We start from the raw sequence: 72089 nt of genomic DNA on the forward strand, positions 1-72089 counted from the left end.
TTGGCCGCGTTCCATTCCCTTCAGGGCAGCAAACAGGATTAGCACAGCTCCGAGTTGTTTTTCTCCTCTCTCCTCCAACTGTTCCAATGACATCATCCCTGCTGCATTCATTTGCCAGCAGGGTGGTTTTTTTCTCTCTCTCTCCACCTCCCTCCTCCCTTCCTCCCTCCCTCTCCCTCCATTTCTCTCTCTCTCTCTCTCACACACACACATCTCTACTCCCACTCACTTCCTGTAGCCTCCCCCTCGCCTCTGACTTTCTTTAAATGCAATGTTTTAGGTCATTCTTCTTGTCCAGCTTCTCTGTTAAATTAAAAACACCCTAGTGCTTGTACATTTAGCTGAATCAAGCCAGACGCTGTATTTTATTTTTATAACTGAATTCCTGTGAGATAAAAATCTCATTTTCCTTAGTAGGCTGTAATCAGCACTCACAGGGATGTGGTTTCCAACTGCCCCAGCTCGTGCTTCCTTATGAAGCTCCGCTGAGAAATGAACTTGGCTCCTGTTCAGGTTTAAAGGGCCCGAGGCCGGTCACACATTGCTCACTCATACACACACACACAGGATGTGCACACAAAGACCATTATACATGTATGCACACACACATGGACCCACGTTCTTGTCCAGGGAAGCACCTACGGCTCCACACACGAAGAGCAAAAAAATATTCCCTGAGACAGACAGACACACCATCAGTACCCAGTGTCATTCTTCCCCTTTCCAGGAGGAAAATAGGTGAATAAGTCAAGCTGAAAGCTGCTTCCGAAAAGACTGTTTTAAACTAGCAGGCAGGCCAGCGTTATGCAACTCATGGCTGGGTTCATTAAAGGAATCGAGGTTTGCCGACTGCACAAATGTTCCCCTGCCTGCCTCCGCCCCAGCCCCCCCCACCCCCCCCCCGCTCTGATTCATGAACTAGTTTTCAGATTCATGAATCACTCGGGAGCCAGCAAGAGAAAAATGAGTAGTATTGATCTCATTTCAATTGAAATGGGCTCATTAAGGCCATGCTGGCTGCGGACGGCTTTGCACGACAAGACGCTGGCGAGCGTTCGAGCCTGCGAGTGGGACAGGACTCCTTGGGTGAAGCCTCCGCGGAGGGTGCCCCTTCTTATTATTATTAAATGGACACAATATGATCTACTGGTACAAGGGACTCTGGCTGGACTCGGCGGCCCTCGTTGGGCAGACCGGTTGTGTTCTTTTTGTGTTGCCCGTTTATTTTGTTATTTTTTTTTCACAGTTAATGGAATCTCAGTGCAATTTCGCTCCTGGATTTCTGGTGACTCTTAAGGACTACCCAAAGTAGGAATTCACCTTCTGAAACAACTGGCATATCTTGGGGTTTGTTTGTTTTGACGCAAACAAGAAGCTTTTTACTCTTCTCCCTCCAGTCCTCTGCCTTGCCACCCACCTTATACCGTCTTCAGCGAGAAGGACTAGGGGTTAGGAATCATCTAGACTTGGAGTAATCTAATTTATGTGGGGAATGGTTCTCCACCAACTGGATGGCTGCCTTCACGTGGACACCAGTTTTATAAAACCACTCTTTCCCTTCCCAAATGAGAATAATGGTTAAGGAAGCAGCAACAGAGCCTGGGTGCAGAGACATCGCAGAGGGAGGCGTTAGGCCCCTGGGGCAGATGTCGCAGAGGCTGCCCACGAAGGAGCTCTCTTCTCTCCCACTGCCTTTCCTCTCCCCACTTGAGTTGCAACTCCCTCTTGACAGGAGCTCCCCTCCCCATTCCAGCCCTTCGCCTTACACTTGTCCTCAGGCTGGGGAATCTTTTCCTCTTCCTCTCTACATCACCGGTTCGGCATCGTGTGTGAGCAGAACAGGAGAGGCTACTAGCTTTGATTTGCAGCTTCCGAATGGATTTTTGCATGGTTTCTTCCTCCACCTCCTTCCACCCCCACCCCAGCCCTGGGAGATTAAAAACAATAGACTGGACACATGCTTTTCAGAAACCCCAAAAAGCTGTCAACTAACACCACAGAAGGATTCCATCCTAAGAGGAATACTTTTGGATCCAAGAGTTTAGAAATGAGATTCTTATCCATTGACTTCAGAGACACCGTCACGCATTAGACGCATTTCCCTTGGCAGGGATTCGACGAAGTGACCTTACTCCCCTTTGTTCCTGCAGAGCCCGGAGAAACTGGGAATGACCCAAAGAAGGAAAAGGAAGATGTGTTTGTGTGAATTTCAATCAGCAATTGGTTCAGAGTCAAGAAGAACTGTTTTGCCTTCCGTGAGGTCTGTCTGAAGGTGCCTTTCAGCTCTCAGCTGCCCGAGCATTCTTGGGCTGAATCTGCAGTCAACCGGAGCCCTGGGCCTGCCGCTCCCCCGTGGGTTAAAATCACTCCCACAGATTTGCTGGCTGGCCTTAGAGCAAATGGGGATAGTGGGTTGGCTCAGGTTTTGCATTAACTCGTCTGAGTTTTTCCACTGCAGCTTCCCATTCTGTGATAAAGCTAAGTTGCTAGGAAAGCTTTATGTAACACCCACCCAGCCTCAGCTTCTCAGAGAAGCAAGTGTTGTTTCCAGAGTTCCCCATAAACCTGGCAGCACATCAAAACCTCTGTTTCATAACAGACTAGAAATAGGATTTTCTAATAACATTCCGAGGACTGGACTTATCGTGCAGGCATCTGCACTTTTATGAATTGTTAATGGTTAACTAAACAAAGACCCCCAGGATACCCAACCTGCTATCTCTGGGGTCAGGATGGGAAGGGAAGTTGGAAGAATGTGGTTTCTACATCCACGATCTGTTGGTTAGTGACCCAGGGCCCTTTTCAAAGAATTTGCTCAATAATCTCAAACATATTGGAGGATCTTATTCATGTTTTTAAAAAAGAAAAAACTACCTTCTTCTTGCTTCTCCCTTCATTCATGGAGAATGTGGTTTCCTTTTATTTTGTTGCCAGACACACTGACAGTTATGGATTTAACCCCCAGCTTTCCTTTGGGAGAGGGCAGCTTTCTTCCAGACACACCTAGATTTGGGGGATCCAAATATCTTCATGCAATAGACAAACCACACATTTCAAACTCCCCTCCCAGAATTGTGGGTTGACAGAGTGATTACAGAGAGAAGGGAGCATGAGGTTGCCACGTCCCTCCTCCCTCACACCCATGTGCTCCTCCCGAGATGCGGTCCACCCCATCTCGTCCGATTCTGGTTTGGATTATCACAGGGATGGGAGTTCCCTCGAAAAGGCCATTTGCAGCCTATTTAGATGTCACTTAAGAAACTTCTTCCTAGGATTCCAACGGCATGTCCCTTTGTTCCGTGTCATCACATTGCCCCCGCTGGCGTGGCGGTTCCTCCCTTCCTTGTGCAGTAAGCACGTGGGCATCACTTCAAAGCGAAAGGAGCCCTTGTCCGTCACTGTTGAGGTGAGGAGGACCGTCACCAAAGCCCCAGGACAGGGTAACTGTGGAAGGCAGGGGCTCAACATTAGCAAGGCTGACCTTAGGGAGAGCCTGATGACAGGTAGCTGCCTCTGGGCGAGCATGAGCTGCCTTACGAGGATGCTGTTGTGTGGGCTCTCCCTCACTCCTTCCTATGACCCTCCACGCGCTCAACATTCTTCCCTGGGTGCACTCTCTGGGCTCACCTGGACAATCCACAGGAGCACCTCGTTTCCCTGACCAAGACCTAAGCTTTCGTCCAGCTAGAACTATTCTGCCGCTTCCCTGCACAGCCCTCAGCTCTGCGCACCCTGTAATGTCCCTTTTTTTCAGCTTAATCGTCATCTCTCCCTCTCCCCAATCTCCTCAAATAATTCTGCTTGGTAAATCTCTTCTAGCTTCTTGCTTTGGAATATTGGCTCCCAGAGGTTCCAATTCTGGCCTTTCCAGGGCAGGTCTTACGTGGTCATTTCTTCCGCGGCTGTCCACATAGTTTCCTCCATCCAACTGACGTTTGCAACATCTTCCCATTTAGTTTCATTCAAATTTGATTTACCAGTTTCTTACCCTTTCTTCTGGATTATTAGTAAACATGAAAAAGAAAAGGCTCCCATCGCACCAGGGCTGTCCCTTGTGTCCAGCTGGGCGCTCAGGAAGAAGCCCCATTCCCCCTGACCTGCACACCAGCCCTCAGTGTGAAACGACTCCAAGGAAACTGCAGTCAGAGTGGGCTTCCCTCACCAGGCTGAGATTTCATATCCTTGAGATCCATTTAGTGCCTGGACACCTGGTTGCTATGGGGATGGTTGTCATGAAAAACACACCAATCTGTAGATATAAAACGGATCCCGGTGGTACACACTCGGGCACATTAGCTCTGAGAAATGGCTTGTTGCTTATCACTTTCTTTTGTGGACACAGTGCCTCTGCTTTTCAAATTCATCCTGGGTGACCTTCTTAGAACCAGGCCAACACAAATCCATTTTCAGTTATTTCCTAAGGGACAATCAAGGGCTTCCCCAAATGCCAGATGCCCCCTGTCTTCCTGTCCCGAGCTGAGTCAGCTGAGAAGAAGAGGACATTCTTTCCTGGCACGGTTTGTTCTTTACTGACTGCCATTGATCCATTAGCAAAACAGAGCAGGCAGAACAAAAATACTGACCCTGACAACGCTTCAGATCAGGTGGCTCCGATGAGTGACAGATGTTAGCAGGAGACCTTGGATGCACTGCCCAGTTTGCAGGGGCAGAAGCTGAAAGGGACACCAGAGACCAATTCAGGACACAGCATAAACCTGCATCAGGACTGGGTGATTCAGCAAGGTATTAGCTCAGGGCTGGGTAATTCAGCAAGAGACACTGAAAAGATGAATAGGGGTGTTCATTAACCTTACCTCCTCTTCCTCCACATTCTCAAAACTTGCATTTGATTACTACTTGCTGAAGGTCTGTTTCTCCCTTGGTCTGGCTTATTTGCAGAAACCAGTAAAACATTTCATGCATCTCTCTTGGGCATAGACCTAGACTCCACGGCTCTGGAAGGGTAAAGGGGCAGACACTGGTTCATTTTGCAATTCACAAAGAATAGCTGGAGGCCTTCTGACATTTGCTTGGGGTAAGGGTTGAAAGAGTGGTTTGGTGTTCTGATTTTAAGCTGTGCCATTGGCTAAGTGTAACTTGGAGTAGGCAAATGGGGAAAATTAACTACAGCAATAGTCACGTTATGAATGCAGGCAAGGTCTACCTCTGAAATGGTTCCTAGCGCTAGTGGGACTCCCTATCTGAAAGCCTGCATTAAATACATTCTTTCTATTTGGGGGAATATGTCTGAATTCTTAAAAATGGGTCAGAACTTAGTCACTGACTTGGTGTTTCATCTTCAGCAATTCCTTTGACTACTCAATGCCTCAATGTCCTTCTTTATTACTGGGAGAAGTGATTTTGCTTCTGTTTCATACCAAAAAGAGTTTTAAACATCTTTTGCTTTGGTCAGTCCTATCACATTGCTGCTGATAGTGGAGGTAAAGACCAGATTCAGATGAATGTATGAATGTGAGAACAACGAATGCATTTATCAGGCACAATGTTAGTATAAGGTGCTGTACAATGTTAGGATGTGTGTTCTTAGTACTCTCTATAGACTGAGTGGTTATGAAGTCCCGCCGTGGTGTTCCAGATTCTTCAGCTAGTTCCACTAACTACACTGGGCTACTGTTATTTTGACGTCTCATTTGCATATCTTCAGTTTCTCTAAGTACTCCTTTAACCCTTCCTTATCAATAGTTTATTGACTGCATCCTCCCAATCATTCTTACCTCTTATCTTTATTTTTCTCATTTAAGCTAATTTTTTAAAAGCAGTTCACAAGCTCAGCTAATTTAGTCATTTCCCTTGCAACACCCTTCTCCTTCATTAATGGACCTAGTTTCTCTTTTTCGACACTCTTCCCCTGGCACACACACACACACACACACACACACACACACACACACACACACACACACACACACACACACACACACACACACACACACAAAAGCAAACATGTTTATAAAAACACACCTTCTTCCCCTTAGTTACTTTGGCTGGCATTAAATCATTCCGCCTTTTTTTTTTCTCTCCTGCCCCCATATTTTTCCTAAACACGTTAACTTGGCCTTGGTGTTCTTTCTCATTCTCCACCCGCTGTGTCTCCATTTCTTGAACAAGTTCAGGAGAGAGTTGCTCTTTTGATTTTTTTCCCCACCCTGGCCCAGCTGAAAGCTCAGGGAACACTTCTTGCTTGCTATTTTTTATCCTGTTTTCATGGGACCTGGAGTCTCAGCCCTGCAATTATGGCCTCTTTCATGTTATCTTTCTCCCAAGGCAGCAGCTCACATCCTGGCAAGCGACACAATGGCAGTGTGGGTCTTGACTTAGCTTTCATACCTTTTGTTTCAGAATGCAGGATTTCCTTATGGTTTGTTTGGGCTTTTAAAAGAGCTTATTTACTGATCCTGAGAGGTGCCAGATTTACAACCCGGAAGAATAAAGGCCAAGTTAGTTTCTATGTGCCTGGAAATACTCCATCATGTCCAGGCCACTGTGATGTTTTGGGCCAACCTAGAGGCTGATTTGATGGCTGTGGGTTCTACCCTGTTGTCGCCAAAGAGGGACTCCAAAAACAGCCCAGACCATAGCTCACTGTGCCTCTTGTTGCATAGAAAGGACAGGGCGAGACACCAGGATAATGTCTGAAAATGGGGAGAACATTGATTACATTTTAAAACTACAGTCTTGTTTATACTCTGGTAGTCAACACTAATCATTTATTTGTTTAAATTAAGCTCCCTTGCCTTAATTAAAAGTTGCAATGTGATTTTAGAAAATTTATCCAACTGTGTTTAAACCTCACATTCCTAGATTTTGTACCAAGGCCCTATCTTTATACAATAATTTCAATACAATACAGCATTTTCACAAACAGATACTTAAATGGAGACACGAGGTCTTTTTAGGAGAGAGGATATGTGACCTTCGTGGTGGAACCACAGACAGGACCTTAAGCATGAGGACATTGTAGGTTTACTCAGTAATCTCCAACCAACGGCTTTTTTTTTTTTTTCCTTGAGGCCAAGGGTAATGTCGTTGCCCGAGAAGCACTGGAGGAGAGGCAGGAATACAGACAGATTTGTCGAGAGCACTTACATGTGTGCACACACAGTAACAAAGGGCAGGCTTGTTGTACGGCCACATCACGGAGCCAGGGGACGTGCCTTGGGAAGATGAAATGTCAGTACTGTCCCCATAGCACAGAGCCCAGCTCTATACCAGAGCAGTTACGGAGCTCGGGTCTGGGTGATTTCAGAGGCCCTGATCCAAGTAACTTTCCTAATAAGTCTGACGCTGTGTTCCAGATTTGTACTTTATGTTTACTCCTTGCATCAAGACAGTGTTTCCAGAAGTTTCTTTTTAAAACTTTTTCTTCCCCTGAGAACGCTACATCCGCTGCCTGAAGTGACGCTCTCAGCCAGCCCGCAAGCCTTGACAGTGCATTGTTCGAGTTTTGAATCAACTGCCACCTTTTCACGGAGAACTTCCTGAATCTGCAGTGAAAATTTCATTTTTTTCTGGGTGTCCCAAGTAAAACACCCTCTGTTAAAGATTTATCACTTCCGCTCTATTTCAGCTGCCTGTGGGCATCCCTCAATGGTGAGCTCCCTGAGAGCAAGGACTGTGTCTTTGTCCTCCAGATCACGATTCATGCTAAACACTGCCCTGTCCAGAATTTATTGTTTTGTATTTTGACGTCTCTGTCCAGATGTCTCTCTGGGGTCACAGATGGAGAGCTCTTTGAGCACATGGACTTTGTCTTGTTTATCTTTATGGCCCCAGTGCTGAACAGACTGTCACACCGAAGGTGCTCACAGGCCTCTCGGATGATTGAATTGTACAACCTGTAGACAGAAGAGCTAAGTGTCCACACGGCCCTCCTTACTCTTTCCATTCTATGTACCTATCTTGCTGTGGCCATTTACTCCTTTCTTTCTTTCTTTTGTTTTTGTTGTTTGAGACAGAGTCTCTAGCTGTCGCCAGGCTGGAGTGCAATAATGGCATGATCTTGGCTCACTGCAACCTCCGCCACCCGGGTTTAAGCGATTCTCCTGCCTCAGCCTCCCGAGTAGCTGGGATTACAGGCATGCGCTACCATGCCCAGCTAATTTTTGTATTTTTAGTAGAAACGGGGTTTCACTATGTTGGCTGGGATGGTCTCAATCTGTTGACCTCGTGATCCGCCTGCCTCGGCCTCCCAAAGTGCTGGGATTACAGGCGTGAGCCACCACGCCAGGCCACTCCTTCCTTACTCCTTTTTAGTCCAGTGAAATCTAGCTGGCTTCTCCCTTACCCGTAATTGTTTCATTGTAACTTATTCTTGCTCAGATTACTAGAGCTATATTTAGACCTCCTAAATAGTATCATCCACTGCCTACAGTCCTCTGGACTGTATTCAGTTCGTGTGACCCCTCCCTCGCATGGAAACTCTCTCTTGCCTCAGTTTTTATGGCATGACAGCCTTATGTTTGCCTTCCTGTCACAAAGCTCGTGTATCCAGCAATTATTGGTGCTCCCAAGGTTCCTTGTTCTTCCCCCTTCAGAGGTGTGTGCTCCTCAACAACTCTGACCCAGCCGTGGTTCCAACAACCATGCCAATGTGAAGGACCCTAGATTTCCATCTCCAGCAAGGACCTCTTTCTGGAGCGTTGGATGGGTATTCCCATTAACCTACTGGACAGTTGCATGTGGCTATCTCAGAGCCCCTTTAAACTCAGATCATCATCTTCCCACCAAAATCTGTCCTCCCCTCAACTCAGGACAAAGACCTCACTGTAGGAGAACAAAGGAAATGGAAATCTAACAGGTGGCAGGTCACCTACAAAACCTTAGTGTCATGCAAGAGGGCTGTCCTGTGCGGTCATGCTCAGTATTGAGCCAATGTAATGAAGAAGCCTGTAGTGTGTGCTGGGCATTTTCCATTACGTTTCGGTGGCCCCACATGGCTGGACTTCCCAGGAGCTTCCCAAAGCTCCTGCTTTGGTTAATGGTGAGCATTTAGGCCAGATGGCCTTGCAAATATCTTTCCTACATGGGACACACTGTTGCAGCCTTGCTCTAAGGCATAGCTTGCCTTTTTTTTTTTTTTGTATGATAAAAGAAATATAGAATATTAATATATTCTCCCTGGTTTTCAAAGATTCCCAGTGCATTTTTCTAATACGGCAGCTATTTACATTATATTTTCTTCTTGATTCATCATTTTTGAATGAGGCCTTGTGGGTTTGAGGGCTGGTGAGAAAGAAATAGTGCTGGGGAGAGGGTGAGGAAAATTGCTTTAGATGAGAGGCACGACTGTAAATCTTGAAGTAAAATTATCTTTGTGAACTAAATGGTACCTGAATTTTATTCAAATGAAAAGCTGGGCAATTGAGTGTGATTTAAAATGATCACTGTTCTATACTTCAAATGAACTGAAACAGGTTTATTTTGCAATAACCTGGAGAACATATGCAAATTGAAGTTATATTGTTTAATCTGAAGAAGTGAAGGCTGACTGAATAATCGGACTGCAAGGATATGAAGTATTATTTTGAGGATATATACCATGATTTACCATTAAATAGTACACAAAATTAAAATGGACTTAAAATGTTCAGGAAATATGTAGGTTAGATAATAGAAAAGTAAAATTTCTAAAAATAGCTAATGCTTCATGGATTTTCAAAGTTTTTTTTGTTGTTGTTTTTGTTTTTGTTTCTCTTTTTAAGGTAGGGAGAAGATACTAGGGGAAAAAAGCAGATGGAAAACTTCCTTGTGGTTTTTCTGTAGTAGCTTAGAGTCTGTTCTAAAGAGCAGAGATTTCAGAGTATGGTCTTGGAAACCTTTGTGTTCTTTGTTTCTTGTAGACACCACACGCCTCTGTCCCCTGGCCACAGAGGCTGATTTTGCTGTATCTGACATGGGTTTCTTGACCTGCTGGGAAGGCCCAATGTCTAATTTCCTGGTCTGCACCCTGCAGAAACCAGTGGAAATTAAGCAGCGATCGATTATCCTACCCCATCACACATTTCCTAGATCAGATGATGCTGGCTGAGGCTTTGAGGTATTGACAACACACTCTTTTTTCTTTTTACACCTTTTCTTCAGAGGACCTGACTCATTCCCTGTAAAGGGAGGAATCACTGCAGAGACACCCCCTGTAGCCACACTGCACCCTTGCAGGGGCTGGGGGGCGAGAAGCAGGATGTTGTTACCCTTCATGACACGAATCAGGCCCTTCCGCCATACTCTACATTGAGGGGATTCTGAAATGGGGTCCTAGGGTTGCTCTGCTCTGAGATGGAGCGTGGAGCACGGCCTTGCACTGTTGCTCTGGGGTTTGTCTTTTGCCTGGCTCTAGCTTAGTAAGGGCAATGGCAAGAAGGGGTTTGGGAGTCAGGAGACTACTAATTCCAAGGGCTAAGGATTGGCACATCTTGGAATATTCTAGAAGTGTCCACTCAGATGGCAAATATGGGGACAACGTTACCGGCCCTCCTTCCAGCAAGGAGGCTAATGTAGACCCACTCACTGCTACCAACCACCAACTCTTGACCCTTGGAATGAACCAGTCTGTTAACTCCCAAGCCCCTTCTTGCCATTGCCCTTGCTAAGCTAGACCCAGGCAAACGACAGGCCCCAGAGCGATGCTGCAAGGCAGTGCTTCGCGCCACTTTCATCAGGGAGGTGCCTGTGAGGTTCTGCCTTGTCCCCATGACCTAGTTCATGCCCTCGATATGCCGGTGAGATGTGCAGGAGCTTCCTGAAAGGCCGCATCATCCAGCCTTTATTTTTGTACCTCTGTATGAGTTTTTCTCAACTTCTACTGTCCAGTAGCCTCGCTTAGGGAACCTGTAAATAATACCTATGCTTGGGCCCCACCCCAGACCCATTAAACTGGATTCTCTGGGGAGGAAACCTGGCAGTGGTGCTTTTTAAAAAGCTCCCCAGATGACTTTAGTGTGCAGCCTGGATTGAGAATTGCTGGATCAATTGCTGGGGGAAGAGAGAGTTCTCTGCCAACATATGAGTGGGTTTTCATAACACTAAGGAGCCTTACTCTGTGTAGGTGATACCTACACTTCAGCCAGGAGTTCTGAGAGATCAAGGACCATTGCCCTACTGGCTGGGGAGTGACACGAGAGAGGCACGGGCAAGGAACCAGTACAGGGAGCCCACTTACCTAGGAGAGCTGTACAAAGTTCACTGCAAAGGGTGAAACCTGAATTGTTTGCATTACGCTGGGTCTTTGGCAGATAGAGATGGGGAGACAGGACATTTCTGCAGAAAGAACAATGTGCAGGCGTGATGCTGCATGATTTTTCAGGGGGACTAGAAGGTAAGTGTCAAAAAAGCAGACTCTGGGGCTTCCTTGTCCTTTTCCAGGATCTGAGACCTGAGCTAGACACCATCAGGTGCATAACAAATATGAGTGGAAGGAATGAATTGGTGGACACGGAAGCATTGTCTTTTCAAGGGTGCAGGGGGTGCCTGGAGATGAGGCTGGAGACAGCAGGAGCCCTGCCATGGATGGAATTCTGCACCATGTTAATTGGACTTTACCCGGTAAGCTAGAAGTTCTCACCTGGTTCAAGGATGAGGACCTATATTTAATAAGAAAAAACAAAATTATTTCAGACTGTCTCATAGTAGTAGTAGTTGTCATGGTACTTTAAGAACCATTGAATCAGAAAATGCATATAGACTAACAATGACTCAAAATTTAATGATTTTTTAGTGGATTTTTTTTTTTTTTTTGAGACGGAGTCTCACTCAGCTGTCCAGGCTGGAGTGCAGTGGTGTGATCTCGGCTCACTGTAACTTCCGTCTCTCAGGGTTCAAGCGATTCTCCTGCCTCAGCCTCCCAAGTAGCTGGGAGTACAGGCACATGCCACCACACCCAGCTGACTTTTGTATTTTTAGTAGAGACGGGGTTTCACCATGTTGGCCAGGCTGGTCTCGATCTCTTGACCTCGTGATCCACCTGCCTCAGCCTCCCAAAGTGCTGGGATTACAGGCATGAGCCACCACGCCCAGTCTAGTGGATTTTAATTTTGATCACAACAGCAAGGTATAGGTACTGTATCTGTTTACAACATCAAAGGTTAAGAAATGTTTACCTTTTCTTATCTTTCTAACATAAATCATGACTGTTTTGAGCTCCTAATAGTAGATTAGAGTCTTTCTTAGGCCAGGTGTGGTGGCTTACATCTATAATCCCAGCACTTTCAGATCAGGCCTAGGCAGGAGGACCGCTTAAGGCCAAGAGTTTGTGACCAGCCTGGGCAACATAGTGCGATACCACCTCTAAAGAAAATAAAAAATTAGCCAGGTGTGGTAGTTCGTGTCTATAGTCCTAGCTACTTGGGAGGCTGAGATGGGAGAAGCCCTGTAGCCCGGGAGTTTGAGGCTGTAGTGAGCTATGATTGCACCACTGCACTCCAGCCTGGGAGACAAAGTGAGACTTCGTCTCAAAAAAAAAAAAAAAAAAAGAATATTCACTAACATTTATTGGTGGTGCTGTTCACTGTGCTTGACACTTTATTGCCTTAGCATTTCACTCTCACCACCACCTTATGAAGTAGGTACTGCCATTTCCTCAGTATTACAGAGAGGAAGAGAGGGATTAGGTAAATACGGGCGAAAATCAGTAGAATTTGATGAACAACTAGATTGTGGGATGAAGGAGGAGGAGGATGGTCCAGGATGACTCACAGATTCCAATTTAATAACTGAGTGGAGGGGGACTCCATTAACTGAACTGGGGTCCAAGGGAAGATTCTTCAGCCTTATCAGGAAGTTTATTGTCTTTAACCTTCCAGAGCCACTCTTTCCATTTCTATTTCTCTCATACATTTCTTACAAAAACATATAAATTACTCATTAGCAGTTAACCAAATTCTTAACTATTGATTAAACCAGACCCAGCCAAAGGGATAAAACTTTGACATTGACTGCTAAAAATGGATTATCTCGACTTCATTCTTTCCCTAGTCTTTCACCATGACCCTGATTCATTAGAGTCAGTCTTTAAATCAGCCTTGGAAATTCAAAGAGAAAAATCTATGAAGCTGGGCCTGTGCTTTGTGTGTGCCCAATGTATTGGCTGTGCTATGGCCTGGCTTCGGGGACGTACTCCAAAGACTGGCTCTGTGTGGACTGGATTTCAAGCTATGCGACGGCATCTCACCCTTTGTCAAACACAGCTCTCTTACTCACTCTACAGCTGAGCTGAGGCTGCTAGGTGACTATGAACCAAATGCAACGTGCCAAGTTGCTTTTAAGAAACAAATCTTCCGTCATTCATCTGAAAGGTATTTCTATGATTCCATTAGTCAATCACTTAGCAGATATGTATTCAATGTCTTTTCTGTGCAAGACATTGTGCTATATAAGTTAGCAAAATTAATAAATAAAATAGAAGGAGGTATAGTAAACAATTTTTAATCCAGTGAATAAAAAATGGTGTCTAACAAATGAAAATACATATAGAAACACTCATGCATGTGATATTGGAATTGGAGCTATTCTGGGACATCTTAGAGGTGACGTTGTCGTCAGTACAAGGTGAGGGGTCCCTGAACTCCAGAGGAGCACATTTTACTTAGCTCCTCCAAGGTCTCACAGTTATGGTAATAGCTGTAGCACCTTTGCTCCCATTGACTGACCCAGGACCTATGGCATCCCACCGAGTCCACCCCTCCCCCACTGCCCTGCCCATATGATTCTGGGAGCTTCCAGCAGGTGGTTCATATGTGTTCACACACCTCTCTCCTGCAGCCCCTTGTTGACGCCGCTTGTTCATGAAATCTCCACCACTGTTCCTGTATCTGGTGCCCTCCAAATGAATGCTATTGCATGTGAAGAGAGGGGACTCCCCCTCCAGGGCTCCTCAAAACTGCCTCTTAGAGGGGCCCAATGGCCATCCTTCCTTGAGGCACTGGCCTGGAGCAGTGCTGTGTCTGGCTTAGATATGGGAGGCTGTTCCTCATCCCAGCTTTATGGGTCATACTGAGCTGAGCACTTATGACTTCTAGAAAGCAGTTGCTTCTACCTCTGCCCAGACCCTCAGCACAGCCTGTCCTGGAGCAGAACCTATGGTGCCCTGCATTTCCCCTGGCCCTGGACAAGACTGCCTGGGGCTGACTGTCACCATCGCACAAATCATCTGAGGCCAACAGATGGCTGGGGTGGGGCTGGGCAGAGCAGGTTCCACGTCCCAGTGTAGGCCCAGCCTGAGCCCAGTATCTGAGGACAGTGGTGACTAGCAAGATCCGCATGCCGGGTGGCTGGGTAATAAGAGCAAAACTGAATTCTCTCTGAGCAACAGTTGCTCAGAGAAGGCCCTGGAGGCCTGAGGCTGGCAAAGAGGCTTTGCAGAAAAGGAAGTACTGGAGCCTGAGGGAGGTCTGAGCCTGGTGCCTCCTGCACCCCCTCCTGAGCCCCTGCTTGCATGGGTGTCTCCTAGCAACTGCGCAGGGCACTGGGACACTTCAGGGCTCAAGTGGCGAAAGGCGCTCACTTCAGCCCCGTCTGTTTTGCCTGTTGCCTGAGGTGACCTTCACTCTAAAGTGCTTTTGCATCCTGACCAGCAGCCCCGGGCACAGCGGTCACCCCGGTGGAGTCAGTGGCACCATGAGAGGCGCTACCCAGGAACAGCTCTGTGCACCTTGACTGCCCACCGGCCAAGCCCAAGTCCCTGAGCCTGCTCCTGACACCCAGCCGGCTTGCTTCCCAGCCTCATCTTTGACTGCTCTTCCTTTCGGTCACCCCTCATCTTCCTTCTACCTCTATGCAGGTCCAAGCGTCCTTACTGTGGCTTATTTTGTTCCCTCTGCCTGGAAGAGGTCTCTTCACCTGTCAAACTCCCAGGTACCCTTCAGACTGAGATGATTGTCCCCTTGAATGTGAATTTCCCTGAGGCAAAACTCACCGGTTCTGCTGCTGCGTCTGTGTTCCTTCAACCCATTCTCCACACAGGGCCAGAGCCATCTTAGCTCCAGGCACGTCACCAGTTCACGTCCTAACGAGCTTAGAATGAGTCCACATTCTTTGGTGGCCACATGCCTGCCCCACTGGCCCATCTCTGACCTCACTCTCACCATGCTCCTCTTCCTTCTAGCACCATCGGCCTCCTGGCACTTCCTGGAACTGCCTCAGGTCTTTCCTCTTGCCTCAGGTCCTTTGCACAAATGATTCCCTCCTCTCTTTCCCTGGAATTCTCACTGTGTATCTTCCAGATCTTTGCTTAAATGTTGTCTCCTCAGACAGGCCTTCCACACCTTCCTCTCCAAAGGAGGTTCTCACCATTGTCTCATTATAACAAGGCTAGTCTAAGTCCATATACGCTGCTATAACAAAACACATAGAGGGGGCAGCTTGTAAACAACAGAAATGTATTTCTCACTGTTCTGCAGGCTGGGAAGTCCAAGGTGAAGGTACTGGCTAATTTGACGTCTGGTGAAAATCCACTTCCTGGTTCATAGATGGTGCCTTCTCACTTCATTGTCACATGATAGAAGGGGTGAGGGAGTTCTCTGGGTCCCTTTTATAAGGGTGCTAATCCCATTCATGAAGACTCCACATTCATGACCTAATCACCTCCCAAAGCCCCACCTTCTAATACCTTGACCATATGGTTTTTGCTGTGTCCCCACCCAAATCTCTTCCTAAATTATAGCCCCCACAATTCCCATGTGTCATGGGAGGGACCAGGTAGGAGGTAATTGAATCATGGGGGTGGGTCTTTCTAGTGCTGTTCTCGTGATAGTGAATAAGTCTCACGAGATCTGATGGTTTTATAAAGGGGAGTTTCCCGCACAAGTTCTCTTCTCTTGTCCACCGCCATGTGAGAAGTGTCTTTCACCTTCCACCATGATTATGAGGCCTCCCCAGCCATGTGGAACTGTGAGTCCATTAAACCTCTTTCTTTTGTAAGTTGCCCAGTCTCAAGTATGTCTTTATCAGCAGTGTGAAAACGGACTAATACACATCACCTTGGAGGTGAGAATTTCAACATATGAATTTTGGGGGGACACAAAAATTCAGACCATAGCATTTAGTCATTGTTCTCTGTCTTTCTTTGTTGACTTCAGTTATGACCACCTCCTAGCTAGAGTGTGCGCTTTGTGAGACAGGGACCACCTCTGCTGCAGCAGAATATTTGTTGAATAAATTAATGAAGTATTAATTATTAGATATTGCCATTTTAATGAACATGTTTCCTTCATTGCATTGCAAATCCGTTGAAACCATTAGCCTTTGTGATTTTGATATATATATTTTGGCCTGGCCCCAAATCCAAATATTTGCAGAATTGAAGAGAACTTGACTCATGATTGGAATGAACTGCAAAGAGGAAGCTTTCAATACTTGAGCACTTCAAACTGAACCTCTGAAGTGGGACCAAACCCAATGCAAGCCCTAGGCCAAGATTCAAGGGCAGTTCCTTAATGTTGCAAGTGACTTAAGGAAATGATCACTGGCCATGGGCAGAGCAGGAGAGAGCAGACTGAGCTGAAGGGAAAGTTACTGATTTACCTCTGGGGTTTCCCTCTGACCCTGCGTCTTTTCCTTTCCTAGGGCAAGAACCACCCTATGGGGTTGGAACAGGGTTTTGAGCCTCCTGCAAACCTGCATCCTGGGCCCTGGTAAGGAGCTCATGGCCTCACGGTTTTTGCCCTTCCTTCCTATGCTGTTATTGGGGAATGATTGCCAGCAAGGGGAGATTGCGAGGAATGAAAAGGGCACTTCAAATGGGCTATTAAAACACACACACCCCAGGAAGAAATGCTCCCAAGAACCCAGATTGTAGAGCGGGGGTCTGAGGTAGTGGGCTTAGCTCAGGGGCCTGAGGAGGTCTCATGATGCTAACAACTGAGTCCCTGGCACCACTCTTCACATTACCAGTGTTGACAAGTATTGAGGTTTGAGCTCTGCAAAACCTAGAAAGTGGCCTCATGCATTCCTATTTTAAATCTCTCAGCTTTGGGAAAAATGAAACTAGTGCTTCCTGATAATGAAGAGAAAAAGGCCCCAAGAGAAGATCCTCCTGCTAATAAAGAAGTCTCTTGCCCTCTCATAGGCTCTCTTGGGGCTTCCTCTTGGGGTTACCCCAGTTGAATCTCCCTTTTAAACCTCCAGAAGGGGTTTGGATGTGATTAAACTGACATGGAAGTGAACACTCACTCAGATTCCCAGGGCCGGGAAGCCATGGGGCGCATAATCACCCTACCCTAAAATGCTTTCCTTGGGGCTTACTCAAGTCCACTCTTGGGAAGCATATGTAGGACGGAGGGGATAGAAGACTTTGATTCTGCTGGTGGAGGGAAATGGACTCCCCTACCCCTTCTATATCCATCTGCTCATTTCATTGACCTGTGGCACAGAAAGTGCTTACACATCTTGGCCTGGCTCGGTGGCTCACGCCTGTAATCCCAGCACTTTGGGAGGCTGAGGCAGGCAGATCACAAGGTCAGAAGATTGAGACCATCCTGGCTAACATGGTGAAACCCCGTCTCTACTAAAAATACAAAAAAAAAAAAAAAAATTAGCCAGGCGTGGTGGCAGGCACCTGTAGTGCCAGCTACTTGGGAGGCTGAGGCAGGAGAATGGCGTGAACCTGGGAGGCGGAGCTTGCAGTGAGCCAAGATCGCGCCATTGCACCCCAGCCTGGGCAACAGAGAGAGATTCTGTCTCAAAAAAAAAAAAAAAGTGCTTACACATCTTACATGGACAAGACACTAGCCGGCTTCATTGCTCCACATTGCAAATCAGTACTTCTCATTCTCTTTCCAGCCTTGTCCATGAGGCTTCTCCTTAGCAGAGCCAGGCAGAAGTTTGCCCTCAGTAGTACCTTCTCACTCTCCTTTTCTCCCCCATGCCTGGCCCTTTTTGTGTCCCCACAAGGGCCCAGTATTTTCTTGCAATTCAGGCTATTCACGACCTCCAAGACACCCAACTGCATTCCCCGACTCTCTCCAGGTCAACCCTTTTCCATTCCCCCAACAAAATACAACAGTCCTATTTCTACTCACTGTTGAGGAAGAAGTTAGATCTCTGATTCCTCCCTCTTCTTTTCCCTCAATAGCAATTAGCTAAATTGTATTAGATACCATTTAAAATGATGTTCTTTCCAGGGTGTTTTGAGTGATAACAGAGGCTTCCTGAAGGTTTACCACCCAAACGTATACATCTGGCATCAGTTTTCTTCTTGTGCTGTCATCTCTAGGGTCTATCACACAATTCAGACTTCAGTATACATAACTTGTCATATTTTGGGCTATTTTCATGTGAGTTATTCCTGTCTCCCCATCTAGATTTTAAATTTTAAATGCATATATCCTAGCAGAGGGCTAAAGACATTGCTTCACACTTATGAATGAGCCTCTAGTGTACATGAAGTCAGCACAGGAAGAAGAATCATAAAATACTTGCAAGTTTCAGTGAGGAGGACCTTGTAGAATCTAGTTCAGCTTCCTCATCTGATAGATAAGAAAGCTGTGGTTCAAAGAAGTCTAATAACACATGAAACAGTGAATCATTAATAATTCAAGAGCAAATATTTATTCAATGTCTAATCTGTTCAGTATAATGGGAATATAAAGATGAACCAGTCACAGACCTCACTCTCCAGGAACTTAGGGTTTGATTTGAGAAAGCGATAAGATATGTGTGAGCATCAATAACTGTACTATGCCATAGGAAGCACCATGAAAGTGCTAAATGAACTATAATCAAGTGCTTAACATGGAGAGGGTGAATTTAAAATGCTGTGAGTGTCCAGGAAGAGCAGAGCTGAGGACAGGGGGTGACACAGAGGAAATGTCCTACTAGATCCATGTCAAACATCTAACTGGGATTATAGGCAAAAGCCTACTGCACCTGGTAATGAAGCCCACACCATGCTGCCCTTTGCTTGGTTAGTGATGACTCTCAAGCTTGCTTTATCCCATGTTTATGGGGAGTGTATTGTGTGCCCTGTTGTGTCTGATAAAGAGACCTAGAAGGAAGCTAAAACAGCAAATGTATCAAATTGCTATCTTGGGACCTTCCAGCTCAATCTGACTCTAAAGAAGATAGTAACTTAGAGGAAAGAAAACTGTCTTTGCTCCTTTTAAATATCCTCTCTTTCCACCAAGTGACTATCGTTAGGTTTCAACTCTATGTTGGGTTTTTCTCCCCAACTTCTTCCTATTAAATTAATGCTTGCAAGATGTGCCAGGATGTTACAAATAACTTTCAAAGGCAGAGCCCAGCTCTCAAAAGATGATGAGTCCTGATACTCCATGCTTCTTAAAGACTTACCCAGGTCATCTGAGAGACAGAAGGCAAAGAATGATGATCAGGGTCAGGTGCATCCACGACTCACTGAATTCTTGCACTTTGTGCTATCGGGATGACAAAGACGCTGAAGCCACAGTTCTTGCCTTCAGTGAGATTGCTGTCTAAAGGAGAGGAAATGGCATGGTCGAAACACATAGAGACTGACCCCTAAGTGCAAGATAGCATGGTTTGCATTACATACACGCATATGTGCGTGTACACACACACACACACACACACACACTCCCGAGAGCAGGGTTGTGTTTTGTTGCCTGGCAGCTCCACCACTTTACCCAGCTTCTATCCATCTTTCACCTTAGAGAAAGAAGGGTGGAAGCTCTTTAGAGGCTACCTTGCCACCTGACTCCTCCCTACCCCTCCTCTGAGACCTCCAGCCCTTTGTGAGCACAGCTCTATCTTCAGCCCTCAATCCTGTCTCCTCATCTGGTGCCCCTTTTCCATGTCCTAAAAACATGACGAGACCCTGATTCTCAAAAACGTGTCAGCAACTCTGCCTTCCTCTCAAACTACTGCTCCACTTCACCCCTTCCCTTTGGCACCAATCTTCATTTTATAAAAAGGCTGCATTCACCGTCCCTACTTTCCATCCTCCACATTGCTATGGTTCAGTGTTCTGCCATTGCTCCGGCTCAGCTTCTGCCAGCACTGGCTCAGCTTCTGCCAGCACTGGGATGGCTCCTGTGCTCATGCCTGCTCTTGGGATGTGATGATCTCTGAGTTTCAGTCTTGGGACCAGCTCTTCACTTTCTCTGAGCAAACATCCTGGCTGACGACTCCCAGAGGCAGATCTCCAGTCTTGACTTAAACCTTAGGGGTGCAGAAACTGTATTTCCAACTACCTACCAAACAGTGAGTCTACCTGGCTGTCCCTTAAAAATCTTTAATAAGCATGACCCAAATGGACTCATCCCCTTCCCCCTCAAGCTTGCTGTAACAGTTTATGTGATCATCATGATCTCCCGGGCAACCTTCAAGCTAGAACCTCAGGATTATCTTGAGTGCCTCCTTCTCTTTCATGCCTGCTATCCAATTGCTTCCTAAGCATCCCTTAAATCTCTTTCCTCTTGTCACTCTATCCCTGATCCCTTGTCACTCTATCCCTGATCCCTCAAGTCCAGCTGACCCACATAGTTTTTCCTGGTGGCCCCCAAAAGCTGTGAACACCAGCTCTTTTAGTCAGGAGCTCCAGCCCCCTCTTCACTGTTCCCAGCTCCAGGTCTCCTATCCTTTGTTCCCCACCCCTTTATTTCCAATTTCTGGCCACTTCAGCTTCGTTGGTTTTAGATTTCTATATGATTTTCCACAATAATGCCTCATCTGTCTTATACTTCTGGCTTTTGGTATAAAATCACACCCATGGTCTCTGGTGAAAAACATCCTAGTCCAGTTCCTACGCCTGTGAACCCCACTAGCCAATCTAGCCCCCAAGGCTCCGTCTCTGCTCTTCCTTAGTGATGCTATTATTTATGCACCCATTTCTTTCACTGGACTATGAACTCCTTTATCAGAAGAACTATTATTTACTTCTCTTCAAATTCCATTACAGGCACATAGCAAGAGAGGTAATAGGATTATTAAAATAAAAAGAGGCCAGGCACGGTGAGCTTATGCCTGTAATCCCAACACTTTGGGAGGCTAAGGCAGATGAATTTCTAGAAGCCAAGAGTCCAAGACCAGCCTGGGCAACATAGGGAGACCCCACCTCTACTAAAAATAAGAAAAAAAATTAGCCAGGTGTAGTGATGTGCACCTGTAGTTCTAGCTACTCAAGAGGCTGAGATGGGAGGATCAAGAGAGTCCAGGAGTTTGAGGCTTCCGTGAGCTATGATCATGCCACTGCACTCAATCCTGGGTGGCAGAGCAAGACTCTGTCAATAAAATAAAATACAATAAAATGGAAAGAGTGTGGTATGTACAGGAAATATTTAGGAACGATTCAAGGCAATGCATGTACTATAGAAATGCAGCCAGAGGGAAGGGCTATTGTGGATTGAGTCAGTACGGGAAGCTGGATCTTTAACTGAATAAAGACATTGTAATTACATATCCTAAAAACAGGAAAGCGCTGGTGACTCTGATGAAGCCTATCTTTTAATTCCTCCCAGTGCCCTGAATTCTTCCCTGACTCTGTTACCCTCTCATAACCCAGCTGCGATGACTACTGCCTGTAACACCAAGACGAGCTGTCCAGACTGTCATGAGAAGCTTGGTGCAGCCAACTTGAAGTCATGAGCTAACAACAACCTCCCTGCACATGAGGGCCAGGAGGTTGGGAGGATCCCTGTTCTGCCTACTTAGACCAAAGGGATCTTGGATCTCTGCTTGGCTCCAGAGTAGCTCCGGAATCAGAAATGTTCATCATTCCTATGAGCACATATCCAGGGAGTGTTTGATCATTAAGTTCTCCCCAGAGTCAAGTCTTCAGCCAAGTGTGAACGGGCCTTGTATAATCCTGGCTGAGGCTCAAGGGCCTTGTTAGGTTTTTCCAAAGAAGTATCCTAGGCTTTCTCATTGGCTTCTCCATTTATTGTTTCCTGTAATGCTATCATGTGATTGGAATACTGCTGTCCTTAAGGCTGTGTCCCTTTGGTATGATGAGCTCAAGTTTTGTTCCCTCTTCTCCTGGCCTTGCCTCTATCCAACCCCCTTGGCTGAGAAACCACTGGACTGCATCAGCCCGGATTATGTTTTCTTCTGAGATCTTTCAGATCTAACCCACTTATCGCAAGCACAGCTGTGCATGCAGTTCATGCCCCAAATAGATAGGTAGGTTCTGCAAAGGGTACGATTTGGGTTTGGCTCATAATGAAGGAAAACTCAGTTCATAAGAAGAAGCTGGGCCATGCTTATGATCGTCTCAGATTGGTTTTGGCAGCCTGGACACTCTCTGGCCCCTTCTCCCTTCTAGCCACTCACCCTTACCTCATCACTTTTCCAGCTGCTACAGGCCCCAGATGTTGCAGAGTAGCTGCTAGCAGTGACTATTTATCATGAGGCTGTGCAGGTGTAAAGAAACATGGCCAACCACACTGCAAGTGGTCTAACAACATGGTGCCCAAGGGAAAGCCTGTCCTGAGCCCCACCCCACTTCAGCATGGGTTTGTTCCTCTCAAGATGCTTATGCCCATCTCAGAATATCATTGACTTCTGGAGCTTGCCACAGAGATACTTACAGCTCAAGCAACTCCCCAGTGGCTCAGTGACCTTCTCCATGGTCAGCTTGTAAGCGATAACAAAACCCATCTTCTGGTTCCCTTGGTTCCTGGAGAAGCTTGATGAACTTTGCACAAAAATAATTTGGGCATATGATAGTATATTAGTAGGCAAGTTCAGACTCAGGGAACTAGAAATCCAAGTTATAATGTGATCACTCACCCCTTTGGGTTTCTAAATCCAACAGAAGGACCTGTGCCTCAAAAGTAAGCAGAAAGAGGCCAGACGTGGTAGGTCACACCTGTAATCCCAGCACGTTGGGAGGCTGAGGTAGGTGGATCACCTGAGGTCGGGAGTTCAAGACCAGCCTGACCAACATGGCAAACCCCCGTCTCTACTAAAAAATATTGAAATTAGCTGAGCATGGTGGCAGGTGCCTGTAATTTCAGCTATTCAGGAGGCTGAGGCAGGAGAATTGCTTGAACCTGGAAGGCGGAGGTTGCAGTGAGCCAAGATCGCACCACTGTACTCTAGCCTGGGTGACAGAGGGAGATTCTGTCTCACACACACACACACACACACACACACACACACAAAAGCAGAAAGAAAGAAACAACAGAACATGCAAATACATGAATAAAGGGAAAGATTTTGAGGTTCTAGAAAGCTTCTGTTATTATCTATTGATGCACAGCCAGGCAAATGCCTTTTCTTCTTGCCTAATCCAACCCTGTCTCCAGCAATAGACAGATGATAAATAAATAGATAGGTAGGTAAATAGATAGATCCAAAGAAAAAACTGCTGCAGTATCACTCTCGTTAGAGTGTTCATTTTAGTAAGAGAAAGATCCTAGTTCTACCACACATGTTAAACTTTCTGTGCAATGGCCTGGAACTTCTACCATCTTTGCTGATATAGATTACCCTGAATAAATCATGGGATTGATCAGTCCTTTGGCAAATGTTTCCAAGTGTAATTTATATGCACTGCCATTAATAGGGCACCTGACTTGCTGATATTTTTAAACAAATCCAGGTTTGGTCACCTTGAAGAATGCTTGCTCCTTTGTGGCAGATGGGTACGGGACCCATCCTGACCCATCCTCTCCAGTCCCTTGGGCTTTAGGCTGCCTGCTTGCTGTGGTGGGGGCCAGAGTATCATTTGCCATTTTGATTTGGTGCTGCTCAGTCAACGCTTTGTGCTTCCCTGCTGCCTGCTAGCTCACAGCCCTGAGTCAGAGAGGGGCTCCCCTGAGAATCTGCCTTATGTCATTTGTACATGGCTGGGTCTGGAAATCTTGACAAAGCGCTTTCTATAAACCACTGTGAGGGAGGACAAAAATAACAGTAATAAATAATGCCTCTGAGTCATCCATTAACCTCTGCTGATGCCACCTCCGTGTCAGCTGTCACAAGTTGATACTGTCACCTAGAATCCCTGACGGGGACATGCAAGCCTGTGCATGTTCCCTCCCCCACAGCAGTGCTGATGAACATCCCTCCCGTACAGCCCATCTGTTCTGGTTCCATGTGGCTGGGCCTGTTTCTTTCCGAACTGCTCTGAGCAGAGCAGATTTTATTTTCATTACTCTTGCCATGAAGGTCTCCAAATCCTAAGCTTCCCTTTGGTCTTTGCTGTAAACCACAACGTCTGCTGTTTGGTGATGCACTGCTTTGCCAGCTTGCCTTCAGGTCAGGCCTCTGGATTTCCACAGTCCCTGAGTGGAATTTGTCTTGGGAAACCTCCACCCACTAGGGCCACAGGGCTCAGCCCACCAGGGGAGTGTCTGCAAAGCTGAATGGGCTATTTCTCTGTCCTGTGCCTCCCTCTTCCAACCTGTCCTAGTTCTTGCTTAGCTAGACTCTCAAGGCTTATTTTGACATTCTTATCTCTGTAAGGCCCTGCCCTAAACAGACATGGCAATAAGTGCACACTGGTGGCTCACCTCTATGCAGGGCAAAGTCTTCCTCTCCATGAAGCCTGTCAATTCAGTGAGCTGAGAAGCACTAGCTAAACCAAACTTAGACCTTGTTTGCAGCCTCTGGACTTTCTCTAGCCCTCATGTCTATACAAAAGTATCAGTGTGGGGGCAGGCATAGGGCCTCCTCTGGGTTCAGAGGTTCTCAAAGCATTTCTTCCTTCTTTTTTTTTTTTTTTTTTGAGATGGAGTCTCGCTCTGTCACCCAGGCTGGAGTGCAGTGCACTGGCACGATCTTGGCTCACTGCAACCTCCGCTTCCCGGGTTCAAGCAATTCTCCTGCCTCAGCCTCCCAAGTGGCTGGGACTACAGGTGCATGCCACCATGACCGGCTAATTTTTTTTTTTTTTATTTTAGTAGAGACGGGGTTTCACCATGTTGACCAGGCTGGTCTCAAACTCCTGAGCCCAGGCAATCTGCCTGCCTCAGCCTCCCAAAGTGCTAGGATTACAGGAGTGAGCCACCATGCCCGGCCCATTTCTTCCTTCGTTTCTTTCTTTCTTTTTTCTTTTTTTTGAGACAGAGTCTCACTCACTCTGTCACCTAGGCTGGAATGTAGAGGAGCGATCCTGGCTCACTGCAACCTCTGCCTCCTGGGTTCAAGCAATTTTTCTGTCTCAGCCTTCCAAGTAGCTGGGATCACAGGCATGCACCACCACACCTGGCTAATTTTTAAAATATTTTTAGTAACGACAGGGTTTCACCATTTTAGACAGGCTGGTCTTGAACTCCTGGCCTCAAGTGATTCACCCACCTCAGCCTCCAAGAGTGCTGGGATTACAGGCTTGAGCCACTGTATCCAGCCTCTTCCTTCATTTTATTAATTGCACAGCATGTGGTATTTGGTCACCTGTTATGAGCCTGTCTCCATGCCAAGTGCTCAGGCTGTCACCCTGGTTAAGATCCCCATCTGCAGCCTACTACAGTGGGGTAGGCTACATTCCCGAAGGTAAGTTACAGTGTCAGCAAAGTGCTGCGGGCCCCTGAGCAGGAGGTTGGGAAAGCCTTTACCAAGGCAGTGATACTTGATTTGGGTCTTATGGGAGGACAGGGAGTGTAATCCAAAGTGAAAGTGCAAGGGAGGTCTAGCTAGAGGGAGGGTGGCAGGGGAGCGGGGCCTGGTGTGAAAGTCATGTGTCACACTCATGTGTGCATAGACCCCAGCAGCCCAGCAGAGAAAGTGTGAGGCCACAGGCGGGACCCCATGTGCCATGCTTAGGGGTTCAGACATTGTCCTGGAGATGATGAAGAACCCCTGAGAGTTTTAAGCAGAGTTGGGTGTGAAGATGGATCTGAGAGGCCAAGACCGAGCAGGGAGACAAGTCATGATGGTCCTGATCCGAGACGGTGTGGAAGGCGGGAACTGACTTTAAGATGGTGGAAATGCAAAGCCAGGTGATGTTTCTGGGACAGGATTGACCAAATCTAGTGACCTACTGGATATAGGGAGAGAAAATAAGGAAAGCATAGGGGATCACACCGAGGGTTTGCATTTGAGAGACTAGAGTCAGGAGGCAAGGCAGGATGAGGGCGGAGAAGGGGAATGATGCGGCTGAAATTAGACTACAGTGGTGGTGGGAATGTGGACACTGAGGAAGAGGAGGCAGTGAGCACACGAGTCTTTCACGGTGTTTGGTGTTGAAGAGAAGCAGGGATGTTTTGGAGCTTTAAAGTATTTTTCAAAAGTAGGAGAAAGAACCTGTTTGTAAGTAGAGGGAAGATACGGTAGAGAGGGAGAGATAATAGGGTGTAGAGAACTGCCATTTACTGAGTGGGTGCCGCTTGCAGGCCCAGAGCCATGCCCTTAACATGCATATCTCATTTCAGCAGCATGCCAACCCCATGGGGTAGCTCTACTTATACCCATTTTCTGAATGAAGAAACTGAGGCCGACTGATGGATTCACCCAGGGATGGGACTTGCTGAGCAGTTGAAGCAAAAGAATAGAGTGACTGGGAAGGGAAGAAAATGAAGTCAAATGAAAGCTAATAGAATGGCGTGGCGGAGTGCGGGGCTTAACGGGCTGAGGGGTGTCTATATTCCAGACATGGGATTTGGAGTCGTTCTGGCTAATGTCAAAGACCACACACAAAGACGTGGACGTCAATAGTTCATTCACATGAGATGACAGTTACCCAGGATGAACCAACTGCAAAAAGCTGTCTGTGGATGGTAACTGCAGGTGACCTGAATGCATGTGCCTCCTCCTTCTTTTTCCGCTTTCTGTCTTTTCCTTAAGCCTCTCTGAACAGTATCTTCAGAAGTGTCTGTTTCCCACAGAGCGTGGTGTGTCCAAGAAATACCCCACACTCCCATTGCCTTTGCTATTTAATGCTGTAGTTGGGAGAGGCAGTCTTGCTTTCTGCTTGCCTGTCTTTTTGGAGCACATATGAACTACAAATAGATACAGCCCACATTTTGCCTCAAAGATATATTCTTTGTTTTCTCCAAGTTGCCAAGTTGAACTCTAAGCTGATGTTTAATTTATCTGTGGTAATGAGGAACGGGGATAGCCTTGCATAATTGGAATCTGAAGATAAGCCAAAAGCTTCTTTTAGCCAAAATTCCTACATCCTTTCCCACCAACTCTTTATGCCTGTGTTGCTAACAAATGGCAAATTGACTAATCTGAGTTTCACCAGTTCTTTGTGTGGTGTACCTGATCTTTCATAATGGGTTCATACCAGAGTCCACTTCCATGGTCCTTCAAGATGTGGGTGTCTGGTTCTCAGGTAACCAACCAAAACCTTTGTACCTACCACTCATATATATTTCTGCTGAAGTTAGAAAAGCACCCCCTCAGTCTATAGCTAACCTCTGGTGAAACTGAGGAATGAATGAATTGCTAAGCCATCTATAAAAAGAATTCCTGGACAATTCATCTGATGTGAGAGACAACCCTTTGATCGGTTTCTGAGAAGATGTGTGAAGCTACTACTCTCAATTGTTCTTTCATTTACTGTTTGCTAATCAAAGCCCCAAACATATTCCAAAATGTGAGATGTTTTGGAAGATTAACCAAATCACAAGATGAAATTTACCAGAGGCTCAGTATAAAGTTGTACCCTTAGGCTTTTATTCTTAAAGCCCTCCCAAGTACAGATGTGTAGAATGGGATGATGTGACATAGAATCGCAGAGTGGGAGGAGCCCACCGTACTTCAATTCAATGTGTCCAGAAGGAAAACTAAGGTTCACAGATTTGCTTAGGGGCTTAGTCAAGGGACTATTTGTTCAGAACCAACATTCATACAAAGAGTCTCAAATTTATAAGGGGATTTATTTCAGAGAAACCTCATGGAAACCAGTTGAAAGAGGGTTAGTGGGGACTTCTGGGAAGTGAAAAGTCGCTGGTTAATTTCTCTGTTTCTATCTCTGTGGGGCCTTGCAGATTCTTTTCTTTGCTTCCGGGAGCCTTCTTCATATCTGCAGTAGATATGAGGTGATATGGTTTGGCTCTGTTTCCCCACCCAAATCTCATCTCGAATTGTAATCCCACAATCCCCACGTGTCAAGGGCGGAAACTGGTGGGAGGTGATTGGATCGTGGGGGCAGTGTGCTGTTCTCGTGATAGTGAGTTCTCACGAGATCTGCTGGTTTTATAAAGGGCTCTTCCCCTTTCGCAATTCACTCTGTCCTGCTGCCCTGTGAAGAAGGTGTCTGCTTCCTCTTCACCTTCTGCCATGATTGTCAGTTTCCTGAGGCGTTCCCAGCCATACTGAACTGTGAGTCAATGAAACCTCTTTCCTTTATAAATTACCCAGTCTCGGGTATTTCTTTAGAGCAGTGTGAGAACGGACTAACAAGAGGCTTCACTGCTCTGTCATGACCATCCCGAAAGGCAAGGTCAGCTTCCATGTCTCAATGGCCTTCCAGTGAAGCCCCTCACAGCTAACTGACCAGGGCAGGTGTCTCCTTGGTCCAGCTAAGATCAGGGCCCGGCTCCCGCCCATGCCTGTGGTAAGAGTGGGACTATCTTTTGTGGAGCTGACAAGGGCTGACTCTCTCTAAGGGTGGCTAAGGCACTACTGGCCTCTCTGGTGCCCCGGGATGGCACAGGCAGGTCAGAACCTGGCTGTCACTCCAGGCCAGCCTTCTGCCACTGACTGGAAAGATGGGCTCAAACACAACTGCAGTTAAAAGAGAGGAATTGCCCCAGAGGCGAATGCAGTCATAGGGGAAAAGGAGGTGAGAGGCCTGCTCTACTCCCCCCTGATCAGATGCTATCTGAGGGCACATGGCTGACACGTTTGAAGAAAAACCCAGAGTCAACTCAGAGCCCAGCCTGATAAAAAGTGACTGTGATGATGAAGAGATTCAAAATTATGCTGCAGAAGGAATGACTGGAGGGTCTAGGCATATTTCACCTGGAAAGAGGAAGCTTTAAAGGAGATGTGAGTCTTTTGTCCAAATGTGTAGACTGACTAAATTCTTTAAAGAGTTTTATGTTTGTGTATATCTGAAGGGTCCAGAACAAGCATCAAAGGGTAGAATTTAGAGGGAGGAAGACTTTGGATTAAAATTAGGGGCCACATATTTTCTGTGAGGGTATCTTGATATTGGCTGCCCTGTCACATTTGAGAAGGGATGGGATGATCATTTGTAATAGAAGCTGTAGAGCTGATCCGTGAACTAAGGGAGTTCTGAAGTCTATTCTAGTTTGGAATTCTATGGCCCTGCTGCAGGTGCATCTGGTTGGCTGGATTGATTGCTATCACAGGGGCAGAGGCCACTGTGTATGATCACTTGGGTCAGTGAAATCAGCAGAGGCCAAGCGGCTGCACCACTGGAGGACAGCAGGTTGCCCTGATCCTGAATCCCTTCAACGCTGGGCCTTCTCACGTCTGTTTGAGACAAGCCACTTTCAGCTGAGATGCACTAGATCCTTCAAGCCTCTCTACCACCCACAGGGTCACCATCTGCTGGAGTGGCCAGTGGGGCTGCAGGTTACCCATCAAAGCCCAAGCTATGAAATTGTCATTGAGAGGAGTGCTTTAGACATAGAGCTTATTTGGTGGCAAAGATCAGAAGCTTGTTCAAAATAGCCTGGAATTTTTAAAAGAATAAGGGAAACATGTAAAGGTATGCATTTTTAAGATTTAAAGTGGTTTTGCAGAAACTCAAGAAAAGCTGAACATCAGGAGTGAGGGGAGACAGGAGTTAAAGCCACAAGAGTTCACAAGTCTTTCTACTAGTGTGCTACTTCATGTGACTCAGCTCTTATCCTCAGGGCTGCTTATTCCCTCTCCTGTGTCTCTTCACTCAAAACCCAGGAGAGGACTGTGATTGCTAGCTAGTTGATAAATTGGCTGGTTGGACCTCTTTTTTTTTTTTTTTTTGAGATAGAGTCTCACTCTGTCATCAGGTTGGAGTGCAGTGGCGTGATCTCGGCTCACTGCAACCTCTGCCTCCCAGGTTCAAGTGATTCTTCTGTCTCAGCCTCCCAAATAGCTGGGACTACAGGCGCATGCCACCACACCCAGCTAATTTTTGTATTTTTAGTACAAATGGGGTTTCACCATGTGGCCAGGATGGTCTCCATCTCTTGACCTCATGATCTGCCTGCCTTGGCCTCCCAAACTGCTGGGATTACAGGCGTGAGCCACCGTGCCTGGCCAGCTGGTTGGATCTCTTATCCATCCCCAGACTAATAAACCCTAGCCTTCAGGGCCTGATTATCCAGGGCTGTACCTAGAGCAAGTTAAGCTAGAAAGAGAAATTGGGCTTGGCAGAAACATTGACCAAATCCTTCAATACTGAGGACAACCAAGTGTCCTGAGTAACCCAGCAGGATGTGCACCCAACCAGTCCATACTAATTTGGGGTCATTCATGCCTTTGCAGTTTTAACTCCTTTTCTCTTCCTCCACTTGCCTTTCTCTTTATATCAACAAAACCTTATTGCTCCTTATTGGTTCAGTCATCCCAAAATACATCAGTATAATGTATATAATTACTAATATACAATTGTTAGTGAGTGAATTAATTAGAATGAATAATCAAGGCTTGATGTTCAATGAGTTTATAATACCTAAACCAGAGTTTAGGTAGGTATTACATACATTATATACCTAAACTCTGGTATTATATACAGGCGCTTGACCTAGCAGGCATACGGATGTATTCTGGGATCATTGAATATCAAGCCTTGATTATTCATTCTAATTAATGCACTCATTAGTAATTGTAACGAATAATTATTAAGTGCTGAATTATGAGCATAGCTCTCTTCTAGAAAAATGGAGGAATAATCTGTGATTTATGTCCTCAGGCAGCTTGCAGTCTATCTGAGAAAACAAGACACACCCTCAAGCAGATAAATGCCATTTACAGTCATTCCTACGATCTCAGCGCTATGTGGGTTTAATCAGCCTTCTGCTAAAAGGAACCAGGTCCAAGACATTCAGCATGGCATGGTAGCTAAGCAAGATCCAGTATCTTCATTCAGCACTGACAGAGTCACTGTCTCTGAACAGTACTTAGCTACAGAAACTATGAAGCCTTCTGCAATTTATTATGCTGAGTGCATCTAATCAACATGTAGAATAAAGATGGAGCTCCAGAGAAGTTAGCACGCAATCTGGGTGACAGGTGCTGAGCAAGGACAGCTTCTTCCCAATACTCTCCATGCGACCTGCTGTTTCCAGGGAATGATATTATTATTCTTGGCATCTAGAACAGGACTCAATGTAAGATTGTCTAAGGCAGTCACTGGCTACAGTTCATGGAAGCTTCAGGACTGCACTTGGCATGAGCTCTCAGAACTATGGAAAAAAGAAGCTCTTAGGTGGAATATTTCTAGCTAAAAAATGTATAGTTTTTTTGTTGTTGTTGTTTCTGTTCCTTTCATTTTTATTTTTAGAAATAGGATTTCAAAGGGCATTTGTCCTGGTCCCTCAGGAAAGAACATTTTCTAAAGTGTTCCCATCAACAATGCCTCAGGTGTTACAGGTCCCTACTCTTGGCCATCCAGCTCTGCCACCGTGCCTGGATTCTGCATTTTCAAAGGGACCAGCTTACCAGCAGCATCCTCTTCCTGCCACCTCTTGACTCACACAGATCCCATCAATAAGCATTCACTGAGGCCTGCTCTAAGTGAGGCTCTGGGGAGAGTGCTGTGGGAGCTTCAAGAGCAATAGCAGCCCTGAGCTCCAGGAGCTTCCCCTCTGAGGTGGGGAACTGCGATGCATGGAACATCTCCAACACACAAAGCAGACTCTTGCTGGGCTTCGACCTGGACTTGCATTGATTGTATTAACTTGGGGGAGACCTGATATATTTAAAAGAAAAAAATAAGCCGGGCATGGTGGCTCACATCTGTAATCCCAGCACTTGGGGAGACTGAGGCAGGTGGATCATTTGAGGTCAGGAGTTTGAGACCAGCCTGGCCAACATGGTGAGACCCCGTCTCTACTAAAAATACAAAAATTAGCCGGGCGTGGTGGGTGCCTGTAACCCCAGCTACGTGGGAGGCTGAGGCAGGAGAATCGCTTGAACTTGAGAGATGGAGGCTGCAGTGAGCTGAGATCACGCCACTGCACTTCAGCCTGGGTGACAGAGTGAGACTCTGTCTCAAAAAATAAAAAAATAAAAAAATAAAAAAATATAGGTGATGGAACAAAAAAGTGGGCAGTGGCTATGAAGATGCAATCCAAATATTAGGTAATACTTATCACCAAAGAAATAGCAACTAAGACAACCGTGAGACAGCATCTAGTGTCTGTCAAATTGGAGGAAAAATACTAAATTGAATAATGTCAATTGTTGTTGAGGATTGAGGAAATAGCCTTCCATGAAATGTTTCTAGAAGTCTAAATGAGTGTAGACACTCTAGAGAGCAATCTGGCAGTATTTAGCAATCCCACACCTGGGCATATAACTTGGACAAACTCTGATTATAACAGACTAGGCCCAAGGATATGTTTATTGCAGTATTATTGGTGGTAGTGATGAGTTGGAGGCAATATAAGTTTCTACCACAAGGAGGGTTGATATGAGCGTTTGATGAATAGTATGCAGTTGTCAAAATAATAAAACAGATGTACACTCAGCATGGAGAGATCTGAATAAGATACTGTTGGCTGATGACAGTAAGACATGGATTGAGATATATAGTAGAGTGTCATTTATATAAATTCAAAACACATGCACAAGATGATCATGTCTCTAGTAGCTACAAAAGTGCTTGATACAGAGTAGGCCTTCAATAAATTGTTTTACTTGTTGTCAATAAAAATATATATACTAAATAAATATCTAACATTTATGTAAGTTAAGAATACATAGACATATACATATTTTAAGGGTATATACAAATGCGAAACATAATTTAAGGGCACAGCTCTTCTGGATAGTCCAAGGTTCAAATGGAGTTCCCTGGAGTGAAGTAAAATTAATTCACAAACCTCTGTTGCATCCAAGGTCAAATACTCTCACGAACACCCGCTCTCTGTTCCCTGGTTTAATACTCACTGAGTAACATTCTGAAGCCTGAGACTTTTATAGATACCCAGTTGCCAGAAAAGGCACAAAGAAGGTTTCCCCAAAAGAAAATACATGAATATTCCACTTATTTAAAAACATCTGAGCAGGTCTAAGCAATATAAATTAATATAGTAGCATCAGTGTCTTGTGAGTTAAGACGAGTGTCCTAAGATTTAGTTGCTTAACTGATTCCTCTATGTCCCTAAATCAAATGATGAAATACAGATTTAGGTTCAATTTTTTTGAAAGAATACTTCATAGGTCATTCTGTCTACTTCCTACTGCACCACATTTAGGAGGGAGGCGCATCGTGCGTGGTTGTCTCACTTTTAGTAATTCTGAGATTGGTCAGGGGGTCCAGGTGGTGTCTGACCTTATTCCATCATTACAAAAGAAGTCACCATCTACTTTTTACCTAGTGGTTTCAGTATCTTTGGATAATCACTGCCTGGATTTATCAAGGTTTGATAAATGATTTTCTAATTCTATGGTTCCTTCTATATACATTAGCTGGGATTCTTCAAAATGTAACTTACAAAACAAACAAAATCACTATCAAGACTTGACATTCCTTCTTCCTTATCAATTTTCAGAATAGTGATAAAAGTTACCAATAATTATTTCTAGTGGAGACCAATATGTTTTTCTCATCATTATATACTTTTTTTTTTGAGACAGAGTCTTGCTCCATCACCAGGCTAGAGTGCAGTGGTGTGATCTCTGCTCACTGCAACCTCCGCCTCCTGGGTTCAAGCAATTCTCCTGCCTCAGCCTCCCAAGTAGCTGGGACTACAGGTGCGTGCCACCACACCCAGCTAATTTTTGTATTTTTAGTAGAGACGGGGTTTCACCATATTGGCCAGGATGGTCTCGATCTCTTGACCTCATGACCTGCCCGCCTCAGCCTCCCAAAGTGCTGGGATTACAGGCATGAGCCACCGCGCCCGGCCCATAAATTTTTATATATTTGATGAGGTTGAATTAATTGCCATCATTATTCTCTTTTCTCTCTCTCTTTAGGATCTCTTAAACAGCTCATATTCAATAAACTGCATATGTTTAAATGGCACACTTTGTAAAGTTTGGTCATACTATACAGTCACAAAAGCATAATCGATGTAGCAAGCATATCTATTGTAATCTAAAATGCCCTTGTGCCTTTTGTAACCTCCTGCTCCTCCTCCATACTATATCCCCAGGCAACCTCTGATTTACTTTATGTTGGAATTTTCAAGAAATTTATACAAATGACATTATTTAGTATGTACTCTGTGTCTGACTGCTTTTACTCAGCATACTTATTTTGAGATTCAACATGTTGTCTGTATCAATACTTTTAATTGTCAAGTGGTATGCTATTGTATGACTATGTCACAATTGTTTAGCCATTGATGAACATTTGGGTCGTTTCCAGTTTGGGGTTACTACAAATAAAGCTGCTAAGAACATTTTTATATAAATCTTTGTGCAGACATAGATTTTATTTCTATTGGATAAATACCTACTGTGGAAAGGCTACATCAGATAGTAGGGTATATACTTAACTTTTCAAAAAAGCTGCAAATGTGTTTTCCACAGAAGTGCTGTTGCACATTTCTCCTGAGCATGAGAATTTCAATTCTTCCCCATACTCTCCAATATTTAGTATGGTCAGACCTTATAATTTTATCCATTTTAATAGGAGTATATTATGGTTTGAATGTGTCCCCTCCAAAATTCAGGTGTTGACATTTAATGGCCAATGTGATAGTATCAAGAGATAGGACATTTAAGAGGTGATTAGGTCCTGAGGGCTCCTCACTCATGAATGGGATTAAGAGATTTCGTGCAGCTTTTGGATCCCTTGCCCTTTCACCTTTCACCATGTGAGGACACAGTGTTCCTCCCCTCCAGAGGATGCCACAACTGGGCGCCATCTGGGACGCAGAGGGCAGTCCTCAATAGACAAAGGAACCTGCCAGCATCTTGATCTTGGACCTTGCAGCCTCCAGAAACTATGAGAAATACATTTCTGTTCTTTGATAAATTACCCAGTCTTCTGTATTTTGTTATGGCAGCACAAAAAGAACTGTGACACTGTGTACATGTACTTAATCGTGGTTTTACAATAGTCTCCCTTTCTCTGCTGTTTCACTTTTTTGTTGTTCGTTTGATTATTTTGAGATGGAGTCTCGTTCTTGTCGCCCAGTCTGGAGTGCAATGGCGTGATCCCGGCTCACCGCAACCTGTCCTCCTGGGTTCAAGCAATTCTTCTGCCTCAGCCTCTTAAGTAGCTGGGCTTACAGACAGGTACCACCACACCCTGCCAATTTTTGTATTTTAATAGACAGGCTGTTAGGCAGGCTGGTCTTGAACTCCTAACCTTAGGTGATCCGCCCGCCTTGGCCTCCCAAAGTGCTGGGACTACAGGCATGAGCCACCTCGCCCAGCATCCTGATTCACTTTCTGCAGTTTCAGTTACCCACAGTCAACCATGGGCCAAAAAATAGGTGAGTACAGTACAAAAAGATATTTTGAGAAAGAAAGAAAGACCACGTTCACCTAACTTTTATTATAGTATATTGTTATAATTATATTTATTATAATAATATTTTATTATATAATATTTTATTATTAGTTGTTGGTAATCTCTTACTGTGCCTAATTTATAAATTAAACTTTATCATAGGTGTGTATGTATAGGGAAATCACAGTATACATAGGGTTTGGTACTATCTGCTGTTTCAGGCATCCATTGGAGGTCTCAGAACATATTCCCCCCTAGATAAAGGACGGCCATTGTAATTTGCATTTCCCTAATAACCAATGTTACTAGACATTTTTTCATGTGCTTATTTCCCATCTGTATGTCTTCTTTGGAAAAGTGTCCCAATCTTTTGTCTATTTTTACATTGTGTGGGTTTTTAAAAATTATTGAGTTTTGAGAGTTCTTTATCCAGTATATGCTTTGCAAATATTTTCTTCCAATCTGAGGCTTACCTTTTTACTTCCTTAACAGTCTCTTATGAAGAGCAGAGAATTTCTAATTTTGATGAAGTTCAGTTTATCAATTTATTTTTCTTTCATAAATTGTGTTTTTGGTGCTGTATCTAAGAAATCTTTGCCTAAACCAAAGTTACAGAGATTTCTTTTCCTATATTTTCTTATAGAATATTTATAGTTTTAGGTTTTACATTTAGGTATATGATCCACTTTAATTTTTTATATAGCATAAAATAGGAATCAAAGCTCCTTTTATTTGCATATGTATATCCAATTGTTCCAGCACCATTTGTTGAAAACACTATCCTTTCACTACCAAATTGCCTTGCAAAAAATGTTTGCAATTTTTAAAATATATGAAAAATTAACTTAAAGTGGATCAACCTTAGTTGACAATCAGTAGTCTAAGTATGTGTGTGTCTATTTCAGGGCTGTTAATCTATCTTTATGTCACAAATACACTGGGTTGATTATTGTAGCTTTATAATAAGTCTTGAAACTAGGTAGCATTAGTCTTACCATTTTGTTCTTCTCACTCAAAGTTGTTTTGGCTATAGGTTCTTTGCATTTCCATATAGAGCCTAGAATCAACTTGTCAATTTCCACAGAAGAACCCCCTCGGGTTTTGATTGGAAGGATATTGAATCTGTAGATCAATTTGAGGGACATTGACATCGCAATTTTGAATCCTCTGACCCATGAGCGTAGTACATCTCTCCATTATTCAGGTCTTTAAAAAATTCTCTCACAATGTTCTATAGTTTTCAGTGTTTAGAGCTTGCACATCTTTTGTCAGACAAGGACTTCATATTGTTGATGCAACTGTAAGTGGTATTTTTTGAAATTTAAATTTCTGTTTGTTGATAGTGTATGGAAGTACAATTGATTATTGTATATCGATCTTATATCATTGCAGTAGCCTTTTGGTAGAATCCACCCTATTTTCCACATAGACAATCATGTCATGAAGAATAAAGACGGTTTTACTTCTTTCCTTCAAATCTGGATTCCTTTTATTTCTTTTTCTCCCCTGGCTGCACTGGCAAGGATTTCTAGTAAAATGTTTAATAGAAGTGGTAGAACAAACATTCCCAACTTGTTCCTGTTAAGTATGATGTTAGTTGTAGATTTTTCTTAGGTGATTTTTGTCGGATCGGGAACATTTTCCTCTGTTTATACTTTGTTGAGATGTTGGAATAATCAGGAATAGACGTTTGATTTTATCGTATTTTTTCCTGTTTATATCAAGATGATAATATGGTTTTCATTTTTAATTAATATGACAAATGACATTAATTTTCCAATATGAAACCAACCCTCCTTTCCTGGAATAAACTCCATATGAAACTCACATATTATCTTTTTTACATATTGTTAGATTTGATTTGCTAAAATTTGCTTAGAAATTTTGCACCTTTGCTCATGAGGGATATTAATATGTAGATTTTCTTTTTCATCTTTTCCTGGTTTTGGTATCAGTAATGCTTGTCTCATAAGAAGTTGAAAAACAAGAAGACCGGGCACATTGGCTCACACTTGTAATTCCAGCACTTTGGGAGGTCGACGTGGGCAGATCACTTGAGGTCAGGAGTTTGAGACCAGCCTGGCCAACATGGTGAAACCCTGTCTCTAATAAAAATGCAAAAATTAGCCGGGTGTGGTGGCACATGCCTGTAATCCCAGCTACTGGGGAGTCTGAGGCAGGAGAATCATTCAAACCTGGGAGGCAGAGGTTGCAGTGAGCCGAGATCATGCTGCTGGACTCCAGCCTGGATGACAGAGTGACACTGTCTCAAAAAAAAACGAAAAGATAAGTTGAAAAACATTTCTTCCTCTTGAATTTTCTAAGAGTTTTGTAAAATTGATATTTCTTCCTTAAATGTTTAATAGTGCATGTCTGCTGGCGATTAATTCTTTCAGCTTTCATATGTTTGAAAGTAGTTTTTATTTTTACCTTATTTTTGAAAGATATTTTACTAGGTATAGAATAGTAGGTTTACAGAGTTTTTCTTTCACTTAGTGCCCAGTGCTTTTTTTAGATGTTGCACCATTGTCTTTTCACTTGCATTGTTTCCTATGAGAAGTCTGCTATCACCTTTACATGTATTCCTCATAGATAAATGTACTGCTTTGAAAATTTTCTCCTATCACTGGCTTTGAGTATTTTTATTATGATGTATCTTGGTATAGTTTTCTTCATAATTTTTGTGCTCGAGATTCATTGAACTTTTTGGATTGTAGTTTTACAGTTTTCATCAAATCAGGGGAAAATTTTTGACCATTATTCATCAGATATTTTTCTATTTCCCCCCTTCTTTAGGATCCCCTATTATATTAAAACTTGAAGTTGTGCCACAGCTTACTGATGCTTTTTTCATGTTTTAAAATTATTTTTTCTATATTTTTTATTTTGGATTTTTTTATTGCTTATGTCTTCAAGTTCATTAATCTTTTAAAAAATGTCAAATCTACTGTTAATCCCCTCATCCCATTCAGTGTATTTTTCATCTCACACATTGTAGTTTTCATCTCTAGAAGTCTAATTTTAGAAAAATATGTTCCATGTCTTTCTTAACTTTTTGAACATACCAAATACAGTTATGAAAATTGCTTCAAGGTCCTTGTTTGCTTATTCTAGGATCTGTCAGTCCTGGGTTGGTCATTAAGTGTCATTTCTTACTAAGAAGACCAGGTCTCCTTGGAAAAATGAATAATTACATATTTGGGACAAGAAATGTCCAAGATGATCCTGGGGCATCTTTCAGTGTCAGAAAAAAGGAAGTCATCAAAGACCTTTTGCTACTGAGTTTTCATTTTTGCCAGGCCTTTTCTCTTAAGAGATAAAACTCTCTCTTAAGAGAGAGTTCATGCTAATATTTCCAATTCAAGTTTAACATTATATGGCCTCTGTTTGAATTCTTTGATTTTATACTCATACCTCTTTTCCTGTGCTGTATAAATAGATATGCATATAAGAATATGTGGAGTGAAATAGCATGATGTCTAGGATTCAATGTAAAAACTTCAGCAAAGATAAAAATACAAACAAAAAAGATAAAATGTTGCAAGATTTTGGTAATGAATCTAGGTGACAGGTATTTGGAGGTGTCATATAGTATTCTATGTGAGTGCTTGAAATTTTTTAATTTAATTTTTAAAAAAGAGAGATAGAGAGAGATTGAGAGAGGCAGCTCCTCTTGACTAATAAGATTGGCAACTTCATACTTTCTCACTCCCCTTTCCCCACCCAGGCTGTTGCAACATTGGCTTGTGCTTACATTTTGGTGTTCAGATCCATCTTCATTTTTTACCCTAGGGATATTTCTTACTTTCTTGGAATTCAAATAATGAATTTAAAAGAATATTACAGGTTTTTAACATTTCTAGATGTTTTGTAGTAGGAAATATTTTAGGTAATCTAATCCACACTATTTTGGGAAATGGAGGTTTTTAGCTGTGCTTTTAAAATAGATTTAATTGTTTCTTAATATACAAGATGCAGTCTATAAAGTAGCCATCTCTTTATCAAATATCATCTTACAAATACATATTATTGGTGCCCAAAAAGTATAAATGAATGAAAGTAATCCTTATCCTCACTCTTAGAAACAACATAATTCAAAGTGTGTTTCCTACCTTCCATGTGTTGTTATAATAATTTGTGTATATAGAGGCTAACATAGTAATGTTTTCAATGGGTGGGAGCATTACAAAGCTTTTTGTTTGAATTTTGCCTACAGAGCAGTGGGTGTACAGCACTTAGCCAAGTAATGAAAAACATCATCTTAAACTGCACAGAGGCCAACAGGTTACAAAGCATTATCTCATTTAATCTTCACAGTGACCTTACAGCACAGCAGGTATTGTCATTCTACATTCACAGATGGAGAGACTGAAGCCCAGGAGGTGAAGCAATACAGCATGACTCACACACTGAATGCCAGTGCCAGGACTTGAGCCTCAAGGTTACGCCACCCCACAGCATTTGTCCTCCAAAAGGCCAGGCTATCTTCTCACAATGGCTGTCCGTGTGTTCATTTTCAAAACCTAAACTAGCTAAGTCTTAAAAGATGAAAACAAAAAAAAAATTAACTGAGAAGAAAGGCACCCACAGCTTCAAAATCCAAAGAAGAAAGTAGACCCTTTTGTTTTAGATCAAGGGAAACCAAAAAACAAAAAACAAAAGTGGTAAGACAGAATAATCCCTGAAGGAAAACAGTGACCCTTCTCCAGGTTTAGGAAGATGGTCAAACCCGCATGCCCCTCCGTGCTTCTAGGAAAACGTACTACACATATTCTTCAGGCAGACGCGAACGCTCCGAAGGGGCGCCCCTCTGCAGCTGGCTGACCAGCCCTCCTCTGCTCTGTCGTTTTCATCCAAACATTTAGATCTGTGGCTGGGTAGATATTAGTGGCTGGGTCAAAAAGACAGTTCTGGTATGAAATATTTATACTTAATTGGCCTCTGTGTCTGTCTGTGTAGTTTTGCCAAGCATTTTAATAGTTTTCCTTGAGTATTCTTTACTCTTTTTTGGAAAGAATGCTATTCAGGGTAAGAATGGAGGGGAGTAGGGGACACAGCACAAAAGGTTGCCTCCTCTGAAGGCTTTGGGCACTCTTCCCAAAACAGATGCAGAAGGGAACACTGGCCTCTGCCTTGAAAATAATGTGGGATATTTATCTTGAAGTTCACCATTGTTATTCTTTGCTTCTTAGCCTTTCTGATTTGAATTCCAGTTTAGTCTTGATTTTGTAGAATAATCAAAGTAATGAATTGGAGGAAAATTATAATTTCTAGTATACAATAGCATGAGATAGAGAGAGTGTAACTTTTCATTTGCAATTTAATTTTTATTGTATTTTATTTATTTACTTATTTATTTGTAGAGACAGTCTTGTTCTGTTGCCCAGGCTGGGGTGCAAGTGGCACAATGATAGCTCACTGCAGCCTTGACCTCCTGGGCTCAATCAATGCCCCTGCCTCAACCTCCTGAGTAGCCAGGACTGGAGGCTCATACCACCATGCCCAGCTAAGACAGGGTCTTGCTCTGTTGCCCAAAGTGGTCTCAAACTTCTGGCCTCAAACGGTCCTCCTGCCTTGGCCTCTCAGAGTGTTGGGATTACAGGCGTGAGCCACTGCACTTGGTCTGCAATTTAACTTTTAAATAAGGCATTTATTTGAATAATTCTTATCCAGTATTTTAAAAGTATATTTTTATCATTAAATGGTAGTATATACATTTGTCATTAAAAAGTACAAAGTATTAAAAAATATAAAGGGAACAAAAATCACCCACAATTCTACCATGCTGAAAAAGAGGTTATTAAGTGTATCCTTTTGCAATGTTTTCTATACATTTCAATTTCTCTTAAAAATTTGAATTTTATTATATATATAGTATTTTTATACCTTGTTTTTGTGAAAATTATATAGCAAGTGTTTCTCTGTTATTGCCATTCTTGTAAACATAGTTTTTAACAATCTTCATGTTATTCCAAAGTATAGATGGTCACAATTTATTGGGCGAGTCCACCATTATTTAATTTTTTTCATTTTGGTGTATTAACAAAACTATCATGTGCATTCTGTAGTTATATCTTTGTCTGAATCTTTGATTATGTCTCTACCACACTTTCCTAGAAGAGAAATTACAGAAACAAAGGATCAGCACAATTTATGGTTCTCATTAAATATTTTAATTTTTTTTTCCAAAAACGAACTCCCAAGTTACACTCCCACAAGTTGTGGATGGGAGGGCTGGATTTCCTGAACCCTTCCCAGCGTTGCTCGAGTTTCTTGGTTTAACCCTTGCCTCCTCAGCCGGAGAAGAGAAGCCCCAGAGCTCTGTAGGCTCCAGGTAAGGTTGACCCTCCCTGGCGTCCACCCCTCTCTCACAGGGTTGATGCAGGGCAGTGCTCCGTGTGTTTCTCGGTGTGTTTCTTCCACACGTCCATGAGCAGGAGCAAGGAGGAATGGCAGAGATCTGAGTGCTTCTGGAAAGGTCCTCATAACTCCCCCTTCCCAGCACCCCAAACCTCTGGCGAACAATCCATCACTGCAGTCTGCCTTATTGACCCACAGAACCACTCCCAACTCACCCTTCACCACAAACTCCCAGGTTATCTCACCTCACCCAGGCACATTCCCACACAAGTCATCCGACCTGGAGGCACCGTCTACTCCTCCCCACTTTTGAAGACTTCCAGTCAGTCATCAGCTAAATCCCCTACATCCTCAACCTCCTACTTGGTTGCTCCTGTCAACTTCTTGCTCTAATTAGAATTTGGCTCTCCCCTGATGACACCATGTTCCCTGCAGCGTTTTAACATCGTAGCTCATTTTTCTCCACATATCTTGAATGACTTGATCTGGAGTGGTGGATGTATGCTTCCTCTTCCCCATCGATGCTTCCAGACCATTCTCCCTCCACCCTCTCTAAATGCCCCTAACTTTGAAACTCCTGTTGCAGAACATGAGCTATCTCTCCTGGCTTCAATCATCTACTTCTTCCTGTGACACCTCTCTTCATTTATTAAGGATTCCAGTGTATGGCTCATGTTCCCTGTCTCTAACACAACTCATGTCATAATTCTTGGTGACATCAATACCCACATAGAGTCTTCACTTGTTCCCTCTCTGGACTCCCAGTTCCATGCCCTCTTCTCCAATGCTGTTGCTCTCCACCCCACCACTGACTCCACCCCACACAGCTACCTACTCGCAGGGTTCCACCCTTGGTGTTATCATTCCCAGTAGTTGCATCTCCTCCATAATCTCAACGTCAAGCCTCCCATTCTCCAGCCACACTACCTCTTCTCTTTTTAACTCACTCCCCAGTACTCCAACCATTCTTTGTCTCCAGTAGGATGATCCCCAACAATCCATTGTTTCTACCCTGCCCCAAACCTTGGAGTCACTCTTGATTCTTCTCTGCTATGCTCTATAAATCTATTTGGCTCTCCTTTGTATATACAGATGAACTGACCACTTCTTAGCACCTCCACGATTGACACCCCATCTTTGTCACCACCTCTCTGCCTGGGTGACTACAGTGGTGGTCCCCTCCCTGCCCTCCAAGTGCCTACGCTTGCCCCTACAGTCTGTTCCCAACACAGCGGCCAGAGAGACCATCTTGCAATGTAAGTTAGATCATGTCTCACCTCTGCTCAAAACCCCTAAGTGGATTCTCATTCAGAGTAAAAGCCAAAGTTGTTTCTGTTCATTTGTTTTTAATTAACGGACTTAATTTCTTAGAGCAGAACACTAAAGTTTTTGCAGTGCGTACAAGGCCCTGTGGGATGATTCCTCCCCATCCATCCACTCCTCCAGCCTCACCTTCTACCTGTCTACACCTTGCTCACTCCCCTGCAGCCTCATCCCATCCTGGATATTCCTTGAAGACATCAAACCTGATCCTGCCTGGGGTCTTTGCTTGTTCCTCTACTTGGAATCTTCAGCCCTCCATCTTTCACTTCCTCAGGTCTCTGCTCAAATGCCATCTTATGAGAGATGCCTTCAAAAACCCTCCATAAAAGGTAGCAACCATCACCGCCAGCCCCACATCCCTATCTCCCAACCGCCAGCCCCATATCCCTGTCTCTCTTACTCTGCTTGCCTGTTTCCTTTCTTTTTTTCTTTCCTTTCTTTCTTTCCTTCTCTCTTTCCTTTTTCTTTTTCCTTCCCTCCCTCCTTCCCTTTCTTTTTCTCTCTTTTGTCTTTCTTTCTCTTTCCTTCCTTTTTTCTTTCTTCCTATCTTTTCTTTTTTTTCTCCTTCCTTCCCTCCCTTCTTCCTTCCTTTCCTTTTTCCTTTCTTCTCTTTCTTTCTCCTTCCATCCTTCCTTCCTCTCTCTTTCTTCTCTTTCTTTTCTCTCTCTCTCGCTCTCTTCCTTTTTCTTTCTTGCTTCTTTCCTTAATAGACTGTTTTTAGAACAGTTTTAGGTTTATGGCAAAACTGAGGGGAAAGTATAGAATTCCCATATGCCCCCACAGACTCACAGCCTCCCCCACTGTCAACATCCCACACTCGAGTGGTATATTTGTTACAATCCATGAACTTATGCTCCTGCTTCCAACCCCATAATAATTATCACCACCTGCCACACTAAATATGTATCCAATAATTTGTTTATTGTCTATTATGTTCCTCTCCAGAATGTAAGCTCCCTGAGGGGTGGGAGCATAGCTGATTTCTTTTTCTATGGAATCCCCAGGCATGCCTGATGTAATAGCCACTCAAAAATATATTTGTTGAGTAAGTGAAGGAAAAATGTGATAGGCAAACCAAAAAGTTTGGCATTTTGCTGTTTTAATTTGCATTTCTTTGGTTATTAATCATCTCAAACATCTTTTCATGTGTTTGTTGGCCATTTGTATTTTTTTTGCAAATTGTCCATTTGCTTTTACCCATTTTCCCCAGGAATGTTAGTGTTTTCCTTATTAACCGTTAAGTGCTTAACCTGTTAAAAATATTAATTTTCAGTGTCATATTTGTTAAAAATATTTTGCCAGTTTGTTTTTTGACCTTAATTTTGTTTATGCTCTTTATGTATTTTACTTACAGAAGTTTTAAATGTTTGGCAGCGAAGTATGCCAGTGTTTTAATATATGCTTTATTTCCCATTATGTTTGTATTTAGAATGCCCTTTCTCAACCCAATGGCAGTTAACTTTTCACTGGCATTTTCTTCTAATTCATCCACTCAATAAATATTAAGCACTGTTGGAACCAGGTTTTATTCCACGGGCTGGGAATAAAACAGTGAGCAAACTGTTTTAAAAAAGAGCTTGCTCTCACAGAGCGCATACTCTCATATTTTATTACTCAATGTTTATGTTTAACACTTACCTTTCGCTAGTAGTTTTATAATTATAAAGTATGGCATAAGAACCTAAGTTTATGCTTTTTCCTTTTTTTAAAGTAATCTTTTATTGAAATGTAACATTTATACAGAAAAGTGCCCAAATCATAAGCAGACATCTCATTGGATTTACTGAGCACACCCAGGTATCCACCACCCAAGGGAAGCAACGAAGGTGACCTCACCCAGCATCTACCCTGTGTCCCTATCTTGGACATTGATTCTGCTCCAGAGGTCACAATCTCATGGCGCCAATTGCCATAGATTCGTTTTGCTTGGTCTTAAACTTTATATAAATGGCAACTTGCAAAAAGTGGAAACTTTAGTTACTGGATTCTTTTGCTGGCCTTATGCTTGTAAGATGCATCCACAATGTTAAGATACATTTCTTGCAATAATTTTGTAGAATTTACATCTTTACAATGTTCAACATTCCCATTCAGAATCATGATATAGATCTTCATTTAATCAAATCTGTGTATGTGTTAGAAAATTCAAAGAGTGTATTTTTATAGTATTGTAACTTGGTAATTTATGGCTTTAGTTGCTATTGAGAGTAAATTTTCCAGCATATTTTTAAACTGGTTCTTGCTGATAAAATATCCGGTGATTAAAATATATGTATATAGTTGTCATTTTACATATAAAATATTTTAATCAGCTTGTCTTTGACTGGTAAAGTGAGCACATTTCCATGTGTTTATTGACCACATTAATTTTTACCTTTTAATTGCTGCTACTGCTGCTTCTGCTGCTTCTTGTTCTTCCTAGTTATTCTTGTTAATTTTAACAATTCTTTATATTTTAAGGATATCTTTGGAATATGTTGTGGAAGTATTTTCCCAGTTTATCTTTTCTCTTAACTTGTTGATATTTTTTGACGTATATTTAAAATATGTGCAGAGGCAAATCAATCATTTGTTTATTTTGTGGTACCTTCTTTGCATTTATTTTTAGAACACTTTTTATTAAATGACTTATCTTCCCTTCCTTTTTTTGAGGTAATGTCTCTATTGTATACTACATATATTTGTATCTATTTCTGGACTTTATATTTTATCCCATTGATATGGCTAGGTATAGAATTGTACAATTTAAATTATTATAGCTCTATAAAGCATTTTGATTTTTTTCAGCTTAAGTCATTTTTCCTTATTCTGCTTTTCCAAACAATTTTGGTTGTTCTCATTTTTTCTTGCAAATAAAATATATGTATCATTTCACTGAATTCCAAAAAAAAAAAAATCTCTTCAGATTTTGAATTGGAATTGCATTAAATGTGTAAATTTTCTCCAAAAAGTTTACATCTTCCCATTATTTGTCCTCCTATCCAGGAAATTATACATCTTTTTATTTGTTCAAATATTCTTTTCTGCCCCTCATTAAATTTTTAACTTTTCTTTGGGTGAGCTTTTCTTGTTAGGTTTATTTGTATGAATTTTATATTGTTTTGTTATTTTAAATTTAAATATTCTTTTAAATGTATTGTTAGTTGGTTATTAGTGGTGTATAGGAAAAGTATTTCTTATATTGCTATAATAATGATAGCTAAACTTTATAGAGTGAAACAAGGAAAGACAGTGTAACACAGGTGGTTAGGAGAAAGAGTTTTGGAGTCAGATTACCTGGATTCAAATGCCAGTTCTATTACTAGGTGTATGATATTGGGCTTTGGTGTCCTCATTTGTACAACGGGGGTGATACAATACTTGCTTCATAGGATGCATATAAAGTGATTAGGTTATACTCAAGTTTCTTTGGACAGACTAATCATATAACTTACAAGTAATAATTTTATCCTTTTTGATGTTTTTACTGTTTTTCTGTGTGTCTTATAATGGGAATTTCTAGGAAAATATTTACCAATATTTGTGGTAATTAACATCGTGAACTGTTTCCTGATTTTAATGAGAACATCTTTATTATTTCATTGTTAACTATGATGGTGGGTATTTGTTAATTAATAGGTCTTATTGGGAATGAATGTTGAATTTTACCAAATGCCTTTTTAGTATTTATTGCGATGATCATTTTTCCTTTCTCAAACCTTTCTGTGTGATACATTGTATTATTAGTTTTCTCACATTGATCCATCTTTGCATTTTAGTAATCAAATATCCTTGGTATGATATAGTCCTCTTCTAATGTATTGCTGGATTTGATTTGCTAAAACGTTTTAAAGCTTTTTCTCCATACTTGTAAGCTATATTGGTGTCAGTTGCCTCCTTTGTCCTAGGTTCATCAGGCTTGTTAACAAGATTACAAGTTTATAAGTTAATTTGGAATTTATAAGTAGATTTGGAAAGATTTACGTATATTGCTGTGTTCTGCAATATATTTGTTTAGAATGGGAATTAACTTTTTGTTGAAGGTTTGAAAAAGCTCACCCATAAACAAACTACACACCCATCTGAGCCGCCTGACTTTATTGAATGCAGCCTTTGACAACTTATTTAATATCTTCTACACTTACTGATTTATCAGGGAATCTACTTATTGAGTTAATTTATGTTTTCCTAGAAAATTCAACTTTACGCTGTCTACAAGAGGCATACTAACTCATAAAAATTAAAAGACTGACCCAGAAAACACAGCAAAAAGAAAAATATCACGAAATGATTGTCAGTCCAATTAAAATTCAAGACTGGAAGAATTCGTGGGTCACAGAAGGTAATATTTTGTTGACAAAGGATATGATCTTCCATCATACATATTAAGCCCTTAATAATGTAGCCAGGTCATATATAAAGGAAAACTTGTTCAAAGTGTAAGGGATTAATTGACAGGAAAAAAAAAGCGATGGGAAACTTTAAAACATTTAACTCATTTCTTAACAGATCAAGTGGCAAAATATAAACGTGGATAAGGAGACTGAATACCTTTCTTATGTCTTCAGCAGGCAGGCTCGGCTGGCCTACTTTAGCCTAAATCCCGGGATCCAGCAAGCATTCATCTCACATAGCTCGGGTTTTACTGAGCTGGTTCCTCTGCCTGCTTCTCTTGACTTGTTGACCCGTGGAGTACACGAGAACTACAACCCCCAGCATGCACTGCGGTCAGTGGCTTCCTCTGGGGCTTCCCATCCAGAATCCTTTATTCCCACCAGTCACCACTCTACCCTCTCCCCGAAGCAATTTCCAGCCATCTATCTGGGAACTGTAATCTTTCCACGTCAGGGAAAAAGATGGTATAGAAGGTTGGATGGGTAGTATTCAGACTCCCTCAGAAAACAAAGCGCACTCATACAGGCCCAGAAACCCCGTTTACTGACCGGGACCTCCTGTGGGTCTCAGAGTCAGAGGGCCAAGAGGGAATAGGAGACAAAACCAATGTCTTCCTACCTTTTCAGGAGGTCACCTGGCTCAGTGAGTTTCAGCAGATGAGAGAGAGTATGATCTTCTTTCTCTCTTTTTAAAAATCCAACTCCACCTCCTTTATTTTGAATGGAAATCCCTCCTGATTGTGCTGTGTGCCCAGAGGAAGACAGTGACTGAACCCTACAAGATAAGTTTTCCCTCTAGTGAAGCTAATGAGGGCTTGGAAAGAGCAGTAGAAAGACATGAAGGTTTTAAATGCCTTCCTTCTTGGTTCCATCAAACAGGCTTATCCATGCCCTCCAGAGCAATCAGCCACTGTTGCAGCTGCCACAGCTGCTGCTACTGGTCAGATCTAGCAGCCTGCTAAAGCGGATTATGCCGAGAAACACACACGCACACGCACACATTCACACATACATGCATGCACGCAGGCACACACACACATGCACACACACAACAACTATATTTCCTTCCACGATAGGGAGTTGAAGGTTGAGTTAGAAGGGAGAGAACAAAAAGGGAGAGAACATGTAAGGACAATAATACATGTGGGGTAGTCTCATCTTTACAGCCTTGAAGTTGTCCAAACTGCAGACAAAAGGGGGAACACTTTCAATCCAGTTGGAAACCTTTCTCTGGTGCTCTTGTTTATAGCAAGTAGGTGTGTTATATAAGGGCCTGGCTCAACACCAGCCTCCTTTAGGAGTCGGCTTTCTGGGATCCTTTAATTAAAAGTACCGAGACACAATATGAAGATGAAAGACTCAGCAGATATGTGGACTGCACCCAGCACTGCTGGTGGTCTCCCAAAACTAGTGAAGGCACAGGGTGGGTCCTGTCCCTGCTTGCATAGGGGTCTGGCTCAAACACCTGCTTGGGAATTGGAGGATAGTGTCAGGTAAGTTGGAAATCCTGGAGACTGAGCCCCACCTGCCCTCGAAATGGGTCTGTATGTGGTTGCCTGTGAACATGCCTGAATATCTAGGCACCACCCACCTCCGGAAACTCCCTGGGCTCAGTCCATGCTGTTCACCTGCCAAGGTGAACGTGCCCTTTGCTGTGCCCACTGATGACAGTCTCTGGACAGATGGGCTTTTTCAGGTTCTTCCAGTGCTTCCAGAGCTTCCTGTTTATGTGTTTTTGTTTCTAAGTCCAAGAGTCTCAGAATTCCATACTCAGAGATCCTGCAACTTGTATCATCTGTGACCCTGGAACTCAAGGCCCTACCTGAGAGATCTTCTTAAGAGAACTATTTATCTATTCACTTATCACATGCTTATACCCCAAGCACAAATACCACCCTACCTCCTTTTCACAGGCTGCCTGGTAGTAGAGAGCCCATCACACCTGTATTCACGGACCACCCCACTCCCCACTCTTACAGGTGTTGCTCTTATAAACCATATTTCCCCAGGGCTAGGAGTCTGTGGATACTAATGAGTCACACTAATAGCAACGATCCAGATTTCACAGGCTCTGATCTCTGCAGCGCTCCCAGTACAGGAGGGCACCCCTCTCCAAGACTTTCTGTAGACCCTGAGGGGTGTCTCACAGGTACTCACAAACAGTCCTTCCTGCCTGGTCCCCACCCAGCTGATGGCTACAGTTGGCCCCCACTCCTCAGTGAGAACATCTAGGTCCTCCCTGAATTGGGGTAATAGACATCTCTTCCACCCTGTGCAACTCCTCCAAAGCAGAACTGCTCCTGGCCCCTTCTCCCAGAGCCCCTCATAAATCAGCACCTACAGTCTTGCCTGCAGATCCTCTGTCCTGGGGACCATGCTGGGCTACAGACCAGTTTCTAACAGACACCACACTGGCCTCCCCATGTTAGTGTCCCCCTCAGCTACCTGCATCTTCATCCACCTTCAGACAAAACCCCATGCAAAATGATGCTGTCCGAAGCCACACATGAGTTTTCCCGTTAAGTTTAGATCCTAGCTCATGTCCAGATTAGGACGCAGGTGACATTCTTACATTCTGGCTAGTTACAAAATTCTTCAAAAGGGAAAATGCAAAAACAATCAGATCCTAAGTCAAATTGTGGAGTGGAAAGACCCGTATAGCATCTACTTGCCTTGTATTTTGAGGCAGCTCCTTCCTTAGGGCAAGCATTCAGGGACTATCAGTGTGCTATCTCTTTAGTTCTGAAGTATATGCATGTCAACGAATCCACAATATTGGTTTGATATTCCACATAAAAATGATCAGCAGGGAGGTGTCCATTCTGTTCTTCCAGTGATCCATAGAGTGAGATCAGAAATGTATCAGCCAGATGACAGGATACAAGATTCTTTTGGATAATATGTGTAATGAAAATGCAAACAAATTTATGAAAGAGTTCTGTGAGCTACTTCATAGTCTGATTGACTCATGCACTTGACAAGGTGAGGGGGCCCTCTCCAGACAAGGTGGGCCACAAAGAGCTTGGCCTCTGGACTCAAGTCTTGGTCTGCCATCTGCCTTACTATCTGGGTAATCTTGGCCATTCACTTCGCTTCTCTGAATCTCTGTTTTCTCACCTCAAAACTGAAAATTCTTGCTAAATTATTGTAAGAATTCGAGAAGATTTAATAGGCGCTCAGTAAATGTTAGCTTTTGGAGCCATTATTTAGTCTGGAAATAGTCTTTGGAGGGGACTCATATGAACCATATGCTTATCACCACCTCCATGTCTGTCTTTGAAACATACCCCACTGTCTCTCTCTTTCTCTCACACACATGTGTGCACACACACACAGTTAAGGCTATGGGTCCCGACTGCCAGGGTTTGAGTCCTGGTCCTACATCCTTCTCCCTGTGAGACCCTGGCCACCTTACTGAACTTGTGGGTGTCCTTTTCCCTCATCTGTTAAATGGGGACTTTTATGGGTGGTATGAAGATCAAATAAGTGAATATATTTAAACCACTGGAACAGTGTCTAGTATATAAAAGAGTGTACATGGGTCAACTATTATTATTACTATCCATTATTCATGATTCTTCTGGGAATTAAAAACAAACAAACCTCTAACTATCGGTGAGAATCCTGAATTCTCATCTTTCCCGCTGACCTTCGTTCTGTAACCTCGAATGCATCTCTTTCTTCCATTCACACATCTGCTTTCTTTTCCAGAACAGCTGGTGCAAGTGGATCTGCTCAGCACCTATAACCTAATAACCTCTCAGGCTCACACAAGGCTCTGGCCGCTAAGCAAACGATCTCCCAAAGGGATTATTCTCAAGCAGCACATAAACTGTCCCTATGCCTCAGGTGGCCCCAGAACTCTTTCGTACTAGAGACTTATCTGTTAATAAAGTTAACAAAGGAAGGTGGCCTTCCAAGAATGTTTGTTTGGGCCACTGCCTGGAAGAATGAACACTTGACCCTGAGAGACTTGGCTGAGCAGCGCTGGGTCAGCTTAAACAAAGAAGACCAGCCATCACCCATGGCAAGAGCAGCTCTGACTCGGACCCACTGTTCCCCCAGCCTGTTAGCAGCCCGTGAACAATCTTTAAGTGACCCCTGGCCCTGTCACATCTCCACTCAACAGGGCTCTTGGGGAGGATGTGTGGACCAAGAACAGTGCCCACCCACACCACCTGTAAGTGTGGCCATGGCAGCCAGCCGGCATGGATGCTAAGTAACAAGTGGTGTTGGAGCACAGATGTGGCAGGAGCGCTTTGGGGCAAAGAAAGAGGTGCTGTGAATGAGGACAGAAAGGAAGGAAAAAAAAGCCTCATGGGTTAGAGCGCCTCTCACCTTTGGCTCTTCTTCAGAAGACTGGTAAAAGAAAGCAGGAAGAGAAATTGGTTTCCCTGACTTCTCTAAAGCAAGCGTTCCTCAGAAAAGAGAATCGATCAGCCTGGTTAAAGTGGATAAACTATCTGATGTCCATCCAGAGAGGTGTCTATTAATGGCTGTAAAATGGAAAGATGAATCAATGGGACCGATTAATATTTATGAAGAGTTGAACTAGGCAGGGTGAAAAAGCCTTGTATATTGGATAAGAAAGGAAAAGCATTGCACACCATAGGATGCGTTTGTTTGGCTAAGGTTTCTGTTTTGATCACTGGATAATTGTATAGAGCAGGGGCGTACAGTAGAGAAAGAAAATCTATATCTAGAAGTTATTGACTTTATGTGCAAAAGCACTGGTTGGTGCCTATTTTTGAGGACCACTCCATCTTAAAAATAACTGGTTTTGTACGGCCTAGTTGTGGTGGAAAAGGAGCTCCAAAGAGTAAGCAAGTTTCCTACAAAAAGAATCCAAGCTGTTGAAACTACAATTAAGAAATGCAAAGAGTTACTAATTTTACTACTTAGAGGAAAGGAAATTTACAAGCAGGAAAGAAACTGTGGATCAGGGCAAGTTGTAACTCTAGAGGTTCAGAGATAGGAGCTCTAATTACACCAGGGCAAGGGAGGACTGTGGGGAAATTTCTGAAAGATGAAATAGGAAAGCTGAGGGTCAAAATGAAATAGAGAAGACATGTTTGCACGGAGCTCAGTTGGGTAATCATGAAAAGGAGGAGCGAGGGAGGAAACTGAAAATCGAAATAAAGAACAGAAGCACAGACCATGAAATATGCCAAATATAGTGTGCAAATACTCAGAAGGCATGGAAGGATAAGTTAGAAGCCAAAACTCAGTTATCACTCTCGTGTGAAGGAACAATAGAACTCTTAGCAAAAACAAATGACTTAGCATGAGACCAATACTGCTTTCCTTAGGTAGCTTGGTCCAGAGGGAAAAGGCTGATATCACTCCCTATCAAGGGTTTTAAGACCGTTTAAGTGAGCTCTACAAGTGGGAGACACAGTGATGATTATTGACCGTTGCTATCTTTCAAGGGGGAGAAGCAAACTGATGTTACACATTAGAATTCGTTAGCACCACCGAACACAGGTTACAAAAATACTGGGAGGAATTCTGTCTCCTGAGCACATTAAGCAATATTTGCAAATGTGTGCAGGTAAGTGTTGACTCTCTCATCATGCTGGACCTGGAAATGGTTCTCAGCAAATCATGGCATGATTTCTTTTTCAAAGTTGGGTACACGAATATTACCGTAACCAGCTAAGAGCAGGGAGACATGGCATGGGAGACTAACAGATAGTGCAGCTTTTAAGAGAAGATGTAGAAATCAATCTAGTAACAAATATTTATTAAGCATTGGAGTGTGCTAGGCACCAAGAGAAAAGAAACCTCCACAGCTGATAAAGCCTTTCAAAATAATGTCCTCAGTTAATTTGCACATTTCCGTGAGGTAGGTGTTGTTAGCCATTTCCATTAATGAGAAAAAAAAAATGAGATTCAGAAAGGTTAATTAAATTGGAGATCTCCTGATTTTTAGTTTTATATCCTTCCCGTGTCCTTTCCAGGCTTATATTCTGGTCCTATCACTTCTCAGCTGAGTTACTTCAACAAGTTATTTATCCTCTGTGTTCTCAGCTGTCAAAATGAAAATGCCAATACCTATCTGGTAAGGAGTGAGAGAACATTTATAAAAATGCTCGGTTGGGTACCTGACACATAGGAGGTCCTCAGTAAATTTGTTTTCTCTCCCTTTCTTCCTGAAGTATGGTGGCAGATGGATTCAGCCAGCCAGCCTGGGTAGCGCAAGCCATGACGCCCTGCTGAATCTGTGTTCTAGGGTCGGACAGGCGGAGTCCTTTTGCCTAGAGGGACGGTGTGTGAGGCCTAAGAGGACTTGGGCAGAGTCTTGAAGGAGGAGCAGGATTTGCTGTGGTGGAGAGGTGGTGAGGGGTTGAGCAGATAGGAGAACCAAGGAATCAAGGCAGAGAAAGAGAGGGGATGCATGTGAAGGGCCAGGAGCTGTTAACTAGTTTGCTAAGCAGCAGGCCAGGATTTAGAAGGAGTTGGAGAAGCATGGAGGGCGCTGAGGCTCTTATGAGGGGAACTTTTATGCTAAGGGTTCCAACTTGGCCCTGTGAGTGAAGGTGAGCTAGGGAAGTTTTGTGAACTTGGAGTCTCACCTGTTAAGATTAACCTGGTGCCAGTGTATAGAATGGACCGTCAAGGAAGAGGTGGAAAAACAAGGAAAATTTATATTTTATAGACACACACACACACATAGACACAGAGCCCTTTTTATTATAAAACATATAATTGACTTAATCCCATTTTAAGTGGCTTGGACATTAATTTTACTCTTGTAATTGATTACAGAGGTTTAAAACTGTTGTGTTTTTGCCTTTGTGACATATTATGGCCATATCTAAAATTTATCTGATGTTAAATCAGGAACAAAACTCTTCAATTCTATTGTTGTTCCTAAGGTAAAATATAATCTACTTTGAGTCAATTCACTGTGTCATAAACTTTCCAGGAATGGGAAACTTGATAAAAAGCAGAGACTCACTGCATATGACAATAATTAAATCTATATTCAACAAGTATAAAAGAATGGTTGTAGGGGTGAGCAATTTGGAAGAAAAAAAGCCACTTGACTTAAATATGACAGAAAATCATACTGAAGTCTGACACCCCATGACCTTTTTTGAGATTTGAGGTTATGCCATGTATTTGAGAATAAACAAAATCCAGTTAAGTGTCTATATTATTAAATTAATTGTATTTTCAGAAAGCATTAGATACAGTCTATGTTTTAGACCTTGGAATCCATTTTTCTCATGAACACGATATCGTAAATAGATGAGAATTGAGTTCCCAGTCTATAAAACCCTTATTAAATCATCATGTAGCTGAAATATTCTATATTGGCAATCAATAGAGTTGAGGAATCTTTTCATAGTCACAGTAATAAAAAAACAAAAAATATTGAAGAAGTAATTTTTCAAAAAATAGAGGTATAGCACGTTTAATTATGGATTAAAAGGTTGATAAATAATTTTGTGGTGATTCTGAAGAGACTATCTGGGCACTTTCAAAAGCTTTAGAGTTCATAAACTGTTCTTATTATGTCTAATTTAATATTCAAAATTTATGACTCTTCATTCATTCATCAAACATAACTTAGATATCTACAATAGGTATTGTGCTAGTCGCTGGAGATTTCAATGTAATGAAACAGTTCCTAACTTAAAGAGAAGCAGCACTTGAAATTTTACTAATGCATTCAGTCATTTACTTAACAGATACTGAATGTTTGCTACTGTGACTCTATTATTCCTATGCGTATCAATTCCCATGAAGCATGTGTAGCTCGCTGATGGAATACAGAGAAATATTCCTGAGATAATACCAAAAATAGCCCGTTTGTGCTACTAAAACAAAATGGCTGAGACCGAGTAGCTAGCTTATAAAGAACAGAGAGCTATTTTCTCACAGTTCTGGAGGCTGGGAAGTCCAAGATAAAAGCAACAATGGGTTTGGTTGTCCGGCAAAGGCTTCTCTCTGTTTCCAAGATGGTGCCTTGTTGCTGTGTCCTCCAGAGGGAAGGAATGCTGTGTCTTCACATGGCAGAAGGCTGAAGGGCAAGTGAGCTAACACTGTGTGAAGCTTATTTTATAAGGGCCTTAATCTCATTCAAGAGGGAGGAGCCTGCATGTCCTAATCACCTCTTAGAGCCCTCATCTCTCAATACTGTCACATTGGCAACACCTGAATTTTGGAAGGGATACATTTAAACCATAGGAATACCTGTATATTACCCCAAGATCAATACTGGGTGACAAGTTTGCAGTCATTCAGACATGAGCAAAGCAAAAAATGTGAGTCGCCTAACCTGTGGGTTGCTAGCTGAGGTCAAAGTGACATGCTCTCTTCTTGTTTCAGCTCTCATACTATAAACAAGTGACCTTTTTGTGGTCTATTTAGTGCCATCTTATTTTACATTTTTCTTGGCTCTTTGTTGGTGATTTTGTTGCTTAAAATGCCCACTTTTCCTGCCCCCACTGCAGACTAGTGCTGAAGTGCTGTCTAGTGTTCATAAGCACGGGAAGTCCAGAAAGTGCCTTATGTAGAAAATATGTATGTTAGATAAGTTTTGTTCAGGCATGAGTTATTGTGCTGTTAGCCATGAATTCAATGTTAATGAGTCAACAATACATATTAAACAATGTGTCTTTACACAGAAATACACATAAAACAAAGTTATGTATTGATGGGTGATCAGAGGCTCATAGGAACCTAACCCTGTGTTTCCCCTAGGAGCAATGCTTCAGTATTCCAGAATTCAGGGTTTGAAGCAACTTTATAGAACACAGCTATTGTGAATAATGAAAACCAGCTTTGTTTTTTACGTATTTCCCTAGCTGCTATGTGGAAAATGAACTGCAGTGGTGCAAAGGAGGTGGCAGAGAGGTCAATTAGAATGCTTTTGCAGGAGCCCAGCCCAGGAGCTTGCACTCAAGGGGTAGTTATGGTGATGGAAAGAAGAGAAGAGGGAGTAGAATGGTTTTTAGTTGGAAAGGACAGAGTTCCTGTCTGCCTAACCAAAGCAGGCTCTCAGTCATTCTTGCATTGCTGTATTTAAAATTCCTGAATAGCTTTTCACTATCTGACATAGTCCTTATTTATTTATTTATTTTTATTTCTGTTTTCCTCTGCTGGGATGGAAGCCACATGAGAGCACGTGCCTTATCTGTTTTCTTCATTCCCATACCTCCAGTGCCTAAAGCCTAAGCTGGCCTAGAGAAGCACTCAATAAACATCTACTAAATGCATGGGCTTGCCAAAGGGATGGAGCAGAGGTTGAGGAAGGAGAGTAATTAACAGTACTAGGAATGTGAGGAATAGGAGATAGAGTGTAAATTAAGATCCTTTTGGTTAACTTCTGGAATATTCCAATCTCACAGAGAATTTTCCTATAAGAAAGTACAGGCTAGAGGGGTTCATATATGGAGAATTTAAATCTCCCCATGAGAACTCAAGAATGCTTTTAAATTTCTGCATAGAAATGGCCATTGATTCATTCATGTCTCATGTTAAGACCTTGCCATACAAGAAGAAATTACATGGATGGTATCTTAGTTGGCTTGGGCTGCCATAACAAAATGCCACAAATTGGGTGGAATAAACAGCAGAAATTTATTTTCTCACAGTTCTTGAAGCTGGAAGTCCAAGATCAAGGTGTCAGCAGGTTTGGTTTCTCCCAAGGCCTCTCTTCTTGGCTTGCGGATGGCATCTTCTCACTGTGTGCTCACATGGCCATTGTGTGCATGGAAAGAGAGTGAGCTCTGGTGTCTCTTCCTCTTCTTAGGAGGGTACCAGTCACATTTGGACTAGAGCCAATCCATATGACCTTACTTAACCGTCATGACTGCTTTATGTGCCCTATTTCTATATACAGTCACATTCTGAGATGTACTGGGGTCAGGACTTTAACAAGTAAATCTGAGGGGGACACAGTTCAGTCCATAACAGACAGCCTTAAGAAGAGCCAGGGCTGTTGCTAGGTTGTTTACCCAGATGGAGATGCAACAGTGAAGCAAGAGCCATTTGCAAATGGTACTCCCAGACCAGCCTCGGCCAAGCCCAAGGGCAGGTTTGAGGCCATCCAGGAGCCAGAGTCCCAACACCAGGCTCCTACAAAGTGTAAATAAGCATCCTCTGAATGATGGTTGCTTACTTGGAGATATTTTTAAGTGTCCCCAGTCTTTGAAAAGGGAACTAAATGTTCCCCCTGCCTCAGCTCCCTGCTGCCTAAGAAGCATGTGATGGAAAAACCAGGCTGGGCTAGGGACAGAGTGGGAGCGAGCAAGCTCTCAGGTCCTCACGTTGATTTATGTTGTGGTTAGTGGTCGTAGTGATTGGGCTTCTCAGTGGTGATTGGTATGATCTGGAGGTTGGCGTTGTTAAGGAGAGGTTTCGGTGATGAGTACAGAAAATAGAAAATTACTGTAAATAAGGTGGTATTTAGCTGTTTTTAATTTTATACAGCTCATTATACCATGGTCAAATGAAAACCTTGACATTTGGGGCAGGAAGCATGTGGCTAGTGGGGGTGAGTGGACTCCAGTCCTGGCTGCTGCAGAGTGAAAGTCTTTCAAGATCCTCACAGAAGCAAGCTGCACAAAAGGGAGCTTTAGAAATCAACACTGGTGATTTCGTCTTCCAGATAGAGTTCTTTATAGATTCCTTACTCTGCTAGTCAGTACAGAGACAGGAATGGGGGCACTGGGGGATGAGGGGGTGGACTGCCCCAACACACCGGGCACAGGCAACGATATTCTCATTAGATCAAGCCAGTGGAACACATTGTCCTCACTCTGAGGCCCTTGGTCATGGAGGTCAGATGAACACAAAGCCTCAACATCGCTAAGGCCAGGCTATACTGTTAAGGCAAAGGCCTAGCTGTTCTCCAAACAGCTTAGGAAAAGGCAAAACGTTTTCCTGGGTTACTCCTTGCCTGGCTGGATAAAGCAGTCACCCAAAGACTGAACTGCAAGAAATTGTGAGTCTTTGGTACATCATCTACATTCAGGTCAAAAGAACTTTGAACATAATGTTTGTCTCTGCAATAAAATCCCACTGTGATTCTGTCTTCTCTTTGAAAACTACGAAGTTGAAAGAATATAATATAGCGAAATCATAGTATGGCACAGTGGTTAAAAGAATGGACTTTGGAGGCGGGTGATCTGAGTTCAAATCCAGCCTCTGACACTGACTGGTTGTGTGACTGTAGACAAGCGAGGTATCCTTTCTGTGCATAATGATGGTATCTTCCTCCTGGAAGTGTTGTGAGAAATACACGTACAAGGGCTGGGGACAGTGGCAGGCATATGGGACAAAGGAAACTTGTTATCATGTGTACTGAACAAAGGCTCCTTTGGAAATTTCACTGGGTTAAAGGAGAGAGAAAGAGAGCCAAGGAGAGAGAGAAACAGGGAGAGAGAGACACAGAGATAAAGAAAGAGAAAGTATGTGTGTGTGAGAGAGAGACAGACATAGAGAGAGACGCAGGGTTGCAGGGGAGAGAGAGATAGATAGGCTGTGTGTACCTATTAGGTAGGAAGCAAAGGAAGAACAAACTGGTTCTTATGAAGCCTCACTGGAAACACTCTATAACAGTGGTCCTCACCTTTTTGGCACCAGGGACTGGTTTCGTGGAAAACAATTTTTCCACGGTTGAGGGGTGGAATGGTTTCGGGATGATTCAAGTGCATTACATTTATTGTGCACTTTATTTCTATTATTATTACATTGTAATATATAAGGAAATAATTATACAACTCACCATAGTATAGAATCAGTGGGAATCCTCACTCAGCTTGTTTTCCTGCAACTAGGTGGTCCCATCTGGGGGTGATGGGAGACAGTGACAGATCGTCAGGCATTAGATTCTCATAAGGAGCAACCTAGATCCCTTGCATGTGCAGTTCACAATAGGGTTCAAGCTCCTATGAGAATCTAATGCTGCAGCAGTTCTGACAGGAGGCAGAGCTCAGGCAGTAATGGGAATGATGGGGAGCAGCTGTAAACACAGACGAAGCTTCGCTTGCTTGCCTGCCGTTCACCTCCTGCTATGTGTCTTTGCTCCTAACAGGCCATGCACCTATAGGTATTTTAGAGCAGGGTTGGGAACTCCTGCTCTTTAATATTGTTTTATTTTATTTTATTTTTTTGAGACAGACTCTTGCTATGTCACCAGGCTGGAGTGCAGTGGCACAATCTCGGCTCACTGCAACCTCCACCTCCCAGGTTCAAGCGATTCTCCTGCCTCAGCCTCCCAAGTAGCTGTGATTACAGGCACCCACCACCATGCCCGGCTAATTTTTGTATTTTTAGTAGAAACAGGGTTTCACCATGTTGGCCAAGATGGTCTCAATCTTCTGACCTCGTGATCCGCCCTCCTCGGCCTCCCAAAGTGCTGGGATTACAGGCATGAGCCACTGTGCCCGGCCCTGCTCTTTAAGATTAAAACTCCTCCCAAATGTGGGCCAGTGGCTTAGTTGATACACCATACATTTTTTCCCCCTCTAAATGGAATGTGTTATAGTCCCCTCTTTCTGAGCCTCTATGGCCTTGAAAAATCCAGGAAACACCTTTATCTGCCTGGGCCCAGTCTCACCTTCCTCTCCTCTTCATCTTAACAAGTGTCCCTGCCTTGGAGTCATCAGCTGCCAGTCCCTCGCCCCTTGGAGTGAGGCCTCCATCACCAGAAATCCTTCCTCTGCCCAGCAGGTGACTTGAAACCTCTGAGAGTTTAGGCCTTAGAAATATTCTCTGGTGTATGTCTTAAAAAGAAACTTGCTGATTTGAAAGAAGATGTCTATTCATGACCCTGGAGATGAAGGGAGGCCGTAAGAAGAGAACTAGGAAGTATAAGAAAGAAGGAAAGAGGCCGGGCACAGTGGCTCATACCTGTAGCACTTTGGGAGGCTGAGGTGGGCGGATCACCTGATGTCAGGAGTTCAAGACCGGCCTGGCCAACATGGTGAAACCCCGTCTCTACTAAAAATACAAAAATTAGCCAGGCGTGGTGGTGGGCGCCTCTAATCCCAGCTACGCAGGAGGCTGAGGCAGGAGAATCGCTTGAACCTGGGAAGCAGAGGTTGCAGTGAGCCGAGATTGCGCCACTGCTCTTCAGCCTGGGCAACAAGAGCGAAACTCCATCTCCAAAAAAGAAAAAAGAAGGAAGGAAAGAAAGAAGGTCAGGGGCGAGTGAGCGAGTGAGGTGAGTGAGCGAGTGAGGTGAGTGAGGTGAGTGAGGTGAGTGAGTGAGTGAGGTGAGTGAGGTGAGTGAGGTGAGTGAGGTGAGTGAGTGAGTGAGGTGAGTGAGTGAGTGAGGTGAGTGAGGTGAGTGAGTGAGTGAGGTGAGTGAGTGAAGTGAATGAGGTGAGTAGGTGAGTGAGTGAGTGAGGTGAGTGAGGTGAGTGAGGTGAGTGAGTGAGTGTGAGTGAGTGAAGTGAATGAGGTGAGTAGGTGAGTGAGGTGAGTGAGGTGAGTGAGTGAGGTGAGTGAGTGAGTGAGGGGGGTATGTGAGGGAAGGAAGGGAACGGAGCAACATTTTCAAAGGTTACTGTGATGTAAGAAACAGAAAGTGGCAAAGTGAGCATCTTCACGTAAATCTACATGAAAACATGAACATCTGTCATAGCCAGGATAGATTTAACATGCAGAGAGATATACACACTAGGATGTTAAAGGCAGCAAGATCCACAGTGTGATTAGAACCATGTTAAAACCAAACACAAATCGATGTAGGAAAAATGATCTGAAGGAAGTATTTCCAAAGTGTTAGCAGTGGTGGTCTTCGGGAGGTTTTGAGGAATTTTCTTCTTCTTTTGATGTAACAGAAAGAAGGAGCAGACTTAGTTAAAAGAGAAACCTCACTGCAGTAAGATCCCTGCTTTCACAGGCCACTCTCAGCAAGGCAGCTGAACCATTCCAAGAGCCTATTTGTCTTGTTCCTTCTCCATTCCAGCTTTTCTCACTTTGTACCAGGTTCCTTCATTCCTGATGGGTGTGTTTACCTTCTAGTACCTTCCTGCCCCGTCCATCCTGTCCACTCGTCAGAGCGCTGCTGGACTCATCCACCTCAATTAACGACCACTTCCCACTCTCTCCCACCCTCGCCTGGTTCATCAACCTCCTGAATCGCTCCGGCATCCTCCCTGCCACTCCCCAGGCTGGAGTCCAAGTCTGGTCCACATCTCTTCCCCGCCTCTCGCCCTCAGAAGGTACAAACCCTCCCATTGTGTACACTGACTTTCACACTTGACTCCCTCCTCTTCCCTCCCTGTGTTCTACACAACCAGGTGTCCTGCCCTTCTCCTAAGCTGCAACAACAACTTGCTCTGAATATTTTTACCACAGCCCTTATCACGTTAAACCAAAAATTTCTGTTTCTTATGCGTCATATTCCCCCAGTTAGATACTCTCTAAAGACAGAGACCGTGTCTTAACACGGTCGAACCCCCAGTCCCTAACACAATCCCTGGCACAGACTGAATTCTCCATCAACACCGTCTCACTGAATCTGGTTTCTTTGCCAAAAACTTTCCATGGTTCTTCTCTGAAGACCGTCCAAACCTTCAGCCTGACTTTCAGAAACATCGAAAGGCTGGTTTAAACCTAGCTTTGCCACCTTAATGGCAAATGAATGGCACCCGCCCCCAAAATGGGCTCTGCCACAGTGAGTGTTCACTTCTCTGGAGCATACCTCACACGTGTTCTCTCACTCCTTTTTTCTCACCGTGCCCAAAACACCCTCTCATCTTCGGGTTTCCTAATTTCACTCTAGTTCTTCCTCAACTCCCAGCTCCAGTGCCACCTCCTCTCCGAGTCCTCCCTTCCACCCCACTCAGCTTCTGCAACCATCCGTGATCCTTTGCTGCTTCTGGAACTTCTCATGTGTGTATATCTCACTTTGCTAATTCAATGTAGGTAAGTCCCCCTCCCCGTCATGCTGCACATGCACTTGGACCTAGGAGCTCCTCAGTAAGAGCTGCTGACTGGCTGATGTAGGTCACGTGCTGCCGCGGAGGTGAGTGTGCTGGGTGTGCCAGTTTTGGTTACCAGGCTGTGGATCCATGTCTCACACAGGCCGCATCTTGAAGGGAGGGTCCCTGAACCTCAGCAGGCGAGGTTCAGTCATCCCAGTCCTCCCCAGCTGCTCTGCCTCTGCTTCCTGATCGCCTGCCACAGGCCACTGGGTGGACCGCCAGAGAGACCCTGCCACAGCTCGCCTAGGGACCAGGAGAAGACCCCAGTGGACGAAGGGCCCCGCACCTTGCAGCCAGCGTCCTGGTGCTCAGAACAATCCAGGCATCTTACAGAACACCACGGTTTGCTCAATCTGTAGGCAAATTGTTACTGTCCATGGGAAAGTATTAGGAACCAGAAAATCATGTTTGTTTTCCTTCTCATTATAAACTTTCAATGGCTCCTCTCTGAATACCATCTAAAGCAGTAAGTAACCTGGTATTTGAGACCTTACACATTTTTATTCAAATCTGTCTTTCATTAATCGGATACTGGCCAAAGCCACCCAGCCTGTCCCTTTTACTCATTTATAAAGAAATGGAAAATTTCTTACTGAATGAGCGAATGAATAAATGCATGCAATGGTGATTGTCTTACACTTTATATAACACGTTCTCTGGATTTACTAATAAAAAATGCTGTAGGCCTCTTCCAGCGGCTTTCCCTCATCCTGGTCTGCATTGCAGGGGCTCTGGCTGCAGCCAACACTGAAGACTGCAGGGCATCTGACGAGACCAACATCTTGTCTTCCAGAGACGAGGGTGATGTCATGAGTCACTTCTTGGTCTTTCCCCTCTCTCTGCGCATGTGGTGCCTGCCAACCCGAAGACGGGACTTGCTACATATGTCAGCAGTGGAAGAGACCCGAGTTACCCCGAGTTACCAACGGCGAATCCCTATGGGTCCACAGCAACTTCAGTCCTTGCCTCCTCAGAAGAAAGAATTCGACTGAGGGGCGTAAGGCAGAAAAAGAGACAGAGCAAGTTTCAGAGCAGGAGTGGAAGTTTAGTTAAAAGCCTTTAGAACAGGAAAGAAAGGAAAATTCTCTTGAAAGAGACCCAAGCAGGCGCCTGAAGGTCCAAGAGAGAAAAGAGAGCACAAGAAGACAGTAAAAAAGAAGGTATTTAACCTTGATCCTGGGACTTCATAGGCTTGCCTCTTTCCCAGGATTCTTCCTTTACACGGTTGGTTTCCCGCATGCGCAGTGCTCGCCTTACCCTTTGGAATGGAGCATGCGCAGTGTGTTGAGGGAGGTCCAGGCGGGCCCCTCAGGCTTTCTTCCCTTTTCTGGTGGAGTGGTCATCAAACGTCATTTTTTTGTCTCTTAACACGCATGCCCAGGAAGTTGCTTCTCCCTGAGGCCTGCATTCAATTAACATTTTGATGTTAACAGGTGCGGACCATCAGGAAATGGTCTCTTCTGGTGCGGTGGAATTGTCATTTTTAGAGAGGCGATGCGATCATTGCCGAATCATCACCCGAGATTTCTAGTGGGTGGTGGAGAGAGCTCCCTCCTGCCCCTTTCATGCCTAACTACCTGTAACACATAGAGGTGGCTTGGCTGGGACTTCGGAGTGAATTCAGGGAAGCTGGCCATGCACATCTCGGTAGACCACTGGGGATGAGACTTGAGGGTCTCTGGGCCTGCCGGCGGCCCATTGTACGCAGATCAGTGCGAGGGATCCTCACACTCCGGCTACTACAAAGCTAGGCCTTTACCTCTGCTTAAGTAGAAAGAGGCCTGAGCGGGTGACTCATTCTCACTCATCAGAGCATCCGCAGTGCTCCAGCCCTGCCCCAACCTCTCTGTGTCTACTGGGAGAGCCTCAACGCCAAGGGAAGGAACTAAGAGGAAAAAACTCCAGTTTTAAAAACTGAACAGAATTGAGGAGGAGCCTCCTCAGGACCGGTTGTTTCCTCCCCCACTGGCCTCTCTCACCTGCCACCATCAACTTTTACCCCCTTGGAATGTTCAAGCTGTTTGTCATTCCCTGGGAGCAGCTTGTCCACTGAGCTTCTGCATTTGGGGCTGAGTGACAAGAAATCAAAGGGACGAAATGGGCCAACTCCCTAATCTTACCTCCCTGCATTAAAGTGGAGAATATATGGGAGTAAATAAATGGAAAATACACAGTCAGTTCTTTACCATCACAGTCAATAACGGCAGAATCACTCCAGGAGGAAATGCAGTCTGGGGGACTTCCTTCATCTGAGACACCTAACCTGGGGACAGTTCGGCTCTGTGTCCCACCTCTGCCACCACAGACTCTCTGCCCACTCACTTCTCTGTATTCCTCAAGATCTGGGGTGCTCCATTTGGGTTCCTGGAGAAAGGAGAAATGTTTTCTACCTAGAGTGAATATATCTGGTGTCCTTCCAAATAGCTGCAGCCCATGCATTTTTAATAAGAAGGAAGCCCTGATGAATGTCACAAAGCCAATAAATGTGGCCACCACCACGGTGGAGATGTTGTTATACAGCTGTCAAGTGCCTGCAGTGTGCAGGGCAGAGCAGAGACTAGACATGTTGCCCACCCAGTGGGCTGATGATTAAAGTGCCTGTGTGTTTCTGTAGGCATTTCCAGTTCAGTTTACATTTTAGAAGAAAACCATCTCCTGTTCTTCTTCTCCCTACCCTCCACCTTTGATAATGGAATAAACTTTTCCCTTCCCCCTCCCTTTTATACTAAAACAGTTCCTTGGAAGTATCAGTGGGGCTGCTTAGGGGCAAAGACCGTGGATCCCAACTCTGCACCTAGGAACTGGCTGATCCTTGTGACCCGGTCAACTGGGACCCAATTGTAGCCAAACCTCTCTTCACTCCCCAGCAAGACCTGCAATTGCTCAGTTTCATCCCAGATCCCAGTGGTTCTAGCTAGACTCAGGCCAAAGACTACTTGGGCCTTTTGATGAAAGGCCTTTGGGAAATTAGCACTTTTCCACTGGATTATTGAAGCTGCAGAAACTTGCCTACCTCTGGGATATTCTGTTCAGCGCCTGACATCCTGAAGGTTTGCCTGGGCTCCTCCCAGCCCTAGTCTAATCCTGAATGAGCTGGCACTGGCTGGGCAGCCTGGCCTCACCTGGGATCCCTGTTTGACTTGGCCTTTGTCAAGGAGGCCAGGAGCCTGAGGAACTGGAGGATTAAGCAACAGCTCCCCAGGGGTGAATTCCTGCCTAGCGCCTGGTATCTGGTTTCTGAGCCAAGCATGGGTGGCTCTGTTTCTGCTGATTCCTCATCGTGGTTGCATGCTACATCCTGGTTCTCTATTCCTGCCTGGATATTCCTCCCCAGAAGGAATTAAGTCAAGGGCCCTGAGAACTGCGGGCCCAGATGTAGCTCTTACATGCAAACACTTCCACTTCTGAATTCTCAGAAGTTACTAAGACCCCTTAGAGCCATGCTGTGGTCCTGTTAGCTCTTCCTCGGGGCCCGACTTAATTGACTTGGCCAGGTGTTATTTTAGACACCTGAAATAGGCAAGTGCTTGGTATCAGGGTGGTTTAAATTTCAGAGGGGCATGGCATGGCATGGCATGTTTGAGGCTGGGACTTATAATGCAGATAAGAGCCTCCTTTGTTGCTCTAATAGTTTTGCTCATCTTTACCCACCATGTCTCAGATCACCCTGTGGGTGTTGGAGAGTTATGTCTGATTGTTTTTGCACACAGGTCGGAAATGTATGAAAGATAGACTGAATTTCTTGCCTCCTTCCCTAGAGCAAATCTAATAGCTCAGACTACAGCAAGCTGCTGATGTTCTATCTCTGTGAACTAGGAGGTGATAAGCTGAGGAATGCTTGCTCCTATCCCCATTTTTACCTGAGATCCCAGAAACTGGCATGCCGCGTACACCCCGGGTTTGCCAGGCACTAACCTGTTTAAGCCTGACCTGTTATACACATGAAAACACCCCCTGTTGTTCTCGAAAGTGAAAGCTGGACAATGAATTATGGAGTTGCCCTGTGTATAGAGGACATCCCATTCATTCTAGCTGTGTTCTTTCCAGACTACAGAGAGCATGTTATGGCTGGAGAAGTTAGGGCTGAGAAAGGGAAGTGACTTGTCTACACTCACATAGTGAGTCAGTAGCAGAATCATTTAAGAGAATCCAGGGGCTTTGACTAATGTGCTACTCACTCCTGACACCACCCTGGTAAGGGAGTAGAAAGGACAGGAATAGGTCAGTTGACAACATGTGGTGGAAGAGAGAAGCCTGCGTGCCTATGCGTGTGAAATGACGTTAGAAAGCTTCCAAAAGGGCAGGTGCAAAATAATATTGCACAGTGCAATTGATCCTTAGTGGGAGCTCAGGAGCTGTTGGTTGATGAGTGAGTTGATAAGCTACAAGTGCCCACAGGGAGAAGGGAAACATCAAGCAGGATGACCAGGGGGTGCTGCAGAGAGGAAGCAGTGAACTGCCCACAGCTGGCTGAGCCTGAGCCTGTGATGGGGCCAAGGGTGTGCTGGCACCGTGCGGGCAGAAGGACCCAGGCTACCTCTAAGTCTACTGAGGCATTATTTACCAAGGTGAGGGTTGAGCTGGATTCTGAAAAGGAAATCTGGTAAGGAGAAAGAGGCGAGCCCAGCGTGAAGGAAGGAGGTGTAGGGACAGTGGGCAGACGAGACGGCCTGGGGCAGAGGGAGATGGAAGAAAAGAAACAAAGAATGTCTGCCCAGCATCCTCATTTTTTTGGTTTTCTGGGAAAATGGTGAAACTCTTGCAAGTGGCGATTACAGAGGGCGGGAGTAGGAGAGAAACCACAGTGATTTTTTTTTTTTTCAGGACCAAAAAAATGTTTTCCCCAAACTAAACAAAGTCAGATTGAGAAATGCAACATAGTACCTTAGGGACCTGGTGGCTCATTGCTACGTCTTGCCACAGGCGCCGGCCTCAGATGCTCATGGCCGCCTGGGGAGGGGAGGAGGACCCTTAAACTTTTCAAGATCCAAACAGTCATGGTTCTCTTTTTGCAAAATGGTTTTTGTCGGCCTCTTGTAGATAGTGGTGGTCGCACCTTTTGTGAACCACAGCACGACATGTGCCTGGATGCCTCTTCCCCACCTGTTACCTGCCCAGGGAGCCTCACCTGCCTCTTATAGGACAGCTTCATAGCCTGTGACTTCAGTGTGGTCCTCTTACACGGAAAGACCCCAGTGATGGCTGCTGTTGTTACCTAAAAGGTCATTTCCCTCAGATGACACCAGTGCTTTAGGATCTTTAAAGAAACAAAGGAATCTTATAATTACAAGATGAAACTCTGCCTTCAAAAAGGGAGATGCGGCCAAATTCTTCAGGAAAAACCGGAGCTGGGGCCTGGGTGGTCTTGCTGGTATTCCTTCTTTTGTGATTAAATGAAGCCATTCATTTCAGAGCTGCCTTAAAAAAAAAAATGTAGGAGTCATTCGACCTTCTTCAGCAAATTATAGTGATTTTAAATGAACAAAATAAGTCAGCGGCCCTATTCACACCCCCCACCCCTCCCCCATCAGAAATAATGTATCTGATGATGGAAATTATCCACAGCCTGAAAAGAAAAAATCATGGCAACTTCTCAGTTGGACACTGTACTTTCACATTTCTATTTACGTGAAATTCTTATTCTCAACCATCTGATTTTTGTTAACGTTAGGGATCTAGATCTAGTCAGGTCTTATGCCTGCAGACCCCTTTAATTAGTGTGATAACTCAAATTGTTTTCTAATTGAGGTGGCTGTGCTTCTGATTCTTATCTGTGGAGCTACAGGCCTTGGGGCCACCTGCCCAGCCCCATTGACTGAGATTTTATCTGCAAGCACTGCCCTCTCTCCCAGGACTCTGCTGGTCAGGGGCTGAACTCTGAAGCTTCTCCAACCTCAGGTGGAAATCTGAGTTCTTACCCAGCCCAGAGTGCTGGGGGAATCTCAGCAGCCCGCCTGGGCACAAGGAGGAGTGGGTGCTGAGCTGGCACAGCAACTCTATCCTCCTGTCCTCACCCTGGGATTTCTGACTTGCTGCAGGGTGTGGGAGAACCCAGCTCCCACCTCTGCTAGCTGTGCATAATTAGTGAGTAGGGAGGGCATCACTGTCTCAGACAAGAATGAGGGGCTGGCCCACAGTCTCTGCACCTCTCAAGTGGTCTCTAGAGGCACCCCAGTTCGCTGGCTACGATCCTGGGACCTATGTAGCCACTGGTGCCAATGTCCATGCTAACGACTCTAGTGGCCACCTCTGTCCAGGCAAGGGCTGAATCCCAGCACCAACGTAACATTTTCCAAGCAGCCTAGATTAGGCAATTGAAAAAAACAAAAACAACCATGAGGTAAAGGGACCTTCAGCATAATCCTAGCTTTTATCACATAGATAGAGGTTGGGGGTACCCACCCCACCAAACCAAAAGGATTCATGACACAGTGCAAAGTGCCACGTGCCTTCACAAAGAGAAGGGTCATGTCAATATCAACTCCTACAGCGATTCAACTCTACAGAGACAAATGGTGTTTTAAAAATTCCATTTTATTCATTGGTAGTTTTTCCCTTTTTAACAAAATTGTCTATATTTAAGGCATACAGCATGATGTTTTGACAAACATATACAGAGTGAAATCATTACTACAGTCAAGCAAATTAACATATTCATCATCTCGCATAGTTATTTTTTGTGTGTGTATGATAAGAACACCTAAAATCTACTCTCTTCACAAATTTCCAGTATACAATATAATATTATTAACTATGCTGCACACCATACCTTTAGATTTATTTATCCTACATTTGCACCCTTTGACCTCTCCCCATTTCTCCCTCTCCCATCCCCGGTAACAGCCATTCTACTGTCTTTTTTCTACTTATTTAACTTCTCTTTTAGATTCCACATACAAGATGAATCACAGTATTTTTCTTTATGTGGCTGGCTTATTTCACTTAACATAATGTCCTCCAGGTTCATCCATGTTGTCAAAAATGGCAGTATCTCCTTTTTAAAGGCTGTATAATATTCCACTATATGTGTATGTATGTATATATATATATATATGTGTGCATATGCGTGTGTGTGTGTGTGCATGTGCATAAAAGCATACTGATTAAGGAAAATGTTCAAGCCATACTGGTCTGTGGGCTGAGTTAGACCATGATTGTATCCTTTCCTTTGGCTGACCTTTACAATCCCTCAATAAGTTGTGCTAACACAGGGAAGCTGCTTTTACCAAATCCCTGTGATGAACAATTTCTTTATCCATTCGTCAGTTGATGGACACTTAGGTTGCTTCAATATCTTGGCTATTGTGAATAATACTGCAATGAACATGGGAGAGCAGGTATCTCTGTAAGATACTGATTTAATTTCCTTTGGGCGTATATCCAGTAGAGAGATTGCTGAGTCATATGATAGGTAGCTCTATTTTTAGTTTTTTTTGAGAAACCCCTGCAATTTTTTCCATAACGACTGTCCCGATTTATATTCCTACCAACAATGTATAAGGGTTCCCTTTTCTCCACACCCTCTCCAACACTTGTTATCTCTTCTTTTTGGTAATAGTCATCTTGATGGATGTCAGGTGATATCACATTGTGGTTTTGATTTGCATTACTCCGATAATTAGTGATGCTGAGCACCTTTTCATACACCTGTTGGCGATTTTTATGTCTTCTTTGGAGAAATGTCTGTTCAGGTGCTTTGCCCATGTTTGAACTGGGTTATTTGTTCTTGTTGTTGCTTTTGAGTTGTGTGAGTTCCTTATATATTTTGTATATTAACCCTGTATCAAATATCATGTTGGTGCAAAAGGAATTGTGGCTTTTGCCATTAAAAGTAATGGCAGAAACCGCAATTACTAATATATGGTACACAAATATTATCTCACAATCCATAGGCTCTATTCTTTTCATTTTGTTGATTATTTTCCTTGCTGTGTGGAAAATTTTTAATTTGATATAGTCCCACTTATTTATTTTTGCTTTTGTTGCCTGAGGTTTTGATGTAATATTCAAAAAAATCATTGCCAAGGCCAACACCAAGGAGCTTTCCCCCTGTTTTCTTCTAGGAGTTTCATGGTTTCAGGTCTTAACTTAGATCTTTAATCTATTTTAAGTTGATTTTTGTGTCTGTTTTAAGATAGGGTCTAATTTCATTCATTTTCTTGTGGCTATCTTGCATTCCCAACACCATTTACTGAAGAGACTGATTTCTCCATTGTACCTTCTTGGTGCTCTTGTCAAAAATTAGTTGATTGTATATGTTTGGGTTTATTTCTGGACTGTCTATTCTGTTCCGTTGGTTTATGTGTCTGTTTTTATGTCAATACCATACTGTTTTGATTACTATAGATTTGTAGTAAAATTTAAAAATCACCAAGTATGATGCCTTCAACTTTGTTTTTCTTTCTTAATAACTTTGGCTATTGGGGTCTTCTGTGATTCCATACAGATTTTAGAACTGATTTCTCTAGTTCTGTAAAAAATGTCATTGGAATATTGACAAGGATGGCTTTGAATCTTCATACTGCTTTGTGTACTATGAACATTTTAACAATATTAATTCTTTCAGTCCATGAATATGGGATCTCTTTCCATTATTTGTGTCATCTTAAATTTCTTTTATCAATGTTTTATAATTTTCAGTGTACAGGTCTTTCAGCTACTTGGTTAAATTTATTCCTAATTATTTTATTCTTTTTAATGTTATTAGTGAAGTTGTTTTCTTTATTTTTTATTTTTTGGATAAGTCAGTATTGTTGTGAAGAAAGGTACTGATTTTTGTATGTTGATTTTGTATTCTCCAACTTTACTGAATTCGTTTATTAGTTTAAATAGGTTTTTTTGTGTGTGTTTGAAGTTGTTAGGGTTTTCTATGTATAGGATCATGTCACTGATAAACAGGGATAATTTTACTTCTTTTCTGATTTAGATGCCCTTCATATTTTTCTCTTATCTGACTGCTCTGGCTAGTACTTTCAATACTATGTTGAATAGAAGTGGCAAGAATGGGCATCCTTGCCTTGTACTGGATCTTAGAGGAAAAGCTTTCCATTTTTCCCACTGCTTATGTTGCTATCTCTGGGATTTTCATAAACAGCCTTTATTATGTTGAGGAAATTTCCTTCTATACCTAAAGTGTTGAGACTTTTTAATCAAGAAAGAATGTTGAACATTGTCAAATGCTTTTTCTGCATCTATTGAGGAGAACATGAATAATCTTGAAGAGCACTTTGTGAAAGTGACTTACAGAGTGGTTGTGCCTAGAGCACTGACCCAAAAAATGATCAAGTGCTGGCTGGGTGCTGTGGCTCATGCCTGTAAATCTAGCACTTTGAGAAGCCAAGGCAGGCAGATCACCTAAGGTCAGGAGTTTGAGACCAGCCTGGCTAAGATGGCAAAACTCTGTCTCTACTAAAAATACAAAAAAATTAGATGGGCGTGGTGGCGGGCACCTGTAATCCCAGCAACTTGGGAGGCTGAGGCGGAGGTTGCAGTGAGTCGAGATCGTGCCATCGCAATTGCACTCCAGCCTGGGCAACAGAGCGAGACTCTGTCTCAAAAAAAAAAAAAAAAAAAAGTCAAGTGGGCAAGAATTGCCAAATATGCATAAGGAAAATTATCTCAGAG

The 72089-nt window shown here is 43.6% G+C and overlaps 1 long non-coding RNA gene across 1 annotated transcript; it reads right to left on the reverse strand.

Moving 5' to 3' along the window:
- Positions 1 to 41082: 41082 nt before the first annotated feature.
- LOC134739976 (uncharacterized) lies at positions 41083 to 47793 on the reverse strand. The gene is made up of 3 exons (XR_010127137.1): positions 47672 to 47793; positions 43345 to 43459; positions 41083 to 41571 (listed from the first exon to the last, which is right to left on the reverse strand). It is a non-coding gene; the product is annotated as an uncharacterized LOC134739976 (long non-coding RNA).
- Between the last annotated feature and the right edge of the window lie 24296 nt (positions 47794 to 72089).

Source organism: Pongo pygmaeus, chromosome 1 (genome assembly GCF_028885625.2).
Source record: "Pongo pygmaeus isolate AG05252 chromosome 1, NHGRI_mPonPyg2-v2.0_pri, whole genome shotgun sequence".
In the NCBI taxonomy this organism is placed as follows: Eukaryota; Metazoa; Chordata; class Mammalia; order Primates; family Hominidae; genus Pongo; species Pongo pygmaeus.